The sequence below is a fragment of the Coffea eugenioides genome, chromosome 2, assembly GCF_003713205.1.
Source record: "Coffea eugenioides isolate CCC68of chromosome 2, Ceug_1.0, whole genome shotgun sequence".
Lineage (NCBI taxonomy): Eukaryota > Viridiplantae > Streptophyta > Magnoliopsida > Gentianales > Rubiaceae > Coffea > Coffea eugenioides.
Window position 1 is genome coordinate 17,255,287 of NC_040036.1, and position 70,308 is coordinate 17,325,594.

At 36.7% G+C, this 70,308-nt stretch overlaps 9 protein-coding genes and 3 non-coding genes across 14 annotated transcripts in view; 6 read left to right on the forward strand and 6 right to left on the reverse strand.

Annotated features, from left to right (window-relative positions):
* Positions 1-157, forward strand: part of LOC113761837 (AP-3 complex subunit sigma) — a 3,412-nt gene extending 3,255 nt beyond the window's left edge. The window contains exon 7 of the mRNA XM_027304990.1: positions 1-157. This exon is cut by the window's left edge and continues 230 nt beyond it. The gene's annotated coding sequence lies outside the window, so the exon portion shown is untranslated.
* Positions 158-795: 638 nt separating this feature from the next.
* On the reverse strand, positions 796-3,591 carry LOC113760480 (probable LRR receptor-like serine/threonine-protein kinase At2g16250). 2 transcript variants are annotated; one of them, XM_027303067.1, is made up of 4 exons: positions 2,788-3,591; positions 2,527-2,640; positions 2,314-2,342; positions 796-1,347 (listed from the first exon to the last, which is right to left on the reverse strand). In XM_027303067.1, the coding sequence occupies exons 1-4, from the start codon at positions 3,405-3,407 to the stop codon at positions 920-922; spliced, it is 1,191 nt and encodes a 396-aa protein (XP_027158868.1). In that variant the 5' UTR covers positions 3,408-3,591; the 3' UTR covers positions 796-919. The 2 variants fall into 2 exon arrangements, with proteins under 2 accessions (XP_027158868.1, XP_027158867.1); XM_027303066.1 differs by having other exon boundaries at positions 2,527-2,658; positions 2,788-3,590.
* Positions 3,592-5,968: 2,377 nt separating this feature from the next.
* TRNAQ-CUG lies at positions 5,969-6,040 on the forward strand. The gene has a single exon. It is a non-coding gene; the product is annotated as a tRNA-Gln (tRNA).
* An 800-nt stretch (positions 6,041-6,840) lies between these two features.
* LOC113763741 (probable LRR receptor-like serine/threonine-protein kinase At2g16250) lies at positions 6,841-14,299 on the reverse strand. Of its 2 annotated transcripts, XM_027307650.1 has the most exons (5): positions 13,933-14,299; positions 11,774-13,791; positions 9,079-9,207; positions 8,306-8,328; positions 6,841-7,958 (listed from the first exon to the last, which is right to left on the reverse strand). In XM_027307650.1, the coding sequence occupies exons 2-5, from the start codon at positions 13,720-13,722 to the stop codon at positions 7,342-7,344; spliced, it is 2,718 nt and encodes a 905-aa protein (XP_027163451.1). In that variant the 5' UTR covers positions 13,723-13,791; positions 13,933-14,299; the 3' UTR covers positions 6,841-7,341. The 2 variants fall into 2 exon arrangements, with proteins under 2 accessions (XP_027163451.1, XP_027163450.1); XM_027307649.1 differs by having other exon boundaries at positions 11,774-14,299.
* A 12,220-nt stretch (positions 14,300-26,519) lies between these two features.
* LOC113760455 (glycine-rich RNA-binding, abscisic acid-inducible protein-like) lies at positions 26,520-27,735 on the forward strand. The gene is made up of 2 exons (XM_027303035.1): positions 26,520-26,740; positions 27,032-27,735. Exons 1-2 carry the CDS (start codon positions 26,627-26,629, stop codon positions 27,404-27,406), a joined length of 489 nt encoding a protein of 162 aa, XP_027158836.1. The 5' UTR covers positions 26,520-26,626; the 3' UTR covers positions 27,407-27,735.
* Positions 27,736-40,870: 13,135 nt separating this feature from the next.
* LOC113763502 (protein RADIALIS-like 1) lies at positions 40,871-42,466 on the forward strand. Its single transcript, XM_027307333.1, has 2 exons — positions 40,871-41,285; positions 42,175-42,466. Exons 1-2 carry the CDS (start codon positions 41,033-41,035, stop codon positions 42,177-42,179), a joined length of 258 nt encoding a protein of 85 aa, XP_027163134.1. The 5' UTR covers positions 40,871-41,032; the 3' UTR covers positions 42,180-42,466.
* Positions 42,467-44,011: 1,545 nt separating this feature from the next.
* LOC113763501 lies at positions 44,012-46,360 on the reverse strand. The gene is made up of 3 exons (XM_027307332.1): positions 46,256-46,360; positions 44,642-44,861; positions 44,012-44,528 (listed from the first exon to the last, which is right to left on the reverse strand). The coding sequence occupies exons 2-3, from the start codon at positions 44,828-44,830 to the stop codon at positions 44,436-44,438; spliced, it is 282 nt and encodes a 93-aa protein (XP_027163133.1). The 5' UTR covers positions 44,831-44,861; positions 46,256-46,360; the 3' UTR covers positions 44,012-44,435.
* A 1,953-nt stretch (positions 46,361-48,313) lies between these two features.
* Positions 48,314-50,333, forward strand: LOC113763500 (3-ketoacyl-CoA synthase 4-like). Its single transcript, XM_027307331.1, has one exon. The coding sequence runs from the start codon at positions 48,354-48,356 to the stop codon at positions 49,908-49,910; it is 1,557 nt and encodes a 518-aa protein (XP_027163132.1). The 5' UTR covers positions 48,314-48,353; the 3' UTR covers positions 49,911-50,333.
* Positions 50,334-57,198: 6,865 nt separating this feature from the next.
* LOC113764309 lies at positions 57,199-57,291 on the reverse strand. The gene has a single exon (XR_003467581.1). It is a non-coding gene; the product is annotated as a small nucleolar RNA SNORD24 (small nucleolar RNA).
* Positions 57,292-57,473: 182 nt separating this feature from the next.
* On the reverse strand, positions 57,474-57,558 carry LOC113764273. Its single transcript, XR_003467553.1, has one exon. It is a non-coding gene; the product is annotated as a small nucleolar RNA R12 (small nucleolar RNA).
* Positions 57,559-64,665: 7,107 nt separating this feature from the next.
* On the reverse strand, positions 64,666-65,643 carry LOC113758248 (protein FAR1-RELATED SEQUENCE 5-like). The gene has a single exon (XM_027301196.1). The coding sequence runs from the start codon at positions 65,641-65,643 to the stop codon at positions 64,666-64,668; it is 978 nt and encodes a 325-aa protein (XP_027156997.1).
* Positions 65,644-67,264: 1,621 nt separating this feature from the next.
* The window catches only part of LOC113758263, a 4,210-nt gene continuing 1,166 nt past the window's right edge, over positions 67,265-70,308 (forward strand). The window contains exon 1 of the mRNA XM_027301197.1: positions 67,265-67,903. Within this exon, the coding sequence (XP_027156998.1) occupies positions 67,265-67,903 (639 nt within the window). The remainder of the gene's footprint in view (positions 67,904-70,308) is intronic.

Sequence of the window (70,308 nt, forward strand, 5' to 3'; positions counted from 1 at the left end):
TAACAGTTTTTGACGCATAGATTTGTTATCAGAGGTTGGTAAAGGGCGGTTGTGGTGTTTGTAATACAGAACTCGGGTGAATGAATATGCGTCCACTGTCTTTCGAGTTTTGACTGAATTCACAGTGCTTATATTTTAAGGCAATGACTTTTGCTCATATTAATTATACTGATTAACCGTAGACTTCTGCTGTTGAAAATAATCACAATCCTCAAAATATTTAAATATGTCTGAGAAATTTGTACACGACACATTAACTCTCAAGTCTCAATCAATTGATAAAAAGAAATACTTGTATACTTGTACAAGCCGAAACCAGAAAAAATTTGAGTACTAGCTTTTGGCTAAACTGACGAAATGATTCCAAGGCCGTTACTTGGAAGTAGTGACTAGAGTGCCTGGTCGGTCGAGAATGTTGTCGGATGCGTTGAAGGGAAAATTGCACATTATTAGATATTTTAGAACAAACGTCAAAGAAAAGTGTATAGGATAAAAGTTTTTAAGATGAAATGAATTTTAATTCTAAAAAAATTAATTCAAGGAGGTCCTAAACTCAGGATTAAAATATAATTGCTTTTACTTCTGACAAATTAATTCAAGGAGCTCCTAAACACTCAATCAAGTTGCCTCATTTATTTTATTTAAGACAAATCTTACATAGCAAAAATTTTATTTTTCTAAAAGTATAGGATGATTACTTACGATTATAGGTGGCGAACCAATGCATTCGAGGGAAAAAAAAAGGGGGAAATAATGTGGCTTGTCACTCTTTGATTTTTGAAATTACTGCTCTATTATAAAACCATAATACTCTATAATTTGCAAGCCTATTTTAACCAAAATAATAATAATGTGCAAGGATGTACACTGTACACTGGAGACGAGACTAGGCCTAGATGAGGCTGTACAAGAATAGGGTCTAGAATTGTCCGGTATCAAATTGAGGACTGATGGGTCCTAAAAAAGTTTGATAAGATTGAATAATTCTGGTCATTTCAAGAAAAGCATCATCAGTAATTTTGCCCGTTCTTAAAGCCTTGAGCACCTGTAGCATTTGGGGCCTCCGGGAAGGTTTGGGATTGAGACAGGCCCGGGCAACTATAGCCACCGCCCATACTTCCATGAAGAGATCCTCTGCCATGATGAAAGACGGGTCCATAGCCTTGCGAAGAAGCTCCTTATCGTAGATTCGCAATGTCAAGTCTTTCCAATTCTTGGGTCGACCAATTGGAGGGATGGTGTCCGGGAAATCGGTGGCCGCATTCAAGCGGAGCTTGCCGGTGACCAGCTGAAGCAAAAGCTTACCAAAACAATAAACATCGTCCGCACACGTGGCATTAGATGCACCTGGCAACCCAAGATTAGGTCTTTCGTCAACCTTGTCGAATTTTCTACTAGAAGATTGGAGAGTTTGATCTCTGGTTATCTTGAGGAATCTTTTTTTTTTTTTTTTTTTTGGGTTGCAGATTTAATTAAAATAATTTGGCATCTGACGTTCACCTAAATTTGGTATCTGTCGTTCCCTTCTTTTTTTTTTTGGGCAGGTGGTAAGTTGCATGTAGTATTACTTAATTCTTGGAATGAAGGAGCCAATGGCAATGCAAGGACAACCAATTTAAATGCATCTAAAATACAGCGATAATTCAATAATCAAATCCTGTTAGGTTTATGATGTGATAGGACTAGTTTATACCACACTATCAGAGGTTCCATACATCACACTAGCTAGTTGTATTTTCTATCTCCCAAATTCTACTTCTGCGTTCACCTACAAGTCAACTAACATGGGTTAAGCCGTCGGACATCAGAACCAGACGGACGGACGGACGATTTTGAGTTGGGGGAACAGATAATCAAAAAACAGTAAAAAAAAAAAAAATCTTAACAAATAAAGAACTCAAAGTTAAAATGAATTAAAATATGGTTGGAGGAATTATAAAGGGAAAAAAATTAGACTTGCCTTTAAAAAGAGCAGATGTTTGAGATAAACGAAATTGGAAAAGATCAAATGCGCGGCTGATCAAGAAAAGGGTTGGGTTTAGAAGTTGGCTTCTAACCATTCATTTTGTAGTAGTAGTATTATGGAGTAACTCTTTGAGAAAAAATAACCAAAGAGGCAACTGCTAAGTGCAATCCTCACCGATGATTCGTGAAATACTGTAGAAAATTGGTGCCAGTTGAAGAATGAAAAGCAACACACCATGCTCGCTAATACTAGTGCTGAAATCACTTTAAGCAAATTTAAACCGGAAAAGAAGGAGCAGAGGATAATGTGCAACAACTATTCGTAAATCGTAACCAGAAGTCACATACCGGAAGTGCTTTGTCCAGCCCGCATGGCCCTGTTTATACAGAAGAAAAGAAAAGAACGGTCGACAAATCAGCCAAAAGTTTTCTTTTGAAAACTGTATCCCATCGATTAACTTAATTTCTACTACTGTTTTGTGAACCTAGCCAGAAAGCTCCTAAAGATCGGCCAATTTTACCAGAGATAGAAATGTAATTGAATAACAAGTGCTTACGTACTTTGGCAACCGTAGGAACCTGGCAAACCTCGTCTCTCTGGGGTCGGTTTCCGCAGCTGCACAAACCTCACTAAGACTTCCGAGCCGCACTTCAAAATTATCATCAAGAAGGATGCTGCTAGCTTGAAAATCTCTATGTAAGCGAGAGGCACCGCAAGTCAAATTAACTTTTACGTATGTAATAAAATTCACATTTGGGAAAAAGATGGTGCATAGGCATCATTTGCAGTTGATCAAGAATTGGGAGTTGCTGTTGGGCTACCTATGAACAATCGGGGGATCACAGTCATGGTGCAAGTAACACAGACCCTCAGCAGCTCCAATTGCAATCTTCAATCTTGTTATCCAATCTAAGGATGCTAATTGGCCGTGGTCATCTCCAGTCTCTCTACGCAAATAACTGGACAAGTCCTTGTTAGGCATGTACTCGTAAACCAGGAAGTCGTTGTTCATATTCTCCGAGCAGTACCCCAGCAAAGGGACCATTCTAGGATGAGAAATCTTGTGGAGAATCTCTAATTCTGATATGAAATAGTACGATCCTCTCTGGGCCGACGGCAGATTAATTTTCTTGACTACCACTTGAACCCCGCCTTCTAAAACTCCGTAGTACAGATCCCCAGAGTGGCCGTGCTTGATTAGGTTGGCTTCGCTCAAGTTATCTGTGGCTTGGAGAATTTGGTGATACTTGAATGAATCCCCCACTAACAAGCCGGAGAAGTTGAAAGATGAAGGCCTGAGATCGAAAGAGGTGAAGGTGGAGGTGGAGAAGGAGGACGCCAAGGAGACTTCACTGGGCGTACTCATACTGCTCAGCCGAAAATCCTCTCTCCGCAGGGTGGCTTTGACCAGCCTCTCCCAGTTATCGTAAATTCTAGACATCTATGATCTATGGTGTTGTTCCCTATCATTATTACCAGTAATTCATTACTTAGTAATTGTCTGACGAAAAACATGTAATGAGGGTCCAGAAATACGGCCGAATCAGGAAAACAGATGCATTCAGCATATTTGGGAGTACTTGCAGACTGAATATCCTGAATTTAATATAATTAGATTCACTCTGCCTGATGATCATGAGATACCTATACATTTAAGTGGGTGAATTTCTACTCTGAGTCTTGGTCCTCTTGGATACACACGGTATTGACAAGTCGGAGGGGTGAATCGGTCCTTTGTCCCCCGCCCCCACCCACACACCCAAAGAATATTCCGTCGTAAAATTTTCCAAATTAATTTAACGCGGTGTATAAGGAGGAATGATTGACTTACAACTTACAAGGGAGTTTGGAGGGTTCCTAGTCATTTCTATTTCAGTCTATGTTCTTTACTGGTCCTTTTTTTTTTTGAAGTCAAGTTATATAAAACCTAGAAACAAAGCAACTCACTCTTCCCAATCTTAGCAAGATGTGTTAATTCATTTTAATTGCGCCAGACCGGGTTGTTGAACTGCAGATGATAGTTCCATCAAACTGGGCGGTGCAGTAGGTACAGTACTCAGACCTGTAATAAAATGGATTTGTATTCTACCCCTTGAAGTGCATGGCTATCAGTTCATTACTAGAAATATCTGTATTGTAATAGATTCAAGAAATAGAAAAGATTATGGGCTTATATACTCCCTTCAACCCTTCTTCTATCTAGAGGAAGACTACGGTTTGGATTTGGACAGTGCTAACATTTAAGTAATGGTGATGGTGACGGTGACGGTGCTGGTGATGACTTCCCTATCCTTATGGTTATGGGCCTTCAGGTTTGGTTTTTGTGTATTAAATGAGATGTTTCAGTTTTGTTTATGAAAACCAATGAGATGTTGAAGTTAAGGAGGGCCAGATATGAGTTGTCATGCCGACCCGGTGCTATATATTTTCTTCTCCTTGCTCCACATTCAAAGTAGTACTATCAGGACTTCGGTTTAGCCGCCAACTCGATCCATCGACGGGCAAGCTAAAGTAGAAATACTATGAAATAACTTGAGGTTGCTAATTGCTATTTGACCTAGCGTCACTGTCAAAACTAAAGAACAGAAATTTAGTAAAGACAACAGCCTTGAAGGAGAACATATTTAGTAGTACTCTTTTGGGCTCAACCAAATTCTTGAAGTAGAAATACAGTTGATCGCCTTGTGTAATTTCACTCGCTTGTTGTCCATTCTCCATACTCCATACTCTGGGAGGGTTGACTTTGGAGATGATGCGGACGCAAGAAGGGGTTGTTGGCCTTGGAGGTTTGTTCACTTCTTTATTCTCTTCTTTCAAGGTTCAATATTTGATTAAATTATGGTCTTTTACTCCGTCACTGTTAAATATATTCAGTTCCATCACCTGCTGGATGTGTATATATGGCTGGCTGCTTCAACCCTCAGGCCACAGGTTCTAGGATCAAGCAAGCCCCTTGCGCATTTCGAGCTTCGGTCTTCTGAGAACGAACTTGTTGCAGCAATGCAGCAACCTCCTCGGCAAAATCTACTCCTTGAGATAACATGATGGCTTCCTGGGACTGACAGAACACATGGTTTTCGAGGAAAGATGTCATGGGCAAGGTTTGAAACCTGAGGAAACAAAAGCATACCCACTTATGTATTAATTAGTAGTAATAACTTCCTAATATCCTATTCTCGTGCTTAAACCAAAAGGATGAAGCCATATTGTTGGAACTCCTACAGGCTATAACAAGAACTATAGCAATACCACAATGATAGCAGAGCGCACAACATCTCTGCATCAGATCCTAAAAGAATAACCCGTGGAAGAGATCCAACCGTGAATATTGCATCCCATGTAAGAGGTCAAGTACAAACAGAGATCCGCCATTCATCTACAAAGAACTTCGATCTTAATTTCCCATCATGTCTTTATCTCTAGAATCAAGATTGGCTTTTGGAGGTATATTAAAGCACATTTCAAAGATGTACCTTATCAATGCCAAAGCTTTGTTGGACTGAGAAGGTTTTGATCCGGTGGTTAAAATTAAGACCCTAGAAAGTAGAGATCTTAGAGTTTAATCCCTCTGCTTTCTTGCTTCTTAAATCTCACATTTTCCTGCTAGAAAAAAAAAATGTTAAATTAAGGCAGCCTCATGGACGGTGTAGCCACGGGTTTCTAAATTTTAATCTAACATGCATGCATAACTGGGCAAATTTTCTTTTTTATTACTATTAAATATCTTATACTATATGGAGTAACATTTTTTGAACCGTATCGAGGGTTTTGAAATACTTCTCGTGCCAAACTTGTCCAGGACCATTGCATAACTCAGCTTGTATAGATGAAAAAGTCGAACAAGAGGCAACAAAAGCGGGAGGAAAAATAAACATGCAAACTACATTAAGGCACATCTTGGAAAGAAACTTGGAATACACAGGGCTACGTACAATTATGCCAGAACCCTCAGAACCAATAATATAAAAGAAAGGAAACAAGGTGCAACCGTGCAATCAGTCAGGTCCCATGGTCTAGTGGTCAGGACATTGGACTCTGAATCCAGTAACCCGAGTTCAAATCTCGGTGGGACCTGTATTGTTTGTTTCTCTTTTTCGTTTTTAGGGCTTAGTTTTTACTTATTTGCGTTTTGTGCCCCGTACTTCCTTTTTCTTCTTCATATAAAAAGGCTCATTATTAGACGCGCATAGAATGCGGATGAAACGTCTCTCTCCAGTCAAGCTGCATGAGAACACATAACTTCTCTTCATGAATAAATAAATGGAAGGGTGCCATTTAGTATATCCGTACTTTTCTTTCTTCTTCATCCCTGCAGCTCCAATTTTGGTTTTCATTGAGTCAAGCCACACGCATTCACTTCTTCATATTTGTGGCATTTACTTCACATTGACCAAGGCCTGTGGAACAGTGAAGTTGAGCTGGATAACATCAAACTTGTAGGACATATAGTGGAATCAAGACACAACAACTGGCGGGTTGCTACACTAATTGAGGATATTCAGTCCATTTGTAATTTGTTTCATCAATACTCTTTCTCTTTTGCTAATTCAGGAAAAGTAGATAATATTAAACTGAGCATTTATGCTCCTAACATCTGGTTAGATGAAGAATCGGTAAACCCTAATCTTAGATGCTAATGCATCAATGAGAATTGTAGGACTGTTGTCCTTTTTGTATGTATCCTTGTCCAGTTATAAAGTTTTTACTATGAAATATAAAGTTACCATTTCGACCAAAAAAAAAAAAACGAAAAGGCTGTCCGTAAGACGGAAAAAAGAACAAGAAAGGTGAAAAATCTCACCGAATTCGCAACCGGAAATGCAAATAATACCCAAGGCAACTAATGAAATTAATTCAGATTAAATAATAGAGACAAAGAAAGAAAGAAACTATGTAGCGGTTGTTGTCTTTGACGCCTTCCATCTTTTGGAAGGAGGTGGAGCCTTTATAATTTACATTCCACAGGAGGACCAACAACAGAAAAACTGTAGCTTGTTTCAACGGAAAACAAGCCCCAAACAAATAGGAAGAAGAATCATCACTGGACTAAACCTCACTCTCGTCTCTCTCACTCTCCACGAAGAAATGGAAAAAAAAAAAAAAAAAAAAGAACTTCCAAAATCAAAATCCATGCAATTTGGTGTCTCTTTCCTGCTAAACAAGAATTCCCTTAAATCTTTCTATCCAATTACCTCTGGTGGAGCTGTGCAATTTTTAAACAAATCCCCTCCCCTAGGGTAAGAAGGAGACGGGCTTGCAATACCAGAATCTTCCTACTTGGAGGAGAATGTTGAGCTGTATTAGCAAGCAAGGGACTCAAATGCAAAGCCTGCTCTTGTTATTAACAAAAGAATTATGAAAAAATAATCTGAGTTCTAATCCTCATTTGGCCTTTCTACATCTTGGACATTCATCGGTTCAGGAAAAATCTCCCTGGACTGCCTCCTAGTTGAGGATGAATGGCCTCCTTCGCCATTATGACCACTTCCCTGAGAACCAGTTGTACCCGACTGTTTAAAGCTACTCCCACCTTCCATTTTGTTAGCCGGTGCCACTGGTATAGCTGCCACATCTGAAGAGCTATGCCGCCAGCTACCAAATAGAGCAGCATTCCATGAGCTTCTCGAGGAAGTTGTTCTTAGCCTTGCTGAGCTAGTGTGTTCTTCCCTAACCACTTTCAGAGGATTTTCCAGAGCTTTAAGAATATATCTCATCAGGGGCCGTCTCGAGGGCTTGGGGTTCAGGCAAGACTTGGCAACAACAGCCATGGCCCATACTTCCTCTAATAGATCTTCGTCTATTATCAACGATGGGTCAACAATATTTGTCACCAGTTCTTTTTCATATATACTGATGTAGGGTAGCGTCTGCTCCAGCCAGTCCTTCATCCCAGCATCACCAGATGCACTGATACCTAGCTTGCCTGTTACAAGCTCAAGCAAGACCTTCCCAAAGCAATAAACATCATAGGCACATGTAGCATTGGGGGTACCTAGACATTTCGAGACAGAAATAAATTCTGGATAAGGTATTTGGAAAAGAGAAAGTAAAGGCATAATCTTGAAGAATGAGGAAAATGAATATCTTGAGAAAGCAAATGAGGAAAATTTCGTTTATCCAGTAAACACAGCAAATTAAAGATGAGAAAAGCAAGCTGAATGTCACCAGAAACCAGCAAAACCAACAAACTCAGGGTCTTAAATCTCTCAATATCAGATAAAGACCAGTAGTTGACTCAAGCTACTTGCATTTGAAATTGGCAAGTGAACAGAAAACTCAACAAGGACAAAGGACTTGCATAATGACCAACAGAACTACATCAAGGTAAATTTTGCTTACCAGAGGTGCCTTGTTCTGATGTCCTGCACATAAGAAAGAAATTTACTATGTCAGGTATTCATTAAGTAAAATAAGATTATAGTGCAAAAAGCCCACAACAAATCACAAGAACTAAAATGACTGCTGCACATGTTGAGTAATTCAATGTAGTAAATGAAATTGGCAATCAATGAGCTGAATCAAAAGGGTAGTCAATTCCATTTGGAACCCAGTTCCAAAACTTTGCAGGTACTTTGATGGTCAAGACAGGCAAGGTCTTACTTGCCATCAATTTTTAAAAGATCATAAGGAATTACAAATGACATATATACTGAAATGCTCTTTTTTCCCGCAATCTATACTCAAATACTTCCCCAACAACAAAGATATTTAACTCAACACCAATGATTAAACAACTAATGACCTCAATTCCACTACAACCAAAATATTTTTCAGGAAGAGGAGCATGACAGCGCATATTTGATTTTTGAGGGACTCAAGTTACATTCTATTTAAAGAAAATTACTCTGGCATAGCTAGGACCCTTCAAATCATGTTTGGAAGAGGCCCAAGTGCATGTATTCCTTAAGATAGGCATGCAAGTATATAAAAGTATAAAAGTAACAAATAGCACCATCTTCAACCCAGTTGGAAAGAACATAAAGTAATTTCCCAGTAGAAGGGTAGATCCCAAACGCTTCAGATAAAGCTTTTTCTATGCATGGGCCTTGTGCCATACATCCAAAAATGGAGTTTGGACTTGTACGAAGCAGCAAATATCAAGGATCACTTACTGTGGCAACCGCAGCAACCGGGTGATTCTATTTTGATGATTGTCCCCTTCTTGAGCACAGACCTGACTTAAGCTCCCTAACCGCACTTCAAATTTATCATCAAGAAGAATGCTGCTTGCTTGTATATCTCTTCAGGGACAATGTCAAAAAGAAAAGAGGATCATTACAAATCTATTTGTATAATCAGACGAAATAGGAAACTAAGGAAAGTAGAGAGTTTATGCAATGCACCAACAATGATATTAAGCACACCTTACTCTGAGACGCGCAGCAAGTTTGTCTTACCCAAACTAAATGGAAAAACAAAACTTCTTGACTTTAAGCCATAAAGTAGAGCGAAAATAAGTTACTTTTGACACCTATATTGGGAGGAGTTAGGGAATTGAGGATCATAACTTATTGAACATGCATTTTAGCATGCACCAAATATATATTGTCTACCACCACACATAAGCAGAAACCTTCAGAGAGTAATCAGGAGCATCCACCCAGAAAACCTTACAAATACCTAAAGTCAAAATGCAACCAAGTCATCAGTTTGGAAATGCAAAAATCATGTAGAATGCAAACTAATACTCATCAGGTTTCTCTTTTATTTATCCAAGTTATTACAAGCTGAACTCACCACATACATTGTCCCATGCGGTCACAAAGCAAACTCAAAAAGGCTTTGAAATACTGAACTGTAACTACATTACATCTTGCAACACCAATTCAGCCTCTTATGTAATTTTCATTTTCGTTTATTTTTTCAAAATTTTCGTGTGCCAGTTTGGGCACCTGGGCTATAATAAGGTGCTTACGGTTGTTCTAACCCCTTGCATGTGTTTTTCATTAACTCAACACATCCGAAAATCATCAATAGGGTAAGCTAGGAGCATACTGTGCCTGCAGCAAATTTCAACCCATTGCTCTATATTACACAATGTAAAGCACATGAAACAGAGAAGATATAGAACGTTGAGGAACAAAATTTAGTCAAGTTAGATACGGTTGATGAATATAATTATTGATTAGAGAGAGTTAAAAGATTGAATGCATCAGATCGCTGTTGAGCATTGTAATCTAGGTAATAGTGGCAGGCAAGATAGGAGTATATTAAGGTTCATGACTATGAAAACTGGGAGTCTGGATGCACCCAAGAGAAGAAATTAATGACTCAACCCTTTCAGCATCTAGTTTTTTGGGTGGAAAACTAATTCCCTTATCACAGGCTGTATTTAGCTACAAAATACGTGCATTATCAGATAAAGTATTTCTTGAGGGGCTTGTTTTGGAAATGCTAACTCAACTTCAATGTAGAATCAGCCTCTAAAACTATTGAAGTTACAAAGATATGCTTTGTTTAAATATGGACGTTTTATGCATGTATGCAGCGGCAATGGAAGCTCCAGCAGGGTTCATGACAATCATATCATTATGGTCTCTAGATAAGGATTAATTACACAAGATGAGGCAACTTAGAAATGGATAAGCTAATTAAGAACATAAAGTTGACTAAGTAATAAGAATTTCTTAGTGAAACATAATCTAAGGAACAGTTATGCTCGGAAAGAAGTTTTCATATTGACACAATGCTAGATTAATTGTCCATGAAGTTTAGGTTGAACACCATAAGCAGTATATTTGTCTTTGCCGAATTCCATGTCTCGATCTTCCCCAACTCCCACTCCCTTAAAAGTTAAAAGTAATTTTGAAAAGGTTTTCTGCGTCTTCTAGAAAAAGTTTGCTAATTGCTTAAAAATACTGGTAATTTCATTTCAAACTTTTTAAGTTTAAAAACGTATCTTATGTAAAGAAAATTTTAGTGAAACATCGTTTCTATTTATATTTATCTATTGTGACCATTAACATTGAAGTTGCCTTTTTGTTCTACGTCCTTCAAAGCATGACTGAAGTTCATTATTACAAACAAAACCATATTAGAGACGGGTCTTAGCCTGTGCTTACTTTTGAAGAACCAAAGAAAATACAACCAGTTCTGCAAAGGTTACAAGAAACACAGGAAGAAGAGATTATGAAAAAATTGGTATTTTGCATTGTAGTTTGTAAAAAGCAAACAAGAATAGCAAGGAATTGAATGTACTCATTGACTAATAAAGGCACGCTAAGTGACGGAAACATGTGCAACTAAATTGCAAAAAGTTTGGAAAAACCTAGGAGATGTGGCAGCATGATCCCTAAGGATAATCTTTTTGGGCACAAAGAAGCAAAAGAAAAGACTGGAGCTTTACAGAGCAAAGGTAGAAATCAACCAACCAGCAACTAGACTACAGCGGGACCAGCATATGGGAGTAAACTTAAAGTCTTTCCTTTGACCTTTTTATGACTCCTCCTCTGAGTTGCTTAACTGAAACCTTGAACCGCATATCATGGGTATAGAAATTGCCACATGTATAACATCTTCCGTATATTGAACACATCAAGCTACAAGTGACAAGTGAATTCGATGGCCAGATGTAATGACAATGCATGAGACGTACTAGATGCATGGATGTCTAAATATGTAAAATTATTGCCGTCTAAGGCAGACACTTTGATGTCAGTTTCTTAATCTGATATGGGAAGATCATTATGCTAGCATAATCAAACAGCTTGATACCCAAAAAAGATAAGTGTTAGAAAGTCACCAAATCATATAATGATGGCAACAAAAGGAAATAGGAAATAGAATGATAAGCAAGTGTGGAAGTACCTATGAACAAAGGGTGGGGAACATTCATGATGCAAAAAAGAAAGGCCCTCCGCAGCTCCTATAGCAATTTTCAGTCTAGTTATCCAATCAAGAGATTGTAAACTGTCATCGTCTGAATTGGTTTTCCTGAATAAACAACTTGACAAGTCTCCATTTGGCATATATTTGTAAACTAGAAACTTTTCATTCTCATTCTCTAAGCAATGTCCCAAGAGAGGGACCAACCTGGGATGAGAAACCTTGCTGAAAAAGTCTAGTTCCAACATGCATGCTTCTTTCTTGACTGAGCGTAAATCAAATCTTTTAATTACCACTGGAATTCCTCCTTCAAGAATACCCCGGAAAATATCACCAGAATGGCCATGTTTGATGAGATTCTCATCACCAAACTCACCTGTGGCATGGAGAATCTGCTGATATGTAAATGCATCTCCCAAGCTGGTAAAGTTTAAAGACATTCCTGGAGATGGAGGGCTTGCATCTGCAGGAACAGGGCCAACACCAGTGCCTCTTTGATTCGTTGCATCCCTCCTGCGACCGCAAACAATCAAAAGTATAAGCAAAATCACCAAGAGCACAATAAGTGCGGCTCCTCCCAAAACTGCAGCTAATATGATAACAGTTCTGTGACTCTTCTTGCGTGATTGAGTAGGAGTTTGAGTTGAATTTGGCAGTCCAAAGTTATCAAATATTAGACCCCTCTCTGCATAAAATGATTCGCATTCTTGTGCAGTCCTTTGATTTGACAGTTGTTGGAGGCAATTTTTGCCAAGAGACACTTTGCTTCTGGCATAATCTGGAAGCGTACCTTGGAAATAATTACCAGAAAGATCAGTAAAAGCAAACCTCCTAATCACAGAACCGAGACCTCCATAAAACAGATTCTGAGATAAGTTAAACACTGCAGTTGTGCCGTTAACACTTGAAGTAAGATTGTGCAGTGTACCAGTAAAGTTATTTCTGGAGGCATCGAAAACTTGCAAGCGAGACATTGTCCACAGTGCGTCAGGAAGACCACCAGTAAAGCCATTATGACTCAACACCAGATACTGCAACTGATTCAAAGCAGGAAACAGATTCCCAGGCAACGATCCTGAGAGGAAATTATTCCCAATATCAAGTCTCTGCAAATTCCTTAAACCTCTCAAGTCTGAAGGCACGGACCCCACTAAAGAGTTGGATCCAAGATCAAGGTCAACCAGACCGGAAAGATCACCGAGTTGGGCGGGTATCGAAGAAGACAAACTATTCCCAGAAAAATTCACGAACTTCAACCTAGCTAAACTTCCAATACCAGGAGGGATGCCCCCAGTTAAGTAATTTGATGACATATCAAGCGAAGTAAGATTTCTTAGACCAGAAAAAGTCGGAGGAATGATGCCAGTTAGAGAATTTTGCGAAAGATCAAGAACCGCAAGGCGTAACAAATTACCCAAAGTTGATGGAACTACCCCTGTAATAGTATTTCCAGATAAATACAAGCTAGTTAAGCTACTCAAATTGCCAAAACTTGCAGGAATAGAACCACCAATTGAGCAAGACCTAAGATCAAGCACTTGTAGAGAGGCAAGTGCGAAACCAAACCATTGAGGAATTGCGCCTGGAAGCGCGAAATTGGACGCATTAAAGGAAGCCAAAAAGGTGAAGTTCCGGAGGGCATCAACTGAAAATTGAGGGTTTTGACTTCCAATACGAGTACGCTTAAAACCAGAGATATTGATCCTAGTAACACGTCCATTCTGGCATTGAATACCAGCCCAACGTGAACAAGGGTCAGACTTTATAGGCCATTCTCTAGCTCTCAAACCCAATGAAGATCTCAATTTAAGTAAAGCCAATCTCTCAAGTCGAGAACTCAACAATTGCTGCTGCTGTTCTAATGTAAAGTTAAACAATAAGGACAAAACCACAAAACAGACCAAAACCACTTTGCTCCGCCGATCCACCATCGCCGCTTAACCTTCATTGAACTCCAAAAATCCTCACATTCATCAAAACCATATATGCTATACCCCTGACTGTATATTTCCAGTAACTACAAAAGTATAAGTGTCTATTTATTCAAGAAATTTAGGGATTCTTGATAAACAGCAGCAGCAGAATATACATTTGCCTTTTTGTTTCTTGCAAGAAAGGAAGAAAAGCTAAAAAGGGCTTACCTTTATGAATTCTAAGGTTGAATGAATCAGAAACCTTGATTTGATTCTTGAAAATATTCTATCTTTTTCTGGGTTTTTCTTGAAATCTTTTTTTTTTTCCTATGTACCCTTTTACTTCTTTCTCTCTCTTTTTTCTTTCTGCACACCTACTATTACTCTTTCTTTGTTTTCTTTCAGTTTCTTCGGTTGACAAAGGAGAGAGAAATGATTATCAATTAGTAAAAAAATAAGGGGGTGTTTCAGAGCAAGAAAGAGTGAATCATTTGAGTAGTAGACACAAGACAGAGAGAGAAAGTAAAAGGGTGGTTTGGTCTGGGTCAAGGCTATTGTAGATGATGCTCAACAACAGCAGCAATATTTATCTCTGCTCTCCTCTCCTCTCCTCTGCTCTCCTCTCTGGAAAATCACAGATAGGAGCATTGTTTCAAATTTGCTAACTTGACTATTAGAAAAAGGGAAATCAGTCTGAACTGAACCGGCTATGTACGCGCGTGAGTCTCAAAGGCTATTTCATATGCTTACGCTGTAAATGATAAAATCTACTAATACTCAAGTAGCAATTTGTGCGCATATAGATAAGTGATGAGTAAAAAGGGTTAAATTCAATACCCTTAACTTATTGCTTGGATTTTCATTTTCCTCCAAAAAAGTTTTTACGTTTTTTATAAATATATTTTTAATTATTTTTGTCTAACATACATCACATCGTTACAATTACAAAATTTTTAGAAAATAAAAATCTAAACGAGCTCATTATTTTTTATATTTTACTCGTCACTCATTATGGTTTAACCCTAGCTCTTTTGTTATTGAATAAATAATAGTAGTAGAACATGGGTGGACAATGGTTTCAAATTTTGTTTCCGCTTTATGAAGAAAATTTAATGCAAAGGAAAAACATTTGGGAAAGACATAAAATCCTGCCAACGTCCATGTTTGGATTTCTATTTTTTTTCAAAAAAAAATTCATTTTTTGTGAATACTTTTCTAAATTAAATTTTTATTTTTTATACATCAAATCGTTATAATATATATTTTTTTAAAATTTCAAAAAATAGCAATCCAAACGAGAGCAAGTATGTAAGTATGTTTGTTACTATCATTTTTCTTTGGCTTTTAATTTCCCACTGCTTTTGCCCGCGTAAGACTTCAAGAAAGTGGCCCCTTTTTTTTTTTTGATGGGGTTACGGCGGGAGTGCACGAGCCATGGTTCGGCCGGCGGACCTGTACGTATCGGCATGGCTAAGGATATGTTCGGTTCCGGTTCTCACCACTCAACTCCGATTGGGAGTTGGGACTGGGGCTCGGGGGTTTGACCGGCCGGAAATTCCGCTTCATCCAGCTAAGCTCAAACTACAAGTGTATAAAGTTGGTAGCATTATGCTAATAGAATAGGACACAAAATAATTGTAGAAATCATTCATTCATAGTGCTAGTACGTGTTACTACTTTTCTCACTCTCAAATCTGCGAATATTAATAGCAGTAGATGTGATTTTCTTGAGATTTATTTCTCTTGATGGTGGGACAGATTGAGGAGATAAGTTGGTACGAGATTTTTAAGGGCTTTAATTTAATGTTGTGAATCTTAATTTATATTAGAGGTGTTACGTAGTTGAATTTATTACAGCAGTATAATTTTTTTTTAACGTGTGTTGTTGTATAAATTTATTCCATGATTTAGAAAGGAGTGGAGGTGTGAGATGTGATTGTTGTAAAGAGAAAAGAGAGCGAGCTGGATAATAAAGAGAAAAGAGTCTCCATAAATTACATTACATGTCTCGTAGCTGGAAAGCAATTCACATTAATCTTCTTCTCGTCATTTACAGCATCTTAATGAGGGGGAGGGGGAGGATGCAGTAGAATACACGGAGGGAAAAATAATTACTGTAAATGAATCTTTAAAGAAATTCTATACTTGGACCAAATTCCATTTTTACATGGAAAAAATTCAAGTTTGTTAGGTAGGAAGTATTGAATTCAGACAAAATCGAGTATGGAGGAGGTTGGAGACAGTTGATCTTAAGGAACGAAATTTAATCCCTCTTACGTTCCTTCTACTATTAAGAAATTAAATTCAAACGCGTTGTATGTATATTCTGTTAGTAGCGCAACTTTTTTTTTTTTTGTCAATCAAATCTTGCTAGACGTTTTCAATTAGTTTGTTAATAATATTGGTTTCTATTTTATATATTTAGAAAAAAAAATTTGTCTACAAATGTGACTTGATTAATTTTTTTAAATCATTTAATGCGTAATGCAATATAACAACTTAGACAAAAGTAAAGTTAATTACCAAATGCAAATCCCTCACTTTGCGTCCTTTATTGTCCAATTAAACCAACTCAAACCAGTGCAACACAATAAATTAAATTATCAATTGAATTTGATTTCGCAATGTGATCTCCACACATGGCAATCAAAACATAAATTATGCCTACAGTAGTCAATTGTTTGTTGATTTGGGCAAAAACATTGTACATCTAAGAGCATTTTTGTCAATTTCTTTTACTTTCATCTAAGAGTACTTTTTCATACATGTAACATTACTCTCTCTTTTTTTTTTTTCCAAAATTATCGAGAGCATGTATGTCATCCCCGTGCAGCAATACGTATATCTAAACTTACAAAGTCGGAATTCGATTTGAATATTGTTGGATTCGCTATATCTTTTTTTTTTTTTTGGTTGGGTTAAAAATCCACTATAAAAGTCCGAGATATGAAATGATTGCTCAAGTTCTCCGTACTTTGCTTTTGCAACATTATTGATTATGATGTCTTCGATTGCTCCTCAAAACAAACGTATTAGTGCAAGACTGTGAGGGCCATCTCAAAGTTTTTCTTTAAATCCCTCGTTAATTAACGGATACACTTTTTATAATTATTATAAGATACTTTCTTTAACCTGTAAAGAATAATCAGAATGTGATAATGATGCCATATAGGAGATGTTAGTAGTATTCTTGAAATCTGGACGGTCAAGTGGTGTTAAAGAGATTTCTAAAAATATCTCTAGTCAGAAGAGTGAAAAGTATACCCTTTTTCGTAGTTTGAGAGGCAAAAAATATACACTTAATAATTGGAGAGTTAAAAGCCGACAAACCTAATAATTTGAGGGGCGACCAAATTTTTTAGCCTTGCCGAAAGAGATATGATAAATTCACTCCTACACGTAACACTAATTCACGCTTAACATTTTCAGTTCAACGCAATGCCGTTTTTAAAACATCACAGTCATGTGGATTAGTTACACGGAATAAAACAATAAAGGAATAAAAAAAAAAAAAGGAGTAGGTATCACGCTAATCGCTGATAAAATGTTTTAAATGGAAATCACAATTTAAAAAAAAAAAAATGGGGATGACCAGAGTAGGGACGAGCAAGCTTGACATGAACCTAATAATCATGCTAATTATGTACTCGTTAAAATAAGTATTGACCAAAACTGGGATATATCGTCCAATTAAGTATTAACCGTGTTGAAAAATAATAATAATATAACAAAAGTTTAGATACAGTATAATTAGATTTTAACGTAGTATAACAAAAATTAAAATAACTATTTTACTCCGAGGAGATGGAGTAATTGAAATGGAACTCGCAGGGCCCCAGATCCGTCAAACACGATATTGTTGGATGATGTACTTTCTTTTTTTTTTTTGCCAAAGACGATACTGTTGGATGTACTAATTAGCTGCATTGCATATCCAGTTTACAAATTAAGTACACAACTCAGAGACTGTCATAGGCCGCAGTTTTCCAATTGAAGCCTCTCTGTCCAGTTTGGTTGGGGGCGAGAAAAGGAAAAAATTGGAGAGTTTGTAATTTGCCTGGAGGAGTAAATGAGTAAATTGGAATTTCTGAGTGTTGGTCATCCTATTCCTGGAGAGTGCAGACAAAAGATACGTGACAATGCAGTCAAACACTACTAACTCTGGGAGTCTAGAAGAACAGTCTTCTACTTCAGGTCAGGTGGCACCATCCCCAATGGACAGCAACGGCACTTGTGTTTTTTTTTTTTTTTTTTAATAATAATTTTTGGAGGGGTTTGGTGCCAGTCTTTTTTTTTTTTTAAACCTTAGTTATATCATATGCTAAATTTTGAGTGTATTAATAAATGTTCATTAGGTACTCATTAAAAAATATTTGAATTGGTCATTTTTTTAAAAATAAGTTTTTCAAATACAATGTTACAATAATACATAATAACTCAAAAAACATCTCATTCATACAATATATTAAAATTTCAAAAAAATTTATAGTAAAATTTTACATATACACTGCTACGGTAAAATTTTTTTAAAATATAATAAAAAGCAACTAATCCAAACGGAGCTGATATTTTATAGTAGCTAAAACTCATTCACAATGATGTTGCAGTTGTGATTAGAGCTCCTCTTTTATTTTCTGGCTGAGAATTCAGATGATGGATACGTATTAAAATCATTGGCAAACTACTAAGGATTTAAAGGTTAAGATCAAGTTTTTGTGCATTTCAGATTCCCAAGTGTCTTTTTTTTTTAAAAAAAAAAATTATGATTATGGAAGTGGACAGCCTACCTCCATCTCCGTGTGCATTCTAGTTTCTAAAGATGCAACGAAAGTTAATACTGAGTGGTAGTAACTATTACTACTACGTGTCTACGACTCAACCATGACATTCAAATTCAATTTTCTCTCTTGGGGCTGTTTGCTTAGTTGCTTAGCTGTTACTAGTAGTATTATATATTTTCCGTCTTCTACTGAGGCTTAATTAATTAAAGTCATATACTAATTGGTTGTAACGTTTATAATACATCATTTCAATATTTTTCTCTGTTTCCATGTCTCTAGAAACTGAAGAGGAAGAAAGGGGCGGTAACATGAACCAACTGAGAGTGTCAGATCTATGATTAGACACTTTTTTAGAAGATGGCATAAACATTTTAATAAAAGCTCTCAATTACCCATATCATATCATGTGGTCTTCAGCACTGTAATGATTAGCCATGTAAAGGACGGAAGCCGGTAGCCGCTCGTGGCACAACTAATAAAATATATTATTGTTATCAACCCAATTATGTACTACTGCTTACCAAGCCAGCCACAATCCAATTATGTGCATCTTTTATTTTGGATTCTTTTGGTTCGTTCTTTTCCTTCTTCCTTTTTTGGCTTTTCAATGAGGCATTGAGGAACGTACACACTACACTGTACTGTTTGCACTTGCAACTCAACTAGTAAAAAGGAAACCAATTAATTTGACAGGTAGAGTTCAGCATTGTTTGAATTGCATTTTTCTCTGGACTTTTTTTTTTTTAGAAAAATTACTATATAGTTATTTAATATATATATGATAAAAAGGTGATTGAAAAATGTGTCAATGAAAAATGCAGCGAAAAATTACAATCCAAATAAAAATTGTTTTTTTCCTTTAATATTTAGGTTAATATAACTTCTTCTTTCTTTTTTTTTTTTAAAAAAAAAGTTATTGTAGAAACAAATCATGCTCCAACTGAATCCAAAAATTAGGCTTCGTTTGGATTGTATTTTTCTGGACTTTTTGTAAAAAAATTACTGTAATGATTTGATATGTGTAAGATAAAAAAAATGATTGCAAAATGTGTTCACAGAAAATGTAATAATTTTTCAAGAAAAATTGCAATCCAAACACACCCTAATTTTTCACGATTTTCTTATAGATGTCGGTTATTTTTAATGCAAGTGGAAAACCAAAAAAGTCAATGCAGCGGTAGTATATTATGTTTAAGGAAATAATCCTTAACTTCTAATCGTGAACCTAAGCCCCTTTTCTCTTTTTTTCCAACGAAATCAACGGTTAAAAGTGGGGAGAATTTATTTAGTTCGTTTCTTAAAAAGACAGCTATAAGTTGGCAAGGGCGATCATTTTGGCACTCCGCTTAATCTTTGTGGTTTTTTGTTGATTAAATGACCTAAAATGCCTCACAAAATAATTAAACTATCAAGCCCTTCCGGAGGCGTAGCAGGCAAATTTCATGCGTATTTGCCTTATATATATGTATACCCAAAATGGGAAGTGCTAAAATTTAGGGAAAATATTAAATAATTTGAAATATTCAAGAGTCAATGAAACACATTCACCCCCAAAAAATATATTGTCTGATTCATAATAATAAAAAAAATACAATAGTGATCGTAACAAGAAATACTCGTAGTTGTTTGGATTGCTATAAAAGCTCATTACTTCAAGAAATAGAAAAGTGAACATTAAAAAAGAAAAAAAAAACTGTACTTTCTTTGGCAACAATATTATAATCCGAAAGGGTGAGTTTATGAACGCTTTTTGGTTGCATGGGTCCATTTTATTAATAATCTACACAGCCGTAGGAAGCCCTTTGAAGTCAATAATAATTAATAATACACTATATATGTTGGTAGCATCGACCTTCGAAGCCACTCATGCTTTTGCTTGACCCTTGAAGCATAAATAAACCTATCACCAACAACTGACAGTCGAAGTGACCACGAAATTTAAGTTAAATTACAATCTATCAATGGATTTATGAAAACCAACTTTTATTGAAAAACAACAGTCTAGTATTATAAATCCATTTCCCGACAAATTAATTATTACTACCAGTCGTTAAGTTCTTGGAATTCAAGACTTGAGCAATATCTATCTCGTAATACTACTACTAATATCAACTGCTAGTACAAATGTAATATATATGTAATCGTGTAGGCAGAAGCTGCACCCGGAGAATGTTATTACGTTCCAGGCAGATTATACAGGTAAAATATTCATGGCGTGCGGAATCCAAAACCCAGGAGGGTAAAAAATATCTTTCGGATGGAAAACAACAACTTTTGCCGGGGTAAAAATTCTTCGTTACACCTCAAAGAAATGATGGTGCATATGTGCCTTTAGGTATGTTTCTTTTAGCATCTCTCTTGGTGTAACTGTTCTCAAAATTACAAGAAATAACTGCAGTTGGAATTGTTTTCGGTCCCATTTGGAGCTGCGGTGCTTTTATTTAAAAAACACTTTTAGATGTTAAAAATATTTTTAATATCTTTTGGTAAATATCATCTCACAAATTTAGGAGTGGAGTTTTTTATGTTAAAAGCACTTTTTTGCAAAAGCTCAAATTTGGTACTTCTAGAGTAACTTTTGTGATTTAAAAAATAAATCATTTTATCCTGTATTATAAACTAAATAAAGAGATAAATACTTTTAAAAACTTTCAAATTACACGTTATCCATCCAATACAATAAGTATTTATTGAACTATATCTCCAAACAGTAAAAGCAGCTATTTCTCCAAATAGTATATGTAAAGGCACTTAAACACTTAATAAATGCTTCCATTAAAAACTTTATTGGAGTAGTACTTTTCAATAAATTATATCAATCCCAAACGCGGCCTTAGCATGCTTCTTACTAATTCAAACTCAAAAGAATATGAAAAGTCAATTTTTGTACCGTGCTTTAGATCTCAAGTCAATTAATCAAACGTTACGTGAGGAAAGGCATGAGTTCTCCTGGAGGATTCAAATGTCAAAGATGTACTCCCGTTCCGTGCGTATTACTCTTCCTAATTCTAACAAAGGCAGCCGGAACTTCGATTGATGGAGACCCTAAACCAAAAGCAACCAAGAACTAATAATCGCCGTCAACTCGTTCAAGTGAGCCAATCGCAAAGGTTTCGTCCTCTCCTTGTTCAAGGGGTTGTGGGCGGCGGCCTAAGTTCAAACTTCAAACTTCATGCGGAGCAAGAATTCGACGGAAAAGTAGTTGACCGACCTCTATCGATACTTATACCATATACAAAGGGAGACCTGTTTTTTTGGATGTTTATGTAAATAAAATTTTTTCACTTTATGTTATTTTTAAACTGCCACCCTCAATAACAATCTACTACCATATAACATGGGTTTCCTGTTATTTTGCGTTTCAACTTATTTAGGAGAAGGAGAGGAGATAAAGAGGAGGAAAAAGAAGGAGCAGGAGGAGAGAAGAGAAGAGGTGGTGGCAGGTGACGGGTGACGGGTGACGTACTATGCTTTTTGTCTACACTAAGCCAATTTCACAGCTTCGACGTATTATGCTTTTTTAAGCTCAATCGTAGTGAGTAGCTTCCTGCTATCCCTTGCGGGCAGCTCGTGTTTGGAAAAATTATTTAGAATAATTTTGTAGCACTTTTTGACACGTGATAAATGTATGTTATATTAAAAAATAGTTAGAAATTGTGCTTATAATGTAAGTAAGATAATATTTGTAAATTTTTTTCCAAATTAAACTATCCAAACTGTTTACTTCCTATTGGTACTACATCTCTTTCCATTTTTTTCCCTCTTCTTATTCCCGCAACAATATCGGGTACGTATTCATTTTATGAGGTTGGCCGTATTCTTGAATTTTGATAGTAGGCGGGGCCCTACTTGCCTATTGGTTTACTGTACACGGTTGATGTTATGTGTGGGAAGAGTTTTAGAGGGGGAGAATCAGAAAATGTTGAATCGGAAAATTAGAAAGCTGATGGGGAAGTTTGTATGCAGCATGTAGGTTTTGCTGGGTATTCTTTTTCTCTTTTTGGTAAGCCATGCTGGAGTCCGTTAGGTGTAATTCACGAACAAAGAAGGTCCACTGATGATTTGGTCACAACTTCAGGGTATATATATAATTAGCGGGATAGAACACTAAAATATGAAGAGTAAAGTTGAATTATGAGGGGAGGGCCTTTTCAAAATGATTAGTCAACTAAAAACATTAAAAAGAGAGATCTAGAGCGAAGGAAAGAAAAATCTCTTGAACTCCCACATTTGACTAATCATATTTTGGCATTATTTAATGCTAACAACCGAAGTAACACTTCGAAATAAGCCAATCTCATACTCAGCTTCAACGGTCGGCAAGTCAGAAGAAAGTTATATACGTACGCACACGTATATATACATACGAGAAAACATCTTTCTGTAATTACAAGTATTGGAGCTGGTGGTGGGACAAGAGAGGCGCAGGGTGTATATATATATAAAACAGTAATATCCGTGTGATATTGAAAAAGTTAATGTGTTATAGACTATGACTATAGTTTGAGTATTCGAGTCCAATTTAAAATATCTATTTTGAACTATCAAAAGACGAACTTGAATAATTAGATTTGGCTATTAAGATTATGGTCACGTCTTGAGCTTGTGGGTTTGGACATGACATTATGATATCAGATCGAACCTCGCGTGAGATAAACTACACAACGGAGTGGATAAACTTAAGTGCTGCATAGATTTTAAGTGCTATATGGATCTAAAAGTGAGGGCCTCTAAAATGTAACACAGCTGAATGAAATCTAGATCACAGTAGTATTAAGTTTGGGTTTTGTAAGGATGGAAAGTCTAAAGTAGATGGATGAATGTGATGTCCGGTCGTACATCAGAAAAATTAAAAAATGTTATGAACCAACAATATACAATATTCAAATCCAACTTAGAATATTCATTTTGAGGTAAAGATTATGACGCCTTAATAATTAGACTTGACTTTTAAAACTCTAGTCGTGTCTTGAGTTTTAAGAGCCCGTAGTGGGCAGTAATAGTCGCGTCTTGGGTCTACAACCCTGTAGTGCGATAGTAACACTAATAATGTCGATTGGTAAAAGAATGCATAAAAGCCATTAAAGGTGATGCTGGAGGTCAGGGGTTCAATCCCTGCCTCCCACAAATTTGCCACAATTTGTGGCGGTCTTAATTGACCTTCATCGATGGAGTCTGTACTCACATCGAACCCCTCCCCTTCCCCTTAGACTAGGCTAGATTAGGTTATAGGACATCTATCGTTTCGACAAAAAAAAGAGTAAAAGAATGCATAAAAACCCTATTCACTTGGTACATTATTGTTTATCAAAGTTGAAGTGATAGACAAACACTTGATTTTTTTTTTATTTTATTTTTTGAAAGAACACTTGAGATAATGATACGGTCAGCACCGATAAACTGCTTCCGCCTTGCGATTTGAATATACATGAAAAGAAAGGTGGGCTATATAGTTGCTTTCTTGCGGAATGTATTGACGGATTCCAAAAGCAAAAACTATATGGTAAAAATCAGTTTCGAGGTTCCCGAGAATCCGAAAAGTTGTACGAGATTAAATTAGTTTGACAAGCATTTTAAGAAGCTGATTATTAGTATTACGAGAAGAAAAATAATATATAGTAAGAAACACACAAATAGGTACTCGTACTTGAGAAGCTGATGATGCAATTACAGTTTATGTTGACTACGGCTTTGAAAATCTTCGCATCGCCATGTTCGCAACTGCTCAAAGCTGCAAACGTGTTGATTGGTGGTAGTTGCTAGTTTTGTCCTGGTTAATCAGAGTCGTTATTAGGTGAATCCCAGTTTCAAAAATTTTAGACGAGGGAGGGAAAAAAAATGGATCAGTCCAGTTCACGTCAAAATATTTGGTCTGAGCGGACAAGCCCATTAAGAAGCTACCTGTATGCGGGCTCATTCGACTCTCCAGAGAAGGCCCAAGAAGGAGTGCGAAAGGCTCGTTGCTTCACTTCCCCAACCCAGCAGACCTAATGTTTTCACCACTGCTATTGCACCCAAAACTGCGACTTGCAACTTCTTCTTTAACATCCCAAGCACTTGAAAAGTTTTTTTTTTTTTTTTAAAGAATTAAAAAAGCAAATATAGGGAAACATTGATCATGATAGTCACATTTTGGCCCCCCCCAAAAAAAAAAAAAAAAAGGATGAGAGAAAAGATAGCCACATCTCATCTTTAAATGCACTTCATGGAGACCAGTCTTCAGCTTCAATTTTCTCATTTGAAAAAAAAAATCTCAAAAAATTTGTTTTTTGTTTTTTTTTTTGGGTTTTCAAGCCATCAATCTAAATAAGAAAATTTAAAAATTTAAAAACTCCTCAAATTGACCAAAAATGCTTAACGAATAATCCTTCTTTTGGTTTGAAAACACTTTGAACACATTCTTAAAACAATTTTTTTTGTATGTTAGAATACCTATTTTTATATTGTATCCATCAAAATTACACATTTGTATAACTTGTTTTTATTTTTAACTTTCTATTAAATGCTAGTATCAATTTTGAAAAAGAAATTATAACAACAAAGGGCACTTTAAGAATAAAAACATCTTCTTCATCCAAAAAATGTGTTTTTAAATAACATGTTTTAAAATGGGTCGATAACAAATTTATAAAAATTTAAAAGTAAGGAAAGCAAGTGGTCTTTTAAAGTTAAGCGATGCTTAGTGAAGATATCAGAAACCTCGAGGAAAGTTTCTGAAATTATCCCCTTAAAATATCTACCACCGGTTTGTCACGTGACCGCGGGCTCCTCTGAAATATCTTGGCAACCCCATCTTTAACTCTGGTTAAGTCCAATAAGTTAATGAGAGCAACTTGAATCGCTGAACACCGTCCATGACACGTGCATTCCTCACTCATCCCATCTGATTGGACTGTTTTGGTAATTGATCGAAGTATTCAACTTTTCCTTTCTGGGCAATTGTCACAGAAGTATTCTATTTAAATTTGTATTTACTTTCACACATTTAATTTTTGTTAAATATAAAACCTACCAATTTCTCTTTCATAAAAATATTAGTATAATACGTTTTCAATTTTAGTTACAGATATTTATGAGTGTGTTTGGATTGAGATAATTTGCAATAAAATAATTTACTTCACAAATCTCAATCACCTTTTTATTTTTCTAATCACTTTTTTATCTCACATACATCACATCACATAAGGTGTTACAGTATTTATCTCAAATAAATCATCCAAATAAACTCTTATCCAAACAAACTCATATTAAATGATTCAGTATAAAATGCCCATAAAGAGCCAATACTTTGTTCATGTAATTGAGGAAAACCATAAAGAATTAATACTTTATGGGCCATTTATTTTTTTAAAAATATTTAACTTATATTAAATATATAACCTACCGGTTTTCTTTTTGTAAGAATATTATTGTAATACTTTTTGAGTTTTACTTAGAAACATTGATGTATTTATTATGATTCATAAATTAAATGTTTGAGAGTAAAATGCTCATAAAGCGTTGGTACTTTGAATAGATAATGCCTATTTACCCATAAATTATACCCCTTAAAGTTTATTAATTATTAATTGATTTATAATACTTTGTCATTCCTTTACTAACACTACTTGGCATGTAGCATAAAGGACAAATCTGGAACAAATTTCTCATTTCACTCCCTAAAACAATATTTTAATGACCTAGACTGAATATGCAAAGAATCAGTCAGTTCAAGAGAGGTCAGTGCTATTTCTCAAACCACAGGGAGGTGAGTGCAAGTGTCAGAAACCTCAAGGGAGGTTTCTGCAATTTTCCCTTAGAATTATATAGAGTAATCGCATTTCCCAAGCATGCGTGCTGCCAATTGCGCTCGCGGAGGAATCATGCATGAACCCGCGGACGACCCCACCCCTCTATCAGGTCTCAAATTCGTCTAACCAGAGTTAGCAATAGGAAGGGGGCAAAGTCGCGCGACGCGGATTCGCTTTGGGGAGTAAACCCTAGCCGGCTAGCCCTCTTGAGCCTCTTCCTCCCTATATATTCAGCGCATTCCCCTCACCATTTTTCTCATATCTCTTTTCTTCTGAGGCGGGCTCATCTCTTACTGCCCTCCCCCTTTCCTTTATTTTGCTGTCCTCCCTTTAGAAAACAGTAGGGAAAAAATGGCCGCCACAGATGTTGAATACCGATGCTTCGTCGGTGGGTTGGCTTGGGCCACCACCGACCAAACTCTCGGAGACGCTTTCTCTCAGTACGGCGAAATCATCGAATCGAAGGTCTGTTTGTGGTCGCAGAGATCGGATCCGACCCGATTCGGCTTTGTTGACTCTTGATCTTCACCTACTGTTACTCTGTGTTACTCTGTTACTCTTGTTACTGTTACTATTTGTGTTACTATTATTCGAAATACCCTGAAACGGTACGTTCTGTCTTCCTCTTTTTATCCCCAAAGAGACGAAGATTGAATCGTTAATTTTGTGTTTCAGATCTAATGATTAAATTCTGGATCTATCTGCCTTCGGATCTGATGTTTCTTTTTCTTCTCTTGTGGTGAATTCATCATTCAGATCATTAACGATCGCGAGACTGGGAGATCCAGGGGATTCGGGTTCGTGACCTTCAGGGATGAGCAAGCCATGAGGGATGCGATTGAGGCGATGAACGGCCAGAATCTCGACGGGCGTAACATCACGGTCAACGAGGCTCAGTCACGCGGCAGCGGCGGGGGCGGAGGCGGAGGCGGATTCCGCGGCCCACGCCGTGAGGGTGGAGGTGGTGGCTACGGAGGTGGCCGTCGCGAGGGAGGATACGGCGGTGGAGGTGGCTACGGTGGTGGCCGTCGCGAAGGTGGTTATGGAGGTGGTGACCGTGGCTACGGCGGCGGTGGCGGGTCTCGTTACTCCAGAGGCGGTGGTGCTTCAGACGGAAACTGGAGGAGTTAAATTTTAGGAGCTTTTTAGGGGTGGGGGTGATCTGTTCAAGGTGGTTGCGTTGAGTTGTCTTAGATGTTTTCCTAGCTCCCTTTTCTGGGGGGTTGGGGTGGGGTGTTGTGTTGTGGGGCCTGGGTAGTGGTTGTTTGGAATTTACGATTATGATCTGTTGAAGTTGGTCTTGGTTATGGTTGCTTTGTTACAGTGCGTACTTTTTTGACCGCTGGTTCGTTGGTTACGTTTTATGTCATTGTCCTCGTTGTGAAAAAAAAATCGAAATTTACGGAGTTCCGTGGAATGAAGTAAATCAAGGTTCAGAATCACCATGATTTTTTTGTCTCGTTCGATCACTGATGATCTGGAATTATGTATGTATGTTTTTGATGTTCTATTTGCCTCTGCTTACAAGATTTAGTGCTGTTGTGATCTGCTCTGTCACGTATCGTCTGCCGGCTTTGTTACCAGAATGTCAAAACATTGCTCTAGCTTAGCTGGTTGGAAAAAGTTTTTTTTGTTTTTTTTTGGGGGGTGGGTGTCATGGACTGCTACTCTGGTGCTGGTAGTATTCAATTGTGTCTCTTTTCAAATTTTGGTTAGGACGAGGAGGAAATGAAGGGGAAGAAAATCGCCCTTCACTTGCGCAGATGTCATGCTTAGTTGGCTTGAATGGAGAAATTAGCAAGGCCCGAGTTAAATTTCAGACTCCCCTAGACAGTGGATTTCACTAGCGTCATGATATTAACCTCTACTCTGCCTTGGATTTCTGCCGGCTTGGTGTTTTGACCTTTAAAAATACTACTCCATATGCTGTGCTACGTAGAACTAATTGTCAGATTGAGCTGTTGGCCCTAATTCAACCTGGAATTCTTTGACAAATTTTAACAGGAAACCCACAGGAGGGGCGAGGTGTCTCACCTCTACTGTTGCACATTGTCCCTTTATTTGGGTCATTCGAACTTTTTTGTGACAACATAATTATTAGCATCTGTGTTCTCTTCCATTCTATTCCTCTTGATTTTTTTATCCCTTCTGGGGTTGCTTCCCCTGCGAACTGCTGGATTCCCTCTTCTGCACAATTCTCCCATGGCCGTCCTGGATACCCTCCATTGCCATTGCTTTCTCGCTCTTCTTGGGAAGTAAGAGATATGCAAATTAACAAGTATTATCTTCCTTTTTTTTCCCACTAAAACAGGGGATGCTAATAAATTTCCATTAATATAAAAAGATTAAAATAGCATAAAGCAGAATGTGCTAAAGAAATTCGCTCTGGACCCTCGTCCTGGTTGCAAATGAGATTTTGGAACTTAAAAAAGTTACGCTATGGGCATGACCCGGACGAGCCCATCTAGACTACACTCCCTCGCTTCCTGATCACCGGTAGAACTTGTAGAACTTGGGCGGGAGCGCTGGCAAGTGAGAAATTTTACGACTGTGGGTTCAGAACTTGTAGAAGTGCAGCTGGGCTTTTGCCAATACATGGCCAGCTCAGTCTAGGTCAGACCCACGGGATCTTTCGGAAAAGCTACTAGCATGATCATTCATTACCTTGAAATTCAAGAGTGGCTTGAATCATATATTTCATACATCGACGTTCACAAATTTCAGGAGAAACTTGTGTCCCACTTTTAACTTTTTCATCTTTAGTTGCATCGATAGCTAACTTTTACGTCTGAAGTATTGTCGCACAATCATCCTTCCGAATTAGTAGGATATTATGGCTTCTTGGAAGCAAGATTTGAATAAACCAAACTGGAACATGGATTGTTTTATATGGTACCAAATTAGACTAACGTACAAATATCATCTTCTGACTGGTTTGCCATTTGTGCAATCGAACAAATATCAAATTCATATCAACTTCCTTCGCCGGCGTAAATGCTTTTGAGTTTGATGCGTACCAATCCTGCTGGTGTACACTTTCCTTTTTTTTTTTTTTTTTCTTTTTTGAGCCACGCCTTATGGTCCCTACGTTACGTATGTCTAAACCCGTTCTTGCTTGTTCTACTCGTGCAGGCTTCGTCCTTGTTGATGAAAAACATTTTGTACGAGTATACATATGGCAATACTAGGGGACTGCCCGCCCACAACACGGGTGTTTTGACTTGTGGGTTGGTTTTTGTGTATTAACTTCTAGATGTTGGTGGCTATAAGGTATGAGTTGTAGTGCATTACAAAATATGTATGTGTGAAAGGGCTTGTAGGAAATTATAAATTTTAGCCATGAAAACAGAAGAATGAGCTTGGTATAATAAGCTCATTACAATGAGAAAAATTGCAATAAGTGTAGTTGCAGCAAAAGAAACAAGCAAATTTCCAACACTCACAATAAGGGCACCAGAAAATTTCCAACACCAGCAAATTTCCCCATCATGGGTTGAAATGGAGGTCCAACAAATTTCTCAACTGCTTTACGTCTCTTATAATGTTGTGGTTGTTTTTCACTAATTTTTTCTTTTTACTCAGTGGATAACGAACCATATCTCTGCCTTGATCTTTCATTGCGAAATTGTTTTTTATTAATAAATTTATCGTTACATCCAACCATCCTAAATATCAGTGCAAATAAGGTTAATTTTGCATCTGCTATCATAACGGTGGCAAACATAGGAATGCCTAATAGTTTACATCAGTTTTAACCAACAACAACTCAATTCCAATAAATAAGAGCAACTGCAAAACGATGATGGTAAATTAAATACTGAAAGCAAAACTTTTGTCAAGTAGGCTAATCCAAGCAACCACCAGCCCAAAGGCTGGTGGCCACCACCAAAGCATTAAAGTTTGGTAGGGTGGGAGGCAAGGGTTCACCATCAAAGCATCAAATCTTGCCTTCCACCAATTACCACATTAAAATGGCTTTGCTTAAAAAAATTCAGATGGATGCGTAGTACACTTGTTTGATTTGGTGTGGTTTAGTCCCCTCCGGATTACTCCTAGGCCCCCTTAGATCCGCCCTCTCCCCCTAGTATAGGATGGATTAGATTATACAACAGTTATCATTTCTGGGAAAAAAAAAGTAGGCTAAACCAAGCATTTAAATTAATAAAGCACAATAAGCAGAGATAGCTACACAAACAGTCACACTACCGGGCAAAGAATCCTATACAAGGTGTTAACAATATACAATTGGCATGCATCTTTTGTTTTGTGGAGTGAAGATTCAGAGCTTACCTTCACCAAAAATCCCTATATGCAGACCACTTTTTTCTCACTGCTCAGCCGACTACAAAAGTAAAATTGACAATTCACAAATATAGTTAGCAAATATTAAAAAATTCCCCATGCACATTAACACGTCTAATATACTTCCTACACATAAAAAATGGTGAAATTGCAGCAGGAAGTGAATATACCTTTCTAAACAAAAGAGCAAACAAACCACAAATATGTGAGCCAAGATTCTTTAATATGTATAGAATTTCCATTGCCGCCCAAAAGTATTGCAATAATATTTGTATTGACCGCAAATGATGCTTCAGTTGTTGCGGTTACACTATTCATCGGTTACACAAGTGATTTTTCAATTACCCTCCATTAATGCTCTCTCCAACAAAGCTTTATCACTCTTATGTCAAATTTAAGCCATTAAGTTCACTATTTAAAAGCTATGTGCCCCCTTAAGAGGGCATTATAGGCAACCAACATTGGCAAAAGTATTACCATGTTGTATGTTAGGCTTCACCATTTTCTCCTTACTTTCCTCTGACCAAAATACCCCTATAGAGAATAATGCTCATTTCCCAACCGTCTGTCACAACCTAGCCAAAAGGGCAATATAGAGAGTACACTATTATTACAACATCAACCAGCTTGTACTCTTTGCACAAAATCCGCCATGTCATTTTTTCACTCCCTAAAATACCCCTCCACAAGACAGATGAAAAATTCCCGAAGAGTCAGATGCTAACTGCTTTTTATATATGTATAGGAAACAACTAACCAAAGATCGCATGACTTGAGGTTTTTTCTTCTTTTTTTTTTTTTTTCCCAAAGAAAAAAAATGAAAACGCCCTTCAACCCAATTCTCCCGACTCGCCCTCTGGAGTCTAGCCTATTTCTGTATTCCACTTATAAAGCTAAATTTTGAACAAGTTGCACAGTTAACCTTTCTATATGGAAAATAGGTCATATTATGCGTCCGCTAACAATTGGAAATCATGCATAGGTGTGTTTGGATAGTCAAGTTTTTTCAAATATTATTTTACTTGCACCATAAATACATTTTTTAATTATTTTTTATCTCACATACGTCATATCATAAAAAGGTGCTCTAGCAATTATTCCAAATAATATTGCTACACGACCTTACTGTGGAAGTTGTGATCTTTAACTGATTATTCAAGTTATTTTGACTAAACTTCCTAGCATACAATGTTAGCTTTTTTTTAAATATATATATATATATATATTAGTTCATGGGAGACTTCAAATTTTACAAGATAAAAAGGATATAGGAAAGAGTTTAAAAGTGACACCAAGAAAATTCTGGTTATTTATTTAGAATAATTACTATAGTACTTTTTGTGATGTGATGTGATGTATGTGAGATAAAAAGTAGTTGGAAATATAAAAAGGTGAATTGGAAAATGTGTTTATGATACAAACGAAATATTATTTGAGATAAATTTGCAATCCAAACACTTTTCAAAAACCCGTAAACCATTATTCAATACTAGACGAAAGGTCTTGGGGGCCATTTTGAAGTCTTTGACATTCAAAGAGTAGATTTTGGGCTATATTAAGTGAATTTCTCTCAAGGAAAAAAGAAAAAGAAAAAAAACAAAGAATTAAGTAGGATTCCTCTTCCTGATATTTATTTTTCCCTAAGCTGGTGATCGTAGTCTATAGACTCTGGACCATGGAATTAGGAGCCCAAGTTACCATATATTTTGCCCCAACTTGTGGGTCGGACCACTCCCCAAAAGTGGCCACCCTCCGTTTAAAAGTGGTACTGACAGAAAAAGCATCCGCAGACGTTATTTTCTCTACTAACTTAGGCTCTCCCATTTCCACGATTAGATTCCGAAAACAAATATCTACACCGAGACTTGCGTAAGTTTTCGTAACAAAAATTCCCTTTTCTATTTTCTACCTACAGATTCGTAGAAAGTAGAAGAAAATAATAAATGCATAGACAGAGGAGGAGTTATTTTCAGCCAATCATCAGCTAAGGTCCATCATCTGTGGACTGGATCCGATGAATATGACACGGGCAACTTGTTTATCGGGGCCGATTCAAGCTCAAATTCTCCAAAGTTGCTATACAGCAGGTCTTTCCGCCATGCTTTATTCTTTTATTTTTTTCGACACAGGGGTGTCCGGATCAATCCTTATGTGGCTCGACTAATCCCCTGCGATCCGGGTCCGACGCCCCAATTCGGTCCGAACACGTTAAGTACGCGGAGGAATCCAGTCGAGCGGAGACTCGAACTTGGGACGTGAAGGGACCTCAACGAATCCGCCATGCTTTATTCAGTTGGGACACTTTTTTTTTTGAGATCGATAAAGTATACTCTTCTGTTGGAGCTATCTGAACCTTTCAATTGTGGGGTGGGAGTGATGTTAATTTAGTTTGGTCCTTTCTTGTCACCCTGCAATCATTGCGATTTGGTCGTGTGAACTTTGGACAAGTGACAAAGGATAGTATAGATCAGATTTAAAATATTTCCATTGGACGAGATTCTCAAACATTTTCTTGCCGGTGATAAATGTTGAATGAGGTGGTCACTAAATTGAATGGCAGAATGAGTTTAACCAATTACATTGAAGGGTGAAGATAATACGATCAATTGTTTCCTTTCTTTTCTTTTCTTTTTTTGTTATTTTTTTGGTTTGTATCCTTACTACTAACTTTCTGACAAGTTTGAAAATGGATAGGGGAATGAAGTAAGGCAAGATTTTCTCTAAAAATCTGGATTAGGTAATTCCTTCCGATTACCAATTCACTTAGTCGTCATTATCAATAGCTTGGATTCCTGCTTCTGGATCAGAACTTAGAACAACTTGCTAGTTTTCTACTACTTCATGTTGTCGTCCATGTGTAAAAAGAACTTGGTAAAACTTTTTGTAATCACACAAAAGCTTTTACTGTTAGGTTGGAAGGAAATTAATGTGGTACTAGTAATAAAATTGACTGCAGTTGAATACAGATTCCATCGAAAAAGGTTAATTAAGACTGTCACATTTAACGAAAAATAGGTGGGAGATCGGAGTTGAACTCTTGACCTTCCACACCACCAAAGACTTTGGTGGTGACCACCAGACCAAAGGCCTAGTGACTTAAAGCTGTCTATTCAACAAAGATCCTTTTCAATTCTTAAGTGTGTGTGTGTGTGTGATTTTCTACGATTCCATATTGAAAGGCACATATCCATGGTGGAATTACATGCGATTTGAGTGATGCCATTGCCACCACGGGCCTAATATCCACAATTTCCACCATCAGGAAATCACCACGGTTTTCCCCCTAGTTTAGGGATGGATTCCTACGCTAGAGCCATTACACTAAAAAAAAAAGAAGATAAAAAACAAAAAAGCTTCATATGGTATCTGCAAGAGGTATAATAGGGCTAGATGGTGCATAATTAGGCGGCTTTAAGTGAGCCTCAATTCGGGCTTAGCGCGACAAAGTATTCGGTCCAGGCAGTAGCTCCGAGGGCTAGGGAGGGTCTGATATTCGTTCCAGTGATTGGGCGTTCTTGCTAGGAGATCGGCCGCAACAAAAATGACACTTCATATTTTGAACTAAATTGTAAAGGTGACGAAGTTCATTAAAATTAACGGGACGGACGAAATGACAAAAATGTCCTGACATAACTAAGCAAAAGGCAGTTCAACAAAATCACTTGGTTCATTCTCTAGAGAGAGGTAATTGGGGTCTAAAGAGTAAAACAAGTATATTTGTTTAAAATTATGTATAAAAAATGTTTTTAAGTTTTAATAAGTCATTTCTGTTAACTTTAACGAATTTTATTACTTTTATAATTTAATTCAAAATATGAGGCGTCGTTTTGTATATTTGAAAACTATATGAAGTTTTTTCTGTATCTTAGATTTATCGCAAGGACTTTTATATTTTTTACCCAAAAAAATATCACATCTTCGGTTCCAATGCAGGCTGACCATTTTCAGCAGACAGACTCATTAAAGCTGTTTCTTTTTGGGGAGGGTTTGATTGGTTGGTTCAACAGTAAGTTGCAAAGATTCTGCCCACACAGCCAAAAAGGCCGATTTTTTTTTGTGTTGGTTTTGGGTGGCGGCGGCTACTTGCTGACTGCTTCATAAAATAAAATAGTAAAAGTTTTGTTGGTTAGGAGATTGGTAGTGTGTGGCCTAAGAAATAAAATCCCGCAGTAGCTAATGGATCAGAGAACAGATTTTGCAAATGATCTTCTCCTCCAATTACGGTACCTTCGACTGGCATCTTATCTCCTCAGTTGTGGCGAAAAAACAGATCACGTAGACGGTTTGCTGACATTTAAGGGTAGCCTTTTTTGGTCCCGCACACTCTTGTGTTCATCAGATTCGGGGATCAAATACTATGCAAGCAATCGTTTGGTAAAACGCTCCAAAATGAAATTTGGAAATTTCCAAGCAAACTGACATAAATAGATTCCAAAAAAAGTATACCGACCTGATATTCATTGAGGCATTATAAATAATTGAGATAAGAGTGTATTATGCTAAAATGCTTTTTGTTGCCCAATCATTTTTATTTCGTTGAGTTGGATAAAGATACGACTTCCAAGGCGGGCATCATGAACATGAAGCAAACGAGAAAATAAAAAGATTGGCGATGTAGCAAGAGAATTTGTCCAAAGAGAAAGTGATCAAGTATCATAGGAATAACACTTCAAAAATGCAATAGTATAGGCGAGAGGCACTGTCAATTAATTTAATGGTGGCAAAAGGATTCCAAGTTCGAATGCTTAGAGATAATTTGGGCAAGATGAGTTTAAGATATACTCCCTCCGTCCCACTTTGATAGTCCTGTTTTTCTTTTTCGTCTGTCTCAAATTGTAGTCCATTTTATAATTGAAGAATATAGCTGTCTTTTAATTTTTCTAAAATACCCTTATTTAATGTAAGTTGTTATTACTATAAACTACCTAATTTAATATAGATTGTTAGTATTGAATATAGCCTACCCTATTTAATGCATTTGGATTTTCCAAAACATATTGATATATGAAAAGCCAACTTTATTTAATGTAAGGGTATTTTAGGAAAATAGTAATCTAAATTTGTTTTTCCAATAAAATTAACTACTTTTTCTTAAACTGTGTGAAAAAAAAAGTTAGGACTATCAAAATGGGACAGAGGAAATATATGAGATTGGATTGTTACGTTAATATTGACTGTAGAGTAATTATTGTACAAATGTGTTTTCCTTTGTATGATGACATGCCTAGTAATTTTAGTCAATATCAAAATAGGTTTGACCCATTTTAGTCCTCTCATATTAGTCTCGTGACCTGTATAAAAGTACTTGGACACAGCCCCATGTTTTTTCATTTCCATTTAAATCCCGCCCAAATTCTGCCCATTTGACATCTCTGCACCATGCTCTGTCCCTGGGAATCATAGTCCACGAACTTGCGTAAACAGGCCATGCATGCTTTAAACAAAATTAGTTGTTAGATTTCCAAAACACGACATAATAAGCAAGAGAGATTGATGAAAATATGAAAATAAAGAGAGAGAAAGGAGAGAGATTGGGCTTTTTCCTCTCTTTTGGAGGTCTGGTAAGTGGGAAAAGTAACATGATCTCTTGTGGAGATTTTATTCCCAGAATCCAGACTGAGAGGGAAAGGTAAATCAGAGGCAGCTGGACCAAACGGATGCTCTCCGTTTTGGCCTAAGCTCAAAAAGAGAAGGAGACAAAAGATTCTATATGGCATTATTATTTTTTTTACTGATACGGGGGCTGCCCGTCACTCACATTGCCCTCAAATCAACTGCTACGGATTTCCCACATCATTTCTTGTTGGGATAATTTCAAAAATTTCCCCTGAGATTTATCATAATGTCACTCAGTTTTTCTTAAATTTTTAAAATCTCATTTACCTCCCTTGTCAATTTGACAAGACTAAATATTCCTATCAAAGGTCACAAATTAACAACATGACCCTTGCTCTTAATAACTATTTAATCAAAAAGTCAAAACAAAATAAAATTTTAAAAGCAAAAAATGTAAATAAAAAAAAAATAAATTGCTAGTTAATAATGGTCCATATTTCTTTATATTAGAGTCATAGTGGGATAGCAAATGACGTGAATAAATTAAGTCTAATCAAGATCAACCACTTAGGAGGATTTGAGAAAGCAATTAAACACTTAAAAAAAATTTCGTGCACAGTTACAATTAAAGAAGTCAAGATATTTTGTTGGAGAAATATGTTTTAATTCATGATATAGTTAAAGTTTTATTGAAAACTAAAATAATCTCTCCATGCGTGTGAAATTTTCAAAGTGTAAATTTTGCTCTTATTCTAATACAACTAAAATAAATAGTTTACGCTAGAAATGTCAATTCAAGAAAGATAAGTGAGATTTTAAAAATCTGAAGAGAGTTAGTGATATTATTGACAGTGCAACAGGACTTCCTGTACATGCCAGTGATTTACAAAAATCCTGCAACTTGTATCCTGAATCCTACGATAGCACTTATGTCACTTATGTCGGTGGTTGATACTTCCTTCTACAGAGTGGGATTTAATGTAGAATATTTCGAATCTATTCGCTTTTTGGTACCGAGCTCAGTGTGAACAAATCGAACTTACAATTATGAGAGTAATCATGTTGCCCCTGCAAAAGCTCCCTCTTAAGTTCCATTAAAAAAAATACTCCCTCCGTCCCACTTTAATAGTCCTATTTTCCTTTTTCGTCTGTCCCAAATTGTAGTCCAATTTCCAATTGAAGAATGTAGTTATATTTTAATTTTTCTAAAATACCCTTATTCAATGTAAGTTGTTATTACTATAAAACCTACCCCATTTAATGAGAGTTGATTCTTTTTTTTATCATCAATTCAAGTTCCCATAAAGTTATACTCTAATTAATGTGAGGGTATTTTAGGAAAATAGTTACCTAAATTGATTGTTCCAACAAAGTTAACTAGTACTTTTTCTTAAACTGTGTGAAAAAATAATCAGGACTATCAAAATGGGACGGAGGAAGTATATAATATCCTAAGCTCGTTCTATTAAGTCCCACCTTGGGCTTGGCTCCCCTCGTTATAAACTCGTTCTATAATATCCACTGAGCTTGGCTCGGTGGCCAAGTTTAGTGGTTCAAATTCCACCTGTAGGAAAAAAAATTTAAGTGTGGTGCCATGGCACTTTTTTGGTGTAGTCAGATCTGTATACTTACTAGCACCTAACATATAAGCTTCCATAGACTTTCCTCCCCAATAGATTGTGATAGAATAGATTATACAATTGTTATCGTTGCTCGAAAAAAAAACTCATTGTATTATTTTATTTATTCAAGATTCCTATTTATTGTGTTTGTGTCGCTTTTTCTCTTGGGTGTCATTTTTTTTTGTTTCTTCTTCTACTTCTTCTTCTTCTTTTTTTTAATTTAAAAAAACCCTTCAAAAACTCAGACCCACCAAATTTTTTTTTTTTTTTTTTTTTAAACGAAATGGAAACCTTTGTTGGCTTGCCTTCGTCCGGAAGGATAAAATCAGCGAGTCGTACGTCTAATGGAGGTGCCACCGGCAATATGCAGAAGCATGCCAAAACTCAGACCCACCAAAATTGCAAGGCGATACAATCCACCTTGGAGTATTTCATTTTCCTATTACCCCCAATCCACCTTGGAGGTTACTTCCTAGCTAGTTCTTTCTCATCAAGCTGTGCTTTATTGGTGCTTTTTTTTTTTTTTTTTTTGGGGTTATATCAATATTAATTAGCAATTTCATTAGTCTAGATATGCTAACTGCTATGTCGTAGAGGTTGAAGATCACACAGGTTTAAAAAAGTGGTTATTTGTTTTATTTCCGAACTTTTGTTGGTTTGTATTATTGTTTCTTTGGAGTGGACAATCATTACGGCAACCTAGCTACCAAAGAGACTCTGTGAATGGAATGTCTTCATGGGGCTAAGGGAAGAACAAAAGTAAATGTAAAAGATAGACAGACTATATATACGAAGTAAGTGCATTTTTCACTGTTTTTTCACTGGCTCCATGTTTAACAAAAAATAAACTAAAAGACATGAAACATGATATAAGGTCACAGGACATGTATCTCGAAAATAAGATTCTCGCATGTGAGAATTGTACCATTTACGAGTTAAGGTTGCTGCTAGTCTATAATAATAGCTTCAAAGATATACTCATCTTGACTCCACCTTCTCCTTGTATATAATGCTAACCAGCCGGCTCCCCTGAACACACAAAAAAAAAGGAAATCACAGAATGCATTTCCAGAATGTCAGAAATATCGACAAACTTTTTGTTGGTCCGGAGATCTTAAAAAAATTGAACTCTAGTTTTGGGTCCAGTACGGCAAAATCAGAACCAATATAATGTTGCTAATAGAGGAAGGGAAGGGAAGGGAAGGGAAGGGAAGGCTTGATTAATGAAACAGTTAACATGTTCGTAATGGTTGGAAGGGGTGACAAAAATGCAAATAACTGACCACCCCTCCAAAAATGCAGGATGAGGGATTTATGCACACATTCATTAGTATGAATTACATCGCACAATGTATACACTAACACAACAAATTTAGATACTAAGATAAAGAAAAGAACTATAAATATCATGATAATTAATAATGTGAAAAAATACAACAAATTTTGTGTTTGATTAAAATTGGTGGTGTTAAATTAATCCACTCGGACAATCAACTACTGCTTGGTACAAATTTATGAAATGTTTTGACAATTGCAGAGAATCCTGATCCGCTAGTGCAGTTTTCTTGACCGCAAATAGCATAAAGATTCAGAACGGGATCCATAAACGAGTGTCTAAGAAACGTGTAGATCTTTTCTTGGAACAGATAGTAGAGAGACTAGACTACAAAGTAGTGTAAATACTAAATAGTCATTGTACGGGGCTTCATCTCATCTGGACAGCTATAGAATTTGGAATGTTGTTCAGGACATAGTACAGCAGTACGCATGCATGTACACAGTAGTGACAACAGTATAATCTCTGATGGCATTGCTCCTCAATCCAGAAAGATCATCCTAATTCCTGAGTCGTATTTTTTTGTGATCCGATGCCAGGCAAGCCCTCAAAGTCTCTCGTGCTATGCCTTCTATGTACATTCATTACCATGAAAATCACCACAGATCCTAATTCCTGGAAAGTTACCCTACTCAAACTCTCAAGCGAGTGAAGATTTGATTTGATTTGATTTTGTTAAGACAGGGAACTAATGCTCGTGAGAAAGAATGCAGTGGATTCGGACCTTTTGTTAGAGGATGGAGCATAAACTAGCTGATAGGTCCTGCCACACGGCAGGGGATAAGTTTTGACACATACCTGCTTATAACTTATACTCCTTCCTGTCAAATTGGAAAGAAGGAGAGGACTGAGGAGGGGTGGAATGAGTAGGGTTTTCTTAGGGAGGGAGGGATATGCTTGAGTTTTACGGCAAAACTACAAGCGGGTTGGGTCCGCCAAATTAGGAAGATTTTACTTTCTAAGGCAATTGGCTGTGCCGGCCGCATAAACCAACCACATGACCTAATTTGGATTTGGTAATTAGCTGTTTAAATTAGAAATGTGAAGTTTACCGCAAACTAATCTTAAGCTTGTTCACAAATGACAAAACCAAACGAGGATGATTTGAATTACTCTGCCTATATATGCTTATTAGGGTAACTAAAAACAATCACTTCAGATATTCTTTTTTCTTCTAATTTGCGTTTTGCATATTATACGAGGCCCTGCTGTGAAGACATCATATATATATATATATATATATATATAAAAAATAATTGGCTATTACAAAAAAAATCCGGTACTAGCATGCATTGTACAACTGTGCTTTCAACAAGATGGAGCATCAAATACATCATATATATATCCCAGTACATGTGTACGTAGAAGAGGAATGATGTATAGGAACAGTAGTAGCTTCATTAATCCTACATTGATTGGGAACAAAAACCTGGCCCTCCCGTTGGTATGGTGCCGATGAAGGAAAGAAAATCTATGGAGGATATGACACTGACCCACAACAACAAAAGAAGAAAAAAAAAAAAAGAAGAGGCAACAGAATTTGTGATGTCAAGTGGAATAGCTAGGAAGGGAGAATATGTTGAGGACCTCGGAGATACTGATTCTTCTAGAAACACAAAATATTATTGTCATTGTTATTGTTATGGTTCATTGTTTCGTTTTTCCTGCGGTTCCTAAGCGGACAACACACTAAAGTTCTTCAGCTATTTGCAAGTTCTATAGGCCAACTGGCACGACCCCACCCTTCCTGAAGCTTATAAAACGCACGCACTCCTGCCAGCCTCCTTGCACAAAGCAAATCACCCCTTGCCCTCCGTTTAATTTACTAAGCTACAGCTCTCGCCCCTTTTTTTTTTTCCTTCTACTTCTAGTAGTACGTACTAGATCCATTTGCTCATTATTCTCTCTCCATTTCCTAACCTTCTTTAATTACCTGTTTGCATGGCATCAAGCTCAATTTCCTCCCGCAGCACCTCATCATCAGGTTCTTGGACCGTAACACAGAACAAAGCCTTTGAAAAGGCTTTGGCCGTGTACGATAAGGACACACCTGACCGCTGGTCCAAGGTGGCCAGGGCCGTTGGTGGGAAAACCCCAGATGAGGTGAAGAGGCACTATGAAATCCTTGTTGAAGACATCAAGCAAATCGAGGGCGGTCATGTGCCCTATCCCAACTACAGGACCGCCGCTTCAGGTAACTAACACCGCTACTACTGCTACTGATCATCAGAAAAGCTGCATCCTATACCAGCTACTCATAACAACCATTAATTAAACTTGTCTAATTTTTTCAAATAATCCATCCCCATTAAAATTCTTTCTAATTCCTGCATTATCAGCAGACATAATTGCAGCCATATTAATTAATTAATCTATATTGCGCTTTAAACTAGCACCAACAGACTCGAGCCATGGACAGGCTCATGTACGTTGTTATGTCAACCGCCGTATATGAACTAGCTTGCAGTTGTAGGGGCTTAGTGAAGATATGAGATTTATCTTTGTCATGGCGCACAAGCCCTTGGATGGGACCTTTTGGGAGGGATCAGGGAATCATTTTACATAGATTTCCAAAGTAGAATAATGCGTACTAAGACGACTTTTGGACAGTCGACAAATTACCTAGTACTTCTCAATAGATGATGTGATTTATCTTCACGGTACTACTTTCTGTTCCAGAAGCTACTGTATTTTTTTTTTTTTTTTTTTGGTTGCCCCTACGTACCTTGCCCTTTCTACGTGCAACTACTAACTATTTCATGAAACCCTCTTGATTTTTGTTTTCTTCTTCCTTTTTTTTTTTTTTTCGCACTACCAAAAAGAACTTGATAGACAGTTAGAACGAAGTTTGCGTGTGGATGAGTCATGAAGTTGATAAGAATGTCTTCTTTTTTCTTTCAAAAAAAATAAAAAAAATTTGAAGTATACACCCTAGCTAGGCTTACGGACTCACCACCTCACCATGCAATGAAAATTAATTAGGAACAAGAATCATTAGTAGCTAGTAATCGTAAATTTTGACTATCAAACTTTAGAAAACTAATAATGACCAGTTACACATATATATATATATTGACATGCAGGGTGAAAAGCCTGGAGCTCTGGTGAAGCACAGAAGGCGTCCAGTCGTGAAGAAATTAAGATGCAAGAGTTCATTATCATTCAGCTCTGTTCTAAACATGCATGGATGGAGTCTTTATTCAAAAAAATAATCAAGAAAAGCAAGTAGAATATTTGTGTAATCCCAGTCGTACTATAGTACGAGTACTTGCAGTATTTTCTACCTTTGATAAGAATGTCTTGTAAAACGTGGAAGCATTTCGCTTTCATTATTTTCAGTAATCAATTCCAGTCGTACTTATTACTACTAGTAAATCAATTACTATATAGCACACCACTCTAGTTTCCTACAGTTTGATTTAAACAGTACCTGGGCAAATTTTCAGTTGCGGTCCGCTGATGATGAGAAGCAACTGCGAAAATGAAGTAGCTGCATAATCTACGTAGTTCATAGAATGGATGATACAGCAGCACAGCCTGATCGTTATACCATTTGAGTTTCAGTACTTAAATCTTAATCTGTCCTCGTCCTCATCATCATCATCATCATCATCATCAAGGTGTCCATAAAAAAAAAAAACCAAAAGTTATGCGTACGTGGGATTTCTACCTGTTTTGGGGTCCAATATTATACGTCCCTCCTGTGTAAAGTCCGAAGGAACTCTTTTCAACAACAATTTGAGCACAGCCCTAAGACAGACAGCATTGACGGAGTCCTTATTTTATTTGTACTCGATCACTTCTTCATATGTCTATTCAAAGAGAAACCTAAAAGATTTAGTATTAATTTACTCAGTTTAAGATCTAGTCGCGTTGAAGATTTTTCAGCTTAATAATTGATTCTTGTGAAATTAGTCACATTTTACAGTTATTGTTGCTAATTTTGACAGAAAAAAAATATTTTCCGTTGTTAGAATTTTAGGACGTATTCCCTTTTTTCAAAGGATATTTGTTTGAGTACCCGAAATACACTATTTATTAATTCATTCATTGATACAATATAACAGCTTTTTAGGCAAATCTAAATGACACTTCTTCTTCTTTTTTTTCCCCTTCTTAGTCGATCTACTATCAGAATTTCCGTCACAATAAATTTCAAACAGAACGTTGAAATTTTTGTTACTAAACTTGAGGACAGCCTGCGTTCTCATGAGATTGAAGTCGACAGACAATCTCAGCTACCGCTTCGAGGTAGCAGCAGTTAGGATATTAGATAAAAGAGTACTTGAAAATTAGTACTGTATTATTACGGGCGCCATCTTTTCACTTTTCATTTTTCGGGGCGTCAACAACCCCCACATGCAGACATTGTTGGCATTGGCGCTCCAATCTCTAATCCAACTGCCTTCCCTTACGAACTGGTGAACAACTGACACCAAAACCGGGCATTGTATTGCATAACAGGCGTTGTGTTTCTACTAAATACTTTCCACCCCCCTTCAATCTTTCTTTCAGACATGATTTTCAAAACACAAATAAATAAATCATACAGAAATTTTTTTTTTTTTAAAAATAAATAGACTTTGTGTTTCTAGGAAATCCCTTCAACTACCTTTCATCTTTCAGACACCCTCTATGAGGCGATGGTTGCCCATCCAAACATTGGGTGGAACATTAAGTACAATTCAGAAGTTATAGATTAGTCGCACTCCATTGTTTTATAATAGCATTTTCATTATCAATTTTTATCATGTAATTTTCATTTATTAGATTACTATATGATGAAAAAGATAGTTAGCGAGAGTACCATTATTTAAAAAAAAAAATAAAATAGTGCAATCAACATTTTTCTAATTTTTCCAGGCCGTATGACGCATCTCAGCTTTAAAATTTTCCGTATGTAGTATTTTGCTAACTGCATCCAAGGAAAAGTATTCGTCCTTTATGATCCAACAGATCATCAAGCACACACTGCACGAGTTACAAAACTGCCTGGTAACTAATTTCGAAGCTATTTACACAATATATGAACATACAACACCGCACACGCAAAGTCAAAGGCTTGAAATCAACTGTATTTTTGCAAAAAGGACACTAGAAACCCAACCAAATTTCATCTCATGACCAGCCCCAGTCCAGGTCAATATGCAATTTAACAAACGCTATCAACTCCACCATGTTAACTCAGTGATATAAATGACAAACTAACTCAAAATGGGGAAGATGGACGAGTCTCCCATTTCAGACAGAAAACACACATCCACAGAGTGGGATGTGCGCCCAACTGTAAAGTCTTCCTCTTTTATTTGACATCAGGCTGTTAATACAAAACTTGCGGGACATTTTACTCGGACAATGATGTTCGAAGGGGCAGTGAGCTTTCAACATTAGCAGTCTCTGCGTTTCGCTCTGCAACAACTTTTGACATGCCAAACATCTGCACGAGGTCAAAATTAATATCAACAATACTAGTAATTAGACAAAGAATATTCATAATTCGCGGTTCAAGAAGTTCCTCATAGGATTTGGTATAAGGAAGTGGACTAAAACCTTTTTTATTGTCTTCTGAAAGCAAGTTTTGTGCTCATCCATTGAAGCATGCATGAACTCATCTATGTGATCCTTCAAACCTTCCAAAAAGGTTGCATCTTCATTCTTCTTCTTTCTGCAAGAAGTCATGGCTTGAGTTGGAGCTTTGGAGGATGGCAGCTTTTCATTTTGGCTACTTTCAGCTGCCATGGTACCTGGTGTGAAGCTTTTCCCTAAAGAACTATGACCATGCCACAAAAAAAAAAAATGTTAACCCTAAGGTGTTCACCGACAAAGTAAACATGGTTAATTCATTTTTCTTACAAGTACAAGTGTCAATCCAGAATAGCATTAACTCAACAAGGAGCAAATATTCGTTTACCTAGGAAGAGCTTAGCATGTATTTGTTATGTTTATCAACAAGATTCTGAAAGACCAGATACCCAAGGAGTTCCCACTTCAAGTACAATAGAAAGGAAATAGGAAACAAGAAAGTGGAACTGTTTCCAAATAGCAAGCAAATTGATTTCAAGATTCACAGACCTTCTGCAGCTGATCACATAAACTCAAATCTAAGCAAAAGAAAATCACCTAGCCCAAGTCTAAGATCGGATAAGCTCTTAAAATGCATTAGGCAAGCCTATATTGTACACAATTCCCACTACCTGGTCAACCTTATCTAGTTGTACCAGTTCCAAACCACACAACTAAATATCAAACATTTGAATAAGAATCAGCATATCGTCAGGTGAAACCAACAAAACTACAGAGCATTTAATAATGCACTGCCGCAAAACCAACAGGCTACATGGTATTTAATATTTCACAGGATCGAACGTCAATAATCAAATTAGAGAAAACCATACTATAACAGGGCCACTATAAATTCACAAATTTGTGAACTGATAACATTCTCAGTCGACCAAATCCAAGTATGTAAAGCCATACAACGATCAAGGTGCTTCCCTGACCAATCAACACTGTCCCTGTTCCCGCTCTCATAAGCTCCTAAACCTTTTAGAAGTGGGAATGCAAAGAAATGGAAAGCATCATGTAATTTTTTCAATAGAAGCTAGAAAAAGAATAGTAACCACATGCGCCTCATCTTGGGAAGCATCGGACAAGTCAGACAACCCAACTAAAAAGTTGTTCGCAGATTACGAACAACGAAATTTTGTCGGACTTTTAAATTCTAGGCAACTTAAAGAAACGAATCCCTCATGATGGACATCGGGAAGAAGAAGCCCGAGAGGATAAAATTATAGACAAGATAATTCAAAAAATCTTTCTCATCTAACCGTGCCTTCGAGCCCAGCTACAAGTTAACAAGCCACAAAAAAGCAATAGCAAGTATTAAGGAACAACACGCATATCAACTATTTGACAAAATTCCGCAGAGGCTTACAGAGAATGCAAACAATATCAATAGACTCAGATTTCTTTACGAGACTTCAATTTTTTCCTTTTACTCTTCCACTTCAACTTGAATTAGTTTGTTAGGGGAATCGCTGACAGATTGCGATAAAACATAGTAAAGGATTATGCATGGAAGATTTGCGAACCTAAAAGGAGAAGCACCAAAAAATTAAGAAAAGCAAATGAAATTATTCGCATTAAGGGATAGAAAACGAGTACCTTTCAGATCAAATTGAAGCAATTGGGTGAGCTTGCCTTCTAAGTTCTAACTAACTTCGGAATCGATAAAAAAAAAAAACCCCGGCAAATATTAAAAATCGTGCGAGAATGCTCTGTGGAATAAATAAATAAAATTATATACAAGAGAATAGAGGTGGGGCTGATCTAGTCTCCACGTGTTGAAAAGTCAGTGGGCAGAAAAAAGCCGACATTTTGTCTGATTGGGTGTCGGCTTAAATTGATTAACGCCCCGGGCGTAGAGTAGTATGTCCCGGCTTGGAAAACAAGTTTGGAATCCCTTCATTGGACCTACAATTGGGCTTGGCGGTGGGTAATGGTCTCCCGTTGGGCCGCAGCCCATTGCCTTCACTCGGACTAGGTGAGAAAGTTAAAAGTTATTTTTGGAAATTTGATTTTTGACGTCATGGCAGAATTCCAAACACAAAAATCCTTTTTCATCTTGCTGTGAAAAAAAAAAAATGTATGTATAGGAGTATGTATTTGTATTGTAGTGAAACGACACAAAAAAAAAGAAAAAAGAACTATTTCGAACCTAAACAGTTCTCCACAGGTTTGTATGGTAAGGGGGATGGTCGAATACAATATTAATATTTCGACTTTACCAAAAATTACCTTTAAAGCAAAATAACGAGGAGTAATCAAATAACGAGGAGTACTTTTTGGAGTGTTATTATCAAACAAACACATTCACTTTTCAGGGACCAAAAAAAAAAAAAAAGAGAACAAATTCAAACCTCAAAAGTAAGTAGAAAAGATCACACTTTCAATTGGAGAGTGAAGTGAACTTTTTACTCACACCATTATCATACTCCTTTTTTTTTTTTTTGGGGGTGGAGGGGGGAAAGGGTTGAAATAACCATCCATCATCATACTCTCATACGACACAGAATCGGATTGGAGAAGACTTTGGCAAACCGAGATAATTGCACAAAACAATCATCGAGTGGCACAAGTCATGGAGTCAACAGTTGACGAAAAGAAGGAGAATTTTAATATTAAGTCAACAATCAAGGACAATTAAAGTATTGTTTGTATGGTAAGGGGGACGGTCGAATACAATAATATTGAACGAATGGAAAATTGGAGAAAACAAGGAATTAATGATGACATTTCCTACACCGTCAAACTATTGTTGACCATGTAGCGTAAAAATCTCTCCTTTTCTGTTTTTTTTTTTTTTATTATTTGAAAAAAACTATACTACATGTATCAAGTGAAATCTTTGTCTCAATCGAACCTCAAAATAACCAAAACGGAAGACTCCAAAATGCTGGAATTGTCAATTGTTTTTTTTTTGGGAAGAAGAACTCGTAACCTTATTCCATTCCAAGAAAGAGCGAGCATAGAACTGCTCTCATATATACTAATACAAATCATTCCAAGTGGGCTTAGAGTTAGAGATCAATGGGAGATGACCATAAACAGCGAAGAGTGAGGAGGGTAAACAATTACTAGTAGCAGTAGCAGAGCTAAGAATAAACCTGACAAATTAAATTAAAAGCTTTAAAATTAGTAGACGCCTCCTCCCTCCATTTCCGCTATTTCTAACCTTCTTCATCAATGCTCGCTCGGTGTCTGCTACTACTAGATGGTTACGTACCATCACCATTTTGCTGATTCCAAAAAAAACTAGAGTAGAGTAGAGTAGTCCTCAAGATTGTACACTTCTCATCCAATGCCTTGTTATTGACTGACTCTGGCTGTTGTGCAGTTGTTGTATCTACCTTTTCCAGACGGCCAACACCCCTTTCCTTCTTTCCAGATCCGTCCTCCCCTCTGTACCTACTTAGTCACAGCTAGCACACCCGCAACACACACTCCTCTACTTCATAGATCACATAGCACACGCACACTACATATAATACCTAGTCGACAGCAGCCCATCCTCCCCCCCCCCCCCTCCTTTATTATTCACCCTCGGCCTCATCCCCCCCACAAACCCACCCACCACATATTTGATTATTTGAAAGTGCAACAATCCCACAACATAACATTAGTTACATAGTTACATTACATTACAACCCCAAAATCAAAACACAAAACCCAGAACCAAAAGCCATTACTGTCCTGCAGTAGTATGAGCAATCACAACGAGGCGGCTGACGGTAGCCTTTGCTGTTCCGGTGCCGATCCGGTTGTTAGGATTAAAAGAGCTCGAAAAGGGCTTCCAGATTTTGTCCAGAGCGTCAACCTAAAGTTCGTTAAACTGGGATACCACCATCTCATGTCTCACTTTTTGACGCTGTGCCTGCTCCCCCTCATTGCCATCACACTCCTCCAAGCCTCCCAGATGAACTATCAAGACTTCCAGACTCTCTATCTCCAACTCCAACTCAATCTCATCACCGTCCTCCTCGTCTCTGCCATCATGGTCTTCGGATCCACTGTTTACATCATGACCCGGCCTAGATCCGTTTACCTCGTCGACTATGCCTGTTATCGTCCTCCTGATCATCTCCAAGTCAACTTCAACAAATTCATGGACCACTCCAGGCTCACTGGAGATTTCGACGAGTCTTCTTTGGAGTTTCAGCGCAAGATCTTGGAAAGGTCTGGTCTTGGCGTGGAGACGTACTTGCCCGAGGCAATGCACTGCGTCCCACCCCGACCGTCCATGTCCACCGCACGTGAAGAAGCTGAGCAAGTCATGTTCGGCGCGCTTGACAATCTCTTCAAATCCACCAACGTCAAGCCTAAGGACATCGGTATTCTTGTCGTGAATTGCAGTTTGTTCAATCCCACGCCTTCCCTCTCTGCCATGATCGTCAACAAGTACGGATTAAGAGGCAATATTCAGAGCTTCAATTTGGGGGGCATGGGCTGTAGTGCTGGAGTTATCGCAATTGATCTCGCTAAGGACATGCTCCAGGTTCACCGGAACACATACGCAGTAGTTGTCAGCACCGAGAACATCACCCAGAACTGGTATTTTGGTAACAAGAAATCAATGCTGATCCCAAATTGCTTGTTCCGTGTGGGGTGTGCAGCCACGCTATTGTCAAATAAGGCATCTGAGAAGAGAAGGGCCAAGTACAAGCTTGTCCATGTGGTGAGGACTCACAAAGGGGCCCAAGACACGGCCTTCAGGTGTGTTTATCAGGAACAAGATGACCATGGGAAAACCGGGGTGTCCTTATCCAAAGATTTGATGGCTATTGCGGGGGGTGCCCTCAAGACCAATATCACGACGCTGGGGCCTCTGGTGCTGCCCATCAGCGAACAATTGCTCTTCTTTGTGACCCTTGTGGCCCGGAAGCTCTGCAATGACGCCAAGATCAAGCCGTATATCCCAGATTTCAAGCTTGCCTTTGACCATTTCTGCATTCACGCTGGTGGGAGGGGCGTGATTGATGAGCTCGAGAAGAATTTGCAACTTTCACCAATTCACGTGGAGGCCTCTAGGATGACTCTGCATCGATTTGGGAACACTTCTTCTAGCTCGATTTGGTACGAATTGGCATACACTGAAGCTAAGGGGAGGATGAAAAAAGGGCATCGAGTTTGGCAGATTGCCTTTGGGAGTGGATTCAAGTGCAACAGTGCAGTTTGGCAGGCTCTCAGGAATGTGAAGCCATCTCCAAATAGTCCATGGCAAGATTGCGTCGATAGGTATCCTGTTGAGATGGCCAACTGATTAACCGTCTAGCAATTGATAATTAGTATTTGATCAAGCTACCATCACCAACAGTTGTGTGTCTGACTGGTACTTCTATAGATTTCCACGAAGATTGGACAATAATTTAAGTAAGTAGATGATACTTGTACTACTCATTAGTAGTAATTGTTGTTATCCGATGTGAGCTTGGGGTTTGTGTCCTTTCCAAAACTTGTCAAGTAGTAGTTGTAGTACTATCTCATTTTATGTGGAAGTTGTTCGAAAATGTTGAATTTGGCGCGACCGAAATTGCACGATTTCCCCCAGCATCGCGTCCTTGTTATACGCTTGAGGGAAACATGACAATATATATTGGAAAAATTGCAGAAACCTCCTCTAAGGTTTCTGACACTTGTATTCACATCTCCTGTGGTTTAAGAAATTGCACGGACTTCCCTTGAACTTACTGATTTTTTGCATATTCAGTCCAGGCGATTAAAATATTATTTTAAGGAGTGAAATGAAAAATTTGTGATAGATTTGCCCTTTGTGCTACATGCCAAGTAGTATTAGTAAAGGAATGACAAAATACTACAAATTAATTAACAATTAATAAACTTTAAACGGTGTAGTTTATAGGTAAATAGGCATTACCTATTAATAAATTTGTATTTACTTTCACATATTTAATTTTTGTTAAATACAAAACCTACCAGTTTCCCTTTCGTAAAAATATTAGTGCAACACTTTTTCAATTTAGTTACAAACATTTATGTATTTAACATAAATTGAATGATTCAGAATAAAATACTCATAAAGAGCCAATACTCTGTTCATGTAATGGAGGAAAGTCATAAAGAATTTATACTTTATGGATAATTTCTTTTTTTAAAAATATTTAATTTATATTAAATATATAATCTACCAGTTTCTTTTTTTATAAGAATATTACTGTAACATTTGTTGAATTACTTATAAACATTGATGTATTTATCATAAATTAAATGTTTGAAAGTACAATACTCATAAAGAGCTAATACTTTGAATAGGTAATGCCTTTTTACCCATAAACTACACTTTTTAAAGTATATTAATTGTTAATTGATTTGTAGTACTTTGTCATTTCTTTGTTAATAATACTTAGCATGTTGCACAAAGGGCAAATATGTTACAAATTTCTCATTTCACTCCTTCAAACAATATTTTAATCGTTTGGACTGAATATGCAAAGAATCAGTAAGTTCAAAGGAGGTCAGTGCAATTTCTTAAACCACAAGGGAGGTGAGTGCTAGTGCTAGAAACCTCAAGGGAGGTTTCTGCAATTTTCCCATGTATATTAGACAATTCTTTTTTTTGTATATTAGACAACTCTGGCAGCCCAAGAAAACCGAAATGCTACAGCAATACCCCGTAATTTTGGACAGTTGTACCGGTACGACACTTTAGGATAATTTGGAAATCTGTACACAATTTTGATTCAATATCCGACTGCGTCCACATAAACTTCAACAACTCTTACCATCATGTAGTATTATTATGTTAACTCTTTCTGGGGTGCATTGCAGGTTATCTACTCTTTGGTCAAGAAGTTACTATATTAAAAAGAATTTTTTTAAAAAAAAAATCATTTTACAGAAAAAATTCACTAACCAGTACAGCGAGTTATTAATTCGATTTGCTGCACAACAATAAATCATATAGTCTTCGTTCTGAGAAAACTAGTAGTAGATGTGCTCAAGTGTTTAAGACTGAAAATGGAGTTACTCTTCTACCCGCAACAGAGCCCCGTTTCTCGGAAAAAAAAAAACCAAAAAATTGTGTCTGTCTTTCCTTTGCAATTATGATGAACTTGGTAAGAGATCTGTTGTCTAATACTTACTATATCAATCATAATTACAAAGCCATACCCAAAAAAAAAAGGTAAAATATACTCACCCTATTGATCAACTTTTGAACGGTTTAAACTTTTCTTCGTTTTGAAAAGTCAATAACTATTGTCCAAAGTGTACATATTTTATTGCAAAGTGTACTTCTTGTATTGTTTTTTTTTCAAACTTGTGTTGATTGACAAATCAAGGCGGAGGATAACTCCAATAGAAAAGAATCAGATGGATGTTTCATTTACTAGGACCAGACTTGTATTTTGAATTCGATGTATACTTTTCAATACAACCATATTAAAAGATCCATTCTCCTGCCCGGGAGTGGATCGATAGTGAAAATTTCTTTACTCCGTCTATTTCTGGTCAAATTAGCTTAAGGTACATGTGGGTACCACCTCGGCTCTTTATTCTCTTCAAGGACCTCGTCTTTACCTATCCGAGGTGAAGGATCGTCCTGATTAATAAGCTTATCTCCGCTCTTACCTCGAGCATGGTTATGGACCTCGACACTTGACTAGGGTTGCAAACGAACCGAGTCGAGTCGAGTTTTGGACTTATCGAGTCGAACTCGACTTAAAAATGGGTGAGCTCTAGTTCGAACTCGAGCTCGACGAGCCTATAAGAATTGAGTTCGAGCTCGACTCGATTAAAAAAAGCTAAGCTAGAGCTCGACTCGTTAAGGCTCGCGAGTTGATGCTCAATTTTTAGCTCGCGAGTAGCTCGATTTGTGAGCTCGAATTTTTGACTCGTTAACGGCTCGTTAGCTCGAATTTTGGGAATTAATGTAACAAAAAAAAATCATTTTATCAACTAATTCCTAACCAAATTATGAGCATAATCATAGCTTACAATTCATGCCTATAATTGACCATAATTTTTCACATTATCATAATAAAAAAAGGCCTACAAATTTTTCACTAAATACAATCATAAATTTAGAAATACATGCCACATAAGTCTAGAATTTAAATGCCCAACACTTCATACAAGTTCAACATCCTCGGTCACAAAATTTAATATAAAAAAATAAGTAAATAACAACCAAAAGCAGGCCAAGAACTTCTTACTACAGAAACTTATTGAATTACAAATTACAAACTAAGCACAGTCATTGAAGTCATTGAAGTCACGAACTTCTTCTCTTCTTAGAAATGTCAGAGGATTCATAGTCCCAGCTCCAACCTGCTCAATACGTCCAAAAATAAATAAGTGCCAATCAAGAAGCTATACAAAAACATCACTAGCATTCATTGGCTGCTCTTTCAGACCTGTACTCACTGAACATATAACTAAACTAATCAAGAGGACTGAATCTAGTACCTAGTTGAATGAGGAAAATCTACTCTGTAAGTTAACTAGACAGCTTAAAGCAAGTATTTTACTCAGAGAGGGGAGGAAAACCTGAGCATCAAAATTGTAAACAATCCACAGCAACTGGACAACTGTCTTATAATTTAGAGGAGAAATTCATTCACATTCGAGTGCAAACTAGTCAGTCATATCAGCAGCTTATATTGATCATCCTAATTTTGTAGAAGCCACAGTTAAAATTTGGACAGCCCACCAAGACTAACAAGCGCAATTCTCAAAAAAATTCATTTTGTTTAAGCAAATCTCCATTGAAAAAAATTGACCATCTGCGACATGAATTAGATCAGACTAGGAATCCAAACGAGCACCATGCACACTCAATGCTAACACCATTTCTATCCTAACAAGGATATAAACAGCAATAACTTGACCAATCCACAGCACCTGATAACCAAATGCACATTCAGCAATAACTTAGCCAAAACACGCCTGTTTGCTGAGAAAATTTTCTTTTACTTCTAATTGCATGCCTCTGCAAATACTCAACTAAGCCAGACACGTATAGAACTCAAAAGAAAATTTGACAAGCAGCACAAATTGGAAGCTTACAATCTTGGTACTGAAAATGTAGGTGGAAAAACGCACCTACAGCCAATAATGCACCAATAAGCTGCAGCTGCTGCACAGCCAAGAAAATCAGGCAAATAACTTCCATTTTAGTTGCAATGAAACCAGCCACCAAATAAATCATATACACATATAAAAAAACCAGCAGCCAAAAAATTGAGAATATAGATTACCTAAAACACGAAAAAGTTCAGGGAATAGGCAATGAAATCTCTTGTGCTGACTTCATTTTCTGTAAAGTAAAAAAAAATAATAAAGACCAAGATTAAGCCAACTATAAAACATATTGTAATAGATGAAAAACGTAATTTGTAACATAATTACCTTATCCCTTTTCTTCACCCCGTGTAGCCTACGACACCAATCCCCAGCACACATCAACATCTTTACAGTTTCTGGAGCTAAAGAAGCACGGTAGGAGTCGAGTACTCTAGTTCCAGCACTAAATATCGCTTCCGAAGCTACGGTGCTAACAGGAATGGCTAAAATATCCGCAGTCATCTTAGGCAAAATCTTGTATTTTATTGTGCTTTTTCACCATTTCAAAGCATCTAAGTTGACAATATCCAGACTCGACTTCTCCGTAGCACTGAGAAGACCATCTTCAAAGTAGATATCTAGCTCATTTTTCTCCGGTTGAACGGGTTCCACAGTAGCAATGTGAGATAGAAATTCACACATTCCAGTAACATGTGTCATTGTAGAGGATGAACTATTGCTACTCTTGCTACCTGGTTCATTTGCCACTACTTGAGAGCTTGCTCCAGAATCTCTTGAACTTGAAACATGCATCTCCACATACTCGGCATATAAATCATACAAAGCTTGCCGGACTTTATTTATATTCGCTTGCACTTCATGTGGAGGATATACCAGTGGAAAACAGTAGTTGATAACTTGCATCTTGAGCCTAGGATCCAAGATGGCTGCTATGGACATCATCAGGTTACACTCACCCCAATACTTGTCAAATTTCATTTTCATCTTCCAAACCATTGCTTGAATAAAGCTGTCTTCATCATTTGCTTTGCGATCTAGAAGCATTTTTATCCGACAAACTTCATTTAAATATCTATTTCTCAAGCCCCTATTTTTTCATCAGGTTATACTACCGACAAGTCCAATGAAAAATCCCAGAAAAATCTATAGGACCAATAAATAACTAAAAAAAATACATACAGAGCAGTTTACAAATAGGGGTTTATATGTGAGATACTGTGACGCTCCGAAAGATTGAGTGTGAGAATCCGAAAATTTTTATATATTTTCGAGACATTATTTTGTTTCCTTGTCTATAATTTTATGCCTTTCTTCAATATATTAATTTCGTATACATTTTTTTTAAGTAAATATAGTTTTTAAATCATTTCCTTGATACAAATTAGTCAACGTTAATTTTGAAGAGTATTATGAACGTGGAACCCGCTAATGTGGTAAATGCAATATATTTTTGATAACTTGTTGAAGTTTTGTATTAAGTGATATTATTTTACAAGGTGCTAAAAAATAATTAGATGTTACCTATATGGATTAGTATTGGAGAGACAAAAAGATAAGTTTTAAACCAAAAGGTGACAAGTGTCACCATCCAATTCACCCTTGGACTTTTGACCAATATATTTATACCTTCTTAAAGCTAATTTTGATCAAAATACCTCTTCATTTTAGCTCCTCTTGGCCGACTCTCTCTACAAGAAAAGATAAGAAAGGTCTCAACTTGTTTCTTTAATTTTTTGCTTGGATCTAGCAAATCAAACCGATAAAACTTCAAATCACTCCATAAAATCCCTTTGCTAAGTGGTCTTGAGATAGTTGGTGAAGTGGTTTGAGAAACAAAGATGCTTAATTGGCTCTTTTCTTGAGGTTCCAAGGTGAGTAGCTAATGGATTCCTTCTTTGGTCTTGCTAATGTCAAATTAATGGTTTGTGTTGGGTTAAATATGTGATTTTATGGATTAAAGTGAAGTTAGCTCAATTTTTTATTTTATTGGAGATTTTTCTGATTTTATATGATGATCATGGTTTAATCATGGTATGATGGCTGGTAATGGTGTAAAATGAAGCTTGTATATGTTAGTTACAATTGTTTGCGGAAAATTTCGATTTTATGCGGAAATTTCAGGTTAGGGTTTTGAATCTGCTCTGTTCTGTCCGATTTTATTTGAGCATGTTAGAGGCCGAATCAGACTTAGGTTAAAACATGAAAGTTGTAGCAAATGGTGTTAGCTAGTTTTCTGTAAAATTTTAGCTCGATCCGAGTACTGTAGCATGAGAAATGACCAAAATACCCTTAACTGCTATAAATCCCTGTTTCCCGCCCAGATTTCTATTTTCGTGGAGATTTCCATTTTTGACTCTGAAAATGCATGATTTGGTTTCTGAGGTCTTCATAAGAAATGTAGGCATATGTCTTGGCTTCGAAACCCCATAAGATTCGTTTCAATCCGATAAGGGTAGGTTCAGTTATAGATATTGTGCCGAAAGGTGTATTTGATAGTTTATGATGTGTATGTGGTTAATTTGAGATGAATTGGTGTTGCTTGTAGGATGGAAAAGTAAGAAAATTAAGGGGATATACTGTCCGACCTTTGAAAGCATTTGATTGCTTTGAGTTTGAGTTGAAGGGCTTGAATTTGGGCAAGGTAATGATATATGATGGATGATTCCTGAGCCGTGGAGGTGAGTGATCTCCAAAACTATTGCAAAGTTACTTTTGAATGTTTTCTCGTATTGTTAGTCAATTGCATATCATGTGTGCGCGCATGTGAGTCCATAACATGATTTGGCTTAACTGAGTTCTTGGGAATTCGTGTGCTTATATCTAACGTCTCCACTATCTGTTTACTAGTTATTTGGAGCACGATGGCTCCTCATTCCTATTTATCTGTTATCTGATCTATTTAAGCGCTGGGTGTTTAAGTGCAATGATTTCACTGCCTCACGAGAGCAAAAATACGTACATTTGATCTTAAAATCATGACATCATCGAAATGCATTATTGTGAAATATATTTGATTACTGATTTTATTGGTTACTCACTGAACTTTTAGCTTACCCCAAAAATATTTTATTCCCCTCCACAGGGCTCGTGGCAAAGGAAGGATTGTAGTACTTATTCACGTTATGTATAGTTCGGGAAATTATTTCCGCTTCGCTTATGACATGTAATTATTGGAGAATTTGATGTACTATTTGAGATTTATATTGTAATTTATTTGAGAACTTTAGTGAACGACTGAGTCCCGGCGAGAGTTGGGCAGACGGCCTGCGGATACCCTTGGATTCGCCCTTGGGAGAGGTGGGGGCGTCATAGATACAAACCTACAGCTGGTTATGTTAGTATACATATGTTGTGAGATACAAAATAATGATCTGAAGAAGTATACGTAGGTTTCCTTGGTAAAGACTTCGTATCTTCTATTGCATATGGAATTTTACCCATTCAAGGATACTTGAGAGCTAATTGAGGTGCAGAAGTTTCGTAAAACAAATTTTAAAAGAGCAGCAGGCCTCAGAGATCTTGGTGGATAGAAAATCATCAGGTGGGTAGATAAATTACCCATCAAGAGTAGCAAATATCTATTTCTCACATCACAGGCCCTTCTCTTTCAATTTTTGAAAAATTGTCGGAACATTCCACTCAGATGCATCATGTCATCTGTGCAGCGCTAATACGGATTTTAAAACGAGAAAGTTAAAAAAATGCTGCTTAACATGCATAAAAACCATTAATTATGTAGATTGTCTGGGTAGGAGATGAGCAACAAGTGATGCTGGTGCTGTGGGGTTAGAAGTAGCTGGTGATTTTTTATCATTCTTACGGAGAATGATAAATGGAAATCCGTTTGCTTTTTTCATCACTCCCATGATCACCAGTTCACCACCACTACCCCAAATGGGCTCAAATCTTTGCCACAGCAAGACATAGTAGCAAATCAATTTAAGTAGGAAAAGATAATTTTTACATGTTATTTTCCAAAACTATATATCAAAAGATAAGAAAATCAGTAGATAAAAAAATTATAAAAAAAAATTTGTATCCTTGTCACCAAAAAATCCTAAAAGCATAGGAGGAATGATTCGGAGCTAAAGGTAGACAACACACGCAGTTGTGCAAAAAAAAGAAAAAAGCAATAATTTGAGCTCAAAAATGTTATTTCAGTATCTATTCCAGCTAAAATACTAGTTAAATTAACTAGAGGGAAGCAACAAACTTCAGACAAGAGAAAGGAAGACGGAGGGGAAGGAACGCCGAACGGCCTGAACCAACCTTAAATTGGAAATCAAATTGAGGGCTTTAAGATGCGCCGTGGAGGAAGACAGATGGTTAGCAGTCCTTAAGACGCATCGTGGAGGAAGTCAAGCCTCTGTCCGAATACAGCTGAGCCAACGACGAAGGCGAGTTGCAGTTGAATTGTTTCGAGAGGAAGAAGGTTTCTCTCGAATGAAGTCGAATTGCAGTCGAATGAGGCCTGAAGGGTACCAGTGGCGGTGCCGCGGTGGTGGCTGTGGTCAGCGTGGTGCACTCGTGGGTGGTGGCGGCGTTGGCTAGGGCTTGAGAAGGTGTGAAGGAAAGAAGGAAAGACCAAACAGAGATGCGGTAGAGGAGAAGTAATAAGAAATGGAATTGGGGAAAGTAATTTTTACTATGAGCGAGCCTCCGTCTGATACTTGAAGTCGAATTCCATCCCAATTCCCATGTTATAACTTAGTAATTAACTATATAAATAAGGGTATTTTTATAATTTCATAAAACTTGTCGAGCGGTTCGACGAGCTAACGAGCCTAATAGATGATGGCTCGAGTTCGACTCGATTTATAAACGAGCCACTCGAGTTTGAATTTGATTGAACTCGACTCGAGCTTTGACTCGAGCGGCTCGAATCGTTTGCAACCCTACACTTGACGTCTCGGCGGATGAGGTGACTAGTGATTGATAGGTTAATGTGACCGCTACCGTCGTAATAGTCAGAGTTATATTGGAGCTCGCCGTCATGGCCTGTCATCTGACCATAGTCATGCATAGGTGTCACATCCTGTCCATTAAATTCTCCTTTATAAATATTCTTCACCGTCTACAAGTCACACACGCATCACAAACTATCCAATCACTTGTACTTTTAACTCCCGAACTATAATTGACGTTAGCATCGAAATGAGATTGAGGGACAAGACCCCGGTCCTCTTAATGTATTTTGGCAGGTGAGTCTGTCCATCCAGAAATCACCTCGTCCGTCCAGAATTATCTCGTCATTACACAAAGACTGGGATAGGCACATCAAATTTGTGTAAAAAGACATTTGCTAATTTTACATGTGTCACAAAACAGCAATCAATTCTCCCGGTGCAGCAAATCAAGGTCTTTTTTCTTAAAAAAAAATTAAATCGATATATTTTTCTAGAATATACGGTCACATCAAGGTGAAGGAAATTGTTTACATGATAAATCATCAGATGTAATCTGAGCATAAAGTAAGAGGTTCAATTTATGGACAATTCAATTCACATTTTTCACCAAGTCGAAAGCCTATTTTGTGCTTGTTCCAGTCCTTTTTTCGTCGGCTAGTTGAGTTCCGTATTAAAATTTGATTGAGAAACCCACGTGAATGAAAAAGAGACGGCGGTACAAATGCAACAAAGTATCTAGTGTGTACCTGATCATCATATTTGGCCTGGTCGCTATTTGTGTTTGTCTTCGAATCGCATTCGTAAACTTTTAACAACTCAATGGCCGGATTTATGAGGAAGATACTGACCAATTCAGCGCGGAGAAGCAAAAAGGAAGAAACGCTAGTTACTACTAATTTTCTCTAAAGTGATAAACAAAGGAACGCAGAGCCTGAAAAATAAGACTAAAAACTTGCTCATGGAACACAAATTGGCCGCAACCGATCTTCTGTACCACACCCTGTCTCACATCCTGTCCCACTTCTTATAATCTTGCCAAGTGTCCCTTGATAAACCAAACCCTCAAACAACCCAACTCGGACCATGTTAAATTGATTAATCGATTAACCAAATAGAAAACTTAATCTCTTTAACCAAAATCAAGTAAAATAAAAACTCTTTAACCAAAATTACAATTTATCAAGGGAAAAAATCCTAAAACCCAAACAACCTTTGTCCTTTCTTCATCATCTTCACCATTCAAACAGACAACTTGATGATCCGTTGCTGCCCTTTCTCCTCTTTTAAACCAAGTCTGAACTCATATAGATTATTCTATTCTTGTTCTTGAATATTTCAGCCAAAGAATAAATTACTGATATTGGAAAAAAAAGAAAAATATTTTCATTTCTTGAATTTGTTTCGCGTTGTGGAAAGTCGTCAGATTGGTTTTAGAGAAACCAAGAAAGATTCGTGTTAATGCATCTTTCACTATGGAAGCCTATATCATTCTCGTGCAACCTTGATGATGGATAAGAAGAGCTGGAGAGGAAAAGGTTCTTGGGTGGAGGAGGAGAAGTGGCGTAAGGTAAAGCCATCAACTCTCAAGAATTCATTCCTGACTTTAATGAAGCCTTCAATAAGTTCTTGACTTTGTACCCAAAGTTCCAATGTTCAGAGAGAATTGACCAATTGAGATAAGATGAGTACAGTCACCTATGTGATCCAGGTGCAAAGGTATGCCTTGATTACTGAGGTTACTGGTTGTTTTCTTATTTTCAAACGCTACAGTATTGGGATTCATCTGCATTTAGTTTAAAGGAAATTACTACAAATTTGAGCAATCATGCACTTCATGGGGGTGCAGAGGAAGGTACTGTGGAGCATGTTATTAAAAGCAAAATTATGGATTACTGGAACATTCTTGAGAATGAGTATGTACTTGTTTTTACTGTTAGTCGAGAATTTGCATTTAAATTGCTGGCTGAATCTTATCCTTTCCATTCGAACAAGACGCTGTTGACTATGTTCGACCATGAGAGCCAGTCTGTGAGTTGGATGGTTGAATGTGCTAAAGAGAATGGTGCAAAGGTGTACAGGGCCTGGTTTATGAACATATACTGATATACATGGTACAACATTAGCAGCAAGGGAGGCTACCTTTTGATATCTTTTTTTGAATTTCAATAGTTTCTTTCAAACATTATGGGAAAAAGTCCAAAGGCTCTCTTACTTTGGCACAAATCAAATACAGCAACTATAGTCACAGTACTTTGGGACTCTTATTCCCTACTATGATGAGATGATGGAGCTGGTTCAAATCATTTGCATATGTTTACATCTCCAGATGTCAAAGTTCTATCTCTATCTGTCAAAGGCGAACTAGATCAGAGTGGAATTGGAAAAGAATCATAGACGGAGGACAATCCTTCTGCAGTGTTCCTCATGTCAATTGATTCACTTGGCCATGAAATACTAATTCTCCAAAGAATCAAATGGAAGCTCAGATGCAAAAAACAGATTCTCTACCACGGAACAAAGGCTGCACAACAAAATTTTGATTTTGCCAGTCTTTGATTCTTTTATTAACTGATTTGCTGATTAGTGGTTTTACTCATTTACCAAACTGTATATACATGTTAAAATAAGTTGGTTATCTAGTTTTCAGATTCGGGAAGCTCTTCTTACTTGTCATCAGATTGTACAAAGTTGTGTATACATCTTAAATCTAAAATGATAGTTCATATGGTATTCTTTTGCAATATCATCTTCTCACCTATCAATTTTAGAGCACTGATGTACCCGAAAACATGAAAAATGTGCAAGTAAACACATTAATAAACAACGGTCTAGCGGATCAAGCTTTAGCACACTTCTCAATTTGAATTGGTATAATGAGCAATGTAAATGATCATCTGTTTCATGAGAAAGGAACCCCAAGCAATTTAGTAGAAGTAGAAATGCTCGATGGGAAATTCTGCAATATCTGATCAGCTGTGGTGCATACTCACAATGATCCTTAGTCATTAAAATCCTATTAACTTCAGAAAGTGTCTCAGAAAATGAACCACCAAGACCAGCAGCTTTCTCTTCAGACATAAAACTGCATAAATTTGTTGTTGCACAGTATTCCTTGCAAAATATAACAAACTATTCATCTGAGTACCATAAACTTATGGCCAGGTATAGAAGAACCTGAGTTGTCTGCTTTAAACAGTGTATAACAACATAATCACATCTGAGTATCATAAACAAGTTATTACATATCTAATCTGTATAAACTTTTCAATTTTCTTAGTGCGACCTAAAGTTTCAATCAATAACAGGAATTGTACTTTCTCTATCAGATACTGAATAACTTCTCAACATAATAGGCATAAAGTAAATGCAAAAAGAAAAGGACAAATAATAAAATACGAACTAAGCATTTATGTAGAATCAATACATACATCACAATTAACACTCAAAAAATTAAAACTAATGAACCAAAATTGTAAGCCCATAAAACTAAAAAAAAAAAATTTACTTATAACAAATTTCCTGAGGAGTAAGTCCCTCTTCAAGAGCCTTATTCTCTGTAGCTGTTCAGTACTCATCCGTACCACATATTTATATCACATTGTATCTTCGTAACCTACATCCTGATTTTTGTATATATTTGAAAATCTATTCTCCACTAGTCTATTCAAAATCATATCTGAAGGATTTAAAAGCTTTCCACAGTTTTCACATTGATCTCCTTAGGAGACAGGAGATTGAATAAAATAAACCAACCCACTAGTCTTCCATTGGCATCAGACACCTCTCAGCATCAGTTTCAGATTTCTTTATCTAATAAAGAATGTTGTCTCCTTGAATTTTGTCGATACGTGACAATTTTTGCACTGGCATTTTTTGCATAACTTCACACCATCCAAGTTTTTTGCACTGATCATTCATCTTTAGTAACTTGTTGATCAGTATCATTATTTTTTTCCAGTTCTTGTGCCTACAAAAAACAAATGCTAAGTTAGCAAATGTATTGAATTATAATTATAACTTATCAAACTAATATATATATATATATATATATATATATAAGATTAAGTAATTAATCAAGATTTTTTCTTACTTGGACAAAACTCATTGATGCATGCTGGTGTGCTATTGAATTTGAAGACATCAAATCATAACCTTAGTAGAAGTTAGAGTCTAATGCCTGCCGAAAATTATAAGAAATAGAAAACCACACATATAAACAAACAGCTATAATCTTGCAAAAGTATAATACTAGGAAAAAATTAAGATAAATAAGAAACAACATGCAACTAATGGTTGACATAATATCTACAAAAAGCATACTATTTACTTAATTGCAATAATTGTGTCATGTTTTTAGCATATCGCCTATTGTAGATGTCTTCTATTGGAATTCTAAATTCATGATATAATTAAAGAGAGACAATCACAAATTAAAAATATCATTAAAAAAATATATCTTTAATATAGTTTAGTCATCTAAAGAATAAAATATTTAAATAAAAATTTAAAATGAATTATATATCTACTATGCTATACAAGACAAAAATGACGAATAACTATACCTGCTGTGGTGGTAATTCTCGAACAAAATCTTGAATTGTAGAAGAATTCATATTTGAATGAACAACATTATTTTCAAATTCCTATAATCATTTTTATCCAAATTATAAATGAGGATCCTAATACTATTTCTATGCTTATCATTCATCATAGAACTAAGGAATAAAAAAAAAGGTTATAGTCAAACAATAAAATAGCATTGTTCATATAAACTAAATAAATTGTCTAACCTGTAATCTTTTTTATGAAAACTTCTCTTTCACGTTGTATTTGCTTTTCTTAGTAGCCATTTTTAGTGCACTACTTGGTCTCTTGGTCGGTTTGTCAATGACTCTTTTTTCATTTTGATACTTTTTATTTTATTATAGTCGATTTCAGATGGATTAGTGTCAACATCTTGATACACACTTTTATTTTCTTCAATACGCACTTCTTTCCTTTTTTTTTTCCCTTGACAACATGCATTCATTTGTTCTGACATTTTTCAAAATTCATCTTTAGCAATTTGATAAGATTTATCATGTTCAGAAGCTTTTATCATCAGCTGCATATATAGATAGGATAACTCTTTGTAACGAAAACTTAATTTTGCCTTTAACTCCATTTCCGAGCTACTTTCACTGGAAACATGTACATTTTCTGTTTTAGCTGCTTTTGTCCATCTCTTCAATATATATGCATCATGAATTGTTTCAATATTCAGAGTCATCAATATTTTTAATGCATGTGAACACAAAAATCTAGCAAATTCAAATTTCTTACAACTACATGAAATTGAATTCGTGGATGAATCATAAGTTACAAGATGATGGAAAGTCTTACCATAAGATGTAACTCTGTAAATCACTTGATTTCATAATTCACCATCAACTTTCCATTTACAATCAATTCCTTTGCATAGATCGTCCTTAAGTTTTTCATAAATTTCATGTGTATATATACTTGTTGCATGCTGTAAAATCTTACACGGGAATGTCATTATCGGTGTACTTTGACTGCCTTTAAAATCTGCTACGGATTCATCATAACAACGATCATCTAACAGTTTTTGGAAGTGTTCAAAAAATTCAAGTAAGTCATGTTTACAATTTACATACTTCTTATAACATTGTTCATGGATTCACTTCGTTGGGTCGTGGTCATATCAGCATAAAAGGTTTCTCTCCCTTACACTAAAGCCCATTTCTCTTTTGTATTAAATATTTTCTTCAATCACTTGTTGTCTTCCAGACCATACATTTTTAATATTTCACTTCATCCCTCAAATAAATCATTATCATTTTCATAGTCATATATGCCGTAACTAAAATCTATCGCAAAATTTTAAAAATCTTTAAAGGCATCAGCTAGATGCATTGCTGCATTTTGATAGATATGTCATATACATAAGCGGTGATACGTTGTTGGCCATTGAGAAGCCAAAGCCGTTGTCATTCTTCTGTCTTGGCTTGTAAGAATAGTTCTTGGTATTTTTTCCATCATAGTTTTAGCAAATGTGTCAAATAGTCATTCAAATGTTCCAATTGTCTCATCATTTAATAAAGCAGCCCCAAAAACTGTAGTTTGTTTATGATGATTTACACCAACGAACAATGCAATTGGCCTCCCATCTTTGTGCTTTCTATAAGTTGTATCAGAACAAACCACATCACCAAAATGAGCAAAATTCATTCTCATCTTTGCATCAGCCCAAAATATGTTAGTTATCAAGTCATCTTTATCTACTTGAATGGCATAATAAAAATTTGGATCCTCTAATTGCATCCTGTGTAAGTACTCTAAGATTCCTCCTGTGTCACCTTGCATCATTGGTATAGATCTTTTGGATCGTAAATAGTTTTTTAAATCATCTCGAATAAATCCAAGATTTTCTCGTCCACCAACTTGTTTCGATATCAGTTCAATCGATTGTTTTGGTGCAATTTCGTAATTTCGGGTCATATCTATTTCAGCTTCGTGTGCCATTGTCATGTGTCTATGAGATTTGAATAAATGAGTCTTGCTCGGAGTTGATAGCTCATGATTATGTTCAGCAACAAATTGCACAACACGGTATTTTCCAGCTTGTCTACAGCTGATTTTTATCCTTGCACCACAATCACATCTTGTTTCTGGACGAGGACACTTAACAATCATATTGCGTTTGTCTCTTGGCCTTTTTCCTTCATGGGAGCAGCAAAAAATCTTGTCCAACATCATATCACTATTTTTGTCTTTATGTCCCTTACTCAATCGAGTTCCAAAACCAGATGTTTTGACATATTTTTGGTAAAAATTTCTAACTGCTACTTTAGTATCGAATTTCATGCCAAGTTTCGGTACAAAGTCATCTGGTATAGCCAGATGAAGAAAAATTTGATTTTCTTGATTGCCATCAGTAATACAAAGAGGTAAGGCATTATCATTTATCTCCTGTAAGTCAACATCTTCAAAGTCCAATTTACGACATGATTGGATTTTATGAGTTGGCAAACCATTCTCCATATTCTCCCAAAACCTAACAAATGACCTATATCATGGACCTCAGGAGATGAAAAGCAGAAAGAAATTTGTATGCTGGTCACTGCAAGATGCATAATACGAAGAAAATCAAACTAAAACATTGAAAAACTTACTTGGAGAAATGTTAAAGGAAGCTTTGGCTTCACAACAATGCGCAAATATGATTCTACCTGTAATCCAAGAAAAAGCTGACTCATTTCTCATTTAAAGAAAAAGTGTAATATCATAAGTGCTGACTAAAACATCGTTCTCTATTTCAGACTAAATTAGTAAATTAAGCATAAAATCTCAGCCGAGAGTCAAAATGAACAATTCCTAAACATTGACCTTGAATTACAAATTTATCCAGCAATCAACAATGAAGCGTAATATTATAAATAAAGATAAAAATAATTCAATGCATAAAGTTACAAAACAATAGCAGAGATATAGATCCAAACCATCGGGATCCTCAGACAAATATGCATGAGATCCCCAGAGAGATTCCAAAAACACGGTCCACTATGCTAAAATGATCATTCTGGCCATATAAAAATATTTAATAACCAAAACAGAAAATTTCAAACAGTTTGTGACTATTTTTGCTATTTTCTCTTCTTGAAAATAGAAGAACAATTTTTGTTTACAAAAATAAGCTTACATGCAAAACTTGGCTTCTAATTAGTCCCTAGCATAACTTTTGTTAAAGAAAAAACAAAAGAAAAAGCTGCAATCGGTTTAGGCATTTGAATGAATAGGTGGTGAGTTTCGTCCTGTGCATATTCCACTATGCTACAGTATAATGAGTGTATGTCGCGTAGATTTGTACTGCTTTCTTTTGTACAAAATATGAGATTCCTCACAAGCACTCGGTTTGATTTCAATTTGCCTTTTGCAATTTGGCTGCTGACCCTTACAAATATAATGCGCTTCCTCTACTACCTGCTCAACGCAATCTCATGCCCCCTTCCACGCTTTACCCACAATAGCCCATGACCACACCTAACAATTATAAGTGAATTGTGAGTGATTCTTGGGAGATAACACTCCCGCACGGTGGAGATGATGACGAGGGGGTTTCGTGGTTTTTAGGGTTTTTTCCCTTGATAAATTGTGATTTTGGTTAAAGAGATTAAGTTTTCTGTCTGGTTAATCGATTAATCAATTTAACATGGTCCGAATTGGGTTGTTTGAGGGTTTGATTTATCAAGGGACACTTGGCAAAATTATAAGGAGTGGGACAGGTGTGGTACAGAAGATCCGTTGCGCAAATTGGCTGGTCTTAGGAAGTTTGGGTTGATGGGGCTATTTCCATATCTATGAAGTATTATTAGCTAGGTAAGGAACATGAATTGTGAAATAATACATATTGCAACTTCTAAAAAGTCAATTGAATATTCATTACATGTTTTTTCAAATTTTAATATGCTGGTGGTGTCGTGTGGTACAGTCGGTTTTGACTTTGGACAAGGTACATATATATATATATATATATATATATATATATATATATATGTATATACACATCCATAGATGCATAAAAGTTAATTAACGTTCCTGTTCGTGAGAAAAAACATTTCTCACTCATTGCTTGATCCTTTGTTCACTCTTCCTTGGGGAGATAATGGTGAACGTGTTTACAATAGTAAAGCCGATTGTGCATGGAGTGATGAAGCTGGCTGGTATTACACCCCACAAGGTGGAGATCGAACCGGGGACGATCATGAAGTTTTGGGTCCCAACCCAAGTCGTCAGCCACCAAAACCAAAGACCATCAACAAATAAGCCGCCGGTGGTACTTATTCATGGATTCTTCGCCGACGGCATTCTTACGTGGCTTTTCCAAGTTCTGGGCTTGACAAGAAACTACGCCGTTTACGTCCCTGACCTCCTTTTCTTCGGGGACTCCATCACCGGCAGACCTGAACGGACGGCGGATTTTCAGGCCAAGTGCTTGGCCAAAGGGTTGATGAAGCTGGGAGTGGAGAGGTGCAGCGTGGTGGGGTTTAGCTATGGAGGGATGATTGCATTCAAACTGGCGAAACTGTATCCTGACTTGGTGGAATCCATGATTGTGTCCGGATCAGTTCCGGAGTTGACGGAATCAATCAGCATGGCGACATTGGAGAAGCTTGGGTTCTCGAACTGGTCGGACATTTTGTTGCCGGAAACAGTGCAGGGACTCAGACGGCTTCTTTCAATCGGGAGCTACTCAAGCTTATTCTCCAGGTTTCCTAATTTCATCTTTAAGGATTTTCTCCAGGTACTTTGCTTTATTCTTTTCGCTCTTGCTACTTATTCGAATGTTCACCCAAATCCCTTCCCTATAGAGAAACTTGGATAGATATGGTCTTTTAACCCCAAATTTATTACACCATCTCATCAATCCAATATTTGAAAATGTGGTAAAATGCAGAGCTGATATCTTCTTCCTCTAAAACACGTCTATTCCCAACTTAAATGTGGTATCTTCTTCCTCTAAAATGCAGAGTTGATATCTTCTTCCTCTAAAATGTGGTAAAATGCAGAGCTGATATCTTCTTCCTCTAAAACACGTCTATTCCCAACTTAAACAGCTACCAATATGCAAATATCATAATCGATGTGTTTTTGGGTGATAGTGATGGCAAGAATACAAGTACGACGTAAAGCTTGAATATACCTAATCATAGGTGGATGATGTTTAGACCAGATCTACTTTCTAAACAAATTTATCGATGTATTATATCCACAACATCCCCGGTATATGATGAAGTACTAGTAATATTCATGTTAGGAATAGAATAAAATCTTAAAGATTGGGCCAAAGAAAAAGTGGCAAAAGCAGATGCAGATGACGGTTTTTCAGGTAGAGGGTAGTAGATAATTGTTCCCCTAGCAAGCGTTTCAATGGTTAATGTGTATTTCAATTCAATCTCAGTTGCCTGTATTCTATGCATGCTTGTTGGAGGAGTTGCCTTCTCTCCAATTTCTCTGAGTACGTCCCAATTTCTCTTCGATTATCCCAACTGGAAATACAGGATAGTTTGCATTGGAGGTGTTCGAATAGGTGATTATTTGATATATCATTTCGAATAATTAATGTAGCATTTTTTTACAAAATGGAAAGACTTTGTCCGTACTTGATTGAATATGAACAAATTAAACCTTATTATGCTTGCATCAGTGGCTAGGTTATCCAAATATGCTCCTAACAAAAGCTCCTTTATATACGAAATCCCGTTTTAAGAGTCTATCATACGAGTCTCCCCCGATATTGTAGAATGGATGATACTACGTAGTACTATACGCCGATGTCTCTCTTTTTTTCTTTCGAAACCCAAAGAGCTTACGTCAATTTTTACAAACCTAAACCCCGAGAAAATCCCAAAAACCGGTATCCTTTGAGGTCCCACAGGAGACTTATAACTACCAACCCAAACCCTCTCAATCCCGATGTGGGATACATCTAAGGGGACGACACCCCAAACCTCCACAACGAGGGAGCCTGTTGCTAAGCCCACGAGAACCCAACCCCCCCCCCCAAGAGGCGATGTTTCTTTCTTTCGAAGCGCCGATGTCTCTCCAGTAGAGAGAAATTGTTGTTGCACGCCAGCAACTCAATTCAACTATGTTACTATTAGACTTGTCAAAATTAAACTAGAAAACGTGATACTTATATATTTAGGAATGGCAACTGGACCGGTTTGGGGTGTGGGACCCCTCCCCCGCTCCCCGCCCCATTACCAATTACTTCTCTTGCTCTTGTCCGGCCTCGCTTCTTCTACGGGTACTCTTGTTGGGTTAATGAAAATTTGTCATTTAATTTTATTATATTCAAATTTTAGTAAATAATTAAATACTAAAATATTAATACATTATCAAATCATTATCTATTTTAATTTCACAATTAAAACTTATAAAAGCAATTAAATAAAAATTATTTGAATATAATCCAACATGATGAAACAAATATAACTAATGTAGTCAAGTTTTCACTTTTTAAATAAATACAATCATTAAGTTATTATTGTACTTTTTCTGAGAAAAAATGTGTTATTATGTTAAGTGTAATTAGAAATTTTTATAAATATATTGGTAAATTTAGTATAAGTATTTAATAATTTCTATTAATATAATTATTAGTATAGTTGATTATTAGTATAATTGATAATATCAATTATATTATATATATACTAATATACATTATAAAATATTTATAACTAATAATATTATTATTATAAATTTGTAATTAATTAAATTAAATACTATATAAATACATATAAATATAAATATATATATTCTAACAAGTGGCGGGGCAGAGGTATGCTCCCCTGCCCCTGCCCCATTTCTTAATAGGGGAAAAAATTCCCCCCGCCCTATCCCACCCTCAGTTCATTTTCCTCAGGAGCATCCATCCCAATTGTCATCCTTACTAATGTGATCTTACAATAATTCCCTCCCTTTTTTTGGGTTTCGGGTAAGACGATATGCCTCTTTTTATTCAGCGTCAATTATGGTCCTTGGGTATATAACATCTATGTCAAAACTTACTGAATTTATTATGTAGTAATATCAATTCGTATCATCCTAACCTCACGAAGTGGCACGATCAATGTCTGACTTAGCAATTGAATATTGGTTCCGACTTCCTAGACGATCTTGTAGATCTACAGTTTTGGTGTCCAC

Bases quoted from the DNA above. Each gene is read 5' to 3' on its own strand.
- LOC113760480 (XM_027303066.1), bottom strand. From the start codon at position 3,407: ATGTCTAGAATTTACGATAACTGGGAGAGGCTGGTCAAAGCCACCCTG. The intron at 2,659-2,787 runs GTAGCCCAACAG...TCGCTTACATAG, and splicing joins GATCCCCCGATTGTTCATAG to AGATTTTCAAGCTAGCAGCA. The intron at 2,343-2,526 runs GTACGTAAGCAC...CTGTATAAACAG, and splicing joins AGGTTCCTACGGTTGCCAAA to GGCCATGCGGGCTGGACAAA.
- LOC113763741 (XM_027307650.1), bottom strand. From the start codon at position 13,722: ATGGTGGATCGGCGGAGCAAAGTGGTTTTGGTCTGTTTTGTGGTTTTG. The intron at 9,208-11,773 runs GTACTTCCACAC...TTGTCCCTGAAG, and splicing joins TCCCCACCCTTTGTTCATAG to AGATATACAAGCAAGCAGCA. The intron at 8,329-9,078 runs GTAAGTGATCCT...TCTTATGTGCAG, and splicing joins CGGTTGCTGCGGTTGCCACA to GACATCAGAACAAGGCACCT.
- LOC113760455 (XM_027303035.1), top strand. From the start codon at position 26,627: ATGGCCGCCACAGATGTTGAATACCGATGCTTCGTCGGTGGGTTGGCT. The intron at 26,741-27,031 runs GTCTGTTTGTGG...TTCATCATTCAG, and splicing joins GCGAAATCATCGAATCGAAG to ATCATTAACGATCGCGAGAC.
- LOC113763502 (XM_027307333.1), top strand. From the start codon at position 41,033: ATGGCATCAAGCTCAATTTCCTCCCGCAGCACCTCATCATCAGGTTCT.
- LOC113763501 (XM_027307332.1), bottom strand. From the start codon at position 44,830: ATGGCAGCTGAAAGTAGCCAAAATGAAAAGCTGCCATCCTCCAAAGCT. The intron at 44,529-44,641 runs GTTTTAGTCCAC...GACCTCGTGCAG, and splicing joins TTCAGAAGACAATAAAAAAG to ATGTTTGGCATGTCAAAAGT.
- LOC113763500 (XM_027307331.1), top strand. From the start codon at position 48,354: ATGAGCAATCACAACGAGGCGGCTGACGGTAGCCTTTGCTGTTCCGGT.
- LOC113758248 (XM_027301196.1), bottom strand. From the start codon at position 65,643: ATGGAGAATGGTTTGCCAACTCATAAAATCCAATCATGTCGTAAATTG.